At 37.6% G+C, this 72,089-nt stretch overlaps 1 protein-coding gene and 2 pseudogenes across 1 annotated transcript; 2 read left to right on the forward strand and 1 right to left on the reverse strand.

The window, feature by feature from the left end:
- The first annotated feature begins 20,697 nt into the window (after window positions 1–20,697).
- LOC149252664 (putative N(6)-adenosine-methyltransferase MT-A70-like pseudogene) lies at window positions 20,698–23,591 on the forward strand (annotated as a pseudogene).
- A 1-nt stretch (window position 23,592) lies between these two features.
- LOC149252665 (uncharacterized) lies at window positions 23,593–25,395 on the reverse strand (annotated as a pseudogene).
- Window positions 25,396–32,777: 7,382 nt separating this feature from the next.
- Window positions 32,778–49,777, forward strand: LOC149252666 (uncharacterized). Its single transcript, XM_089454229.1, has 3 exons — window positions 32,778–32,784; window positions 48,372–49,264; window positions 49,394–49,777. The coding sequence occupies exons 1-3, from the start codon at window positions 32,778–32,780 to the stop codon at window positions 49,775–49,777; spliced, it is 1,284 nt and encodes a 427-aa protein (XP_089310355.1).
- The last annotated feature ends 22,312 nt before the right edge of the window (window positions 49,778–72,089 follow it).

A 72,089-nucleotide genomic window follows, 5' to 3' on the forward strand; every position in this document is an offset into this window, starting at 1 on the left:
TGTGTCACAAGACATGACACCTAGCGGACTTTCATCAACCTGATAACATGAAACCCAAGAGTAAAGGCATCTTTAACATTATTTTTTGATACACGTACCTTGCCATCACTGAAGGTTACCTTGTAGCCTTTGTCTTCCATTGCCGAGATGGACACCAGGTTCTTTCAGAGGTCAGGTGCATTTAATACATCCTGGAATTTCTAGCCTTCTTTAATGCTTGTCCTCTTCCTTCATTCCCAGCTCTCCTCTTACCTTTTCTATTGAATTTGTCATTCCTTTGATTGCCATTAGAGGGATTTTTTATCATCGTCCCAGTGTGAGTCCTTTCTATTAGGGCACTCCCTTGCATAGTGACCTGCTTTATTGCAAATGAAACATCGTCCTTTTCTTCCACCCTTAGATCCAACCTTTCTTTTTCTTGCATAAGAAGAAAAAGCAGCAGGAGGACCTTTAGGTATGGGCATTTCATGCTCTTCTTCCCTTGTTTCTTCTTGAATGCATCTATCCATTAATTCCTTGATACCAGGAATTACATTATAGTTCGGAAGATTAGTCCTGAACACGTACCATTCGGATGGTAATCCTCCAAGAGTTGTGAGTGCCATTTCCCAGTCTATCATAGATTTCCTTGGAGGTGTCCAGTTCAGAGATGTAGGCCACCAAGTGCTTGTCGATAGAGTCCCGGATGATCTTCTATTTTGACTTCTTTGGTTTTCCATTTGTTCCATGCAGTAGCAGATGCATTTGATGGAGGCTCAACAATATTTCCTCTTACATGGTCCAACACTCCTAGATCTTCTAGGGTTAGATCGATAGACATCTTCCATTCGTGATAGTCATCTTTCTCACGGAGATTTTCTTCGGCAGGAAAGAGTGTTGGGACCCCATAGTTCTTTTTGGATAGCCTTGCCAATCTTCTCTTCGGTGATTGCTCTTGCTCTTGCACGGGCTTTGTATTCACCTCAGCTCTGATACCATGTTAATTTATTGTATGTTCTATGCTTATAACAGTTTACTTCTTTTTCTTATTATATTCCATAGATTAGCAATCATATGTACATAAAGTAAAGTGCAGATAGAACATTAAACGATCGACATTAACAAGCCAAGACAAGAGACACAAGATGTGGCGGCTAGCCAGGGACAAACCCCACAATGTGTGGGGAAACCCTTTGATCAAATCTTCTTTTATCTTCAATAATTCAGCAAAGAGAAATAGTACAATAAATTTGATTCATATCAGTAGTAGCAAACCCTAGATCAGTAGCATCAACATTAGCGGCTTCATTATTAAAATAGGGCATACGATATTTCACAAACCGATTGTCAGATTGACTTCATTCCACCACCAAAAGTTGTGGCTTCTAGAGGAGGTTCAGATGAACCAACAACATAGTTCAGATGAGGATATTTTCTAGGCCACGTAGGTCAATCTTTACTTCTGCAGTTGCAGGTTCCGTTTCAACAGTTTCCGGCTTCAAACTAGGGCAGTCGATATCTTGCAAATCGTTCGTCGAATTGAATTCATTCCACCACCAAAAGTTGTGGCTTTCAGATGAATTTCAGATATACCTATAGCGCAGTTCCAAAGAGGAGATCTTCTAGGCTCCGCAGGTCAATCTTTGGATCTACAGTTGCAGCTTCAGGTTCAATAGCTTCCGGCTTCACATGTGTGAGAGAGAGACCTATTTCTGCGCAGTAGAGAAGAGACTCATTTCTGCGCAGTAGAGAGAGAGAGATGTGATGAGATGAGTGAATGAAAATGAGGAAAATTCCTCTTATATTTATACACAACGTTGGTGTTTGAATAGATGCAACTTTTGGGCTTCTAAGCCTACATGAGTTGTAGGTCAGCTTGATAATAATTCCATAATCAAAATAAATTCATATCTCCATGAATACTTATCGGAATCAAATGATATTTATATCAATCCTACAGCTCTAGACAAGAGGAATCTAATAAAAATATTATCAGCCATGAATAAGATGACCCACATGAATTTTTTCCCTGGTTGCCAATTTTAACAAAATTCTCTTGGAAGGTTTCAAATCCAAATTTTCCAAACTGGGTCTCATCGATAAAAATGACCCTGTGAGCTAATTCCTCTACTTTTTCCACTCTAAAAGCATTTATATGGATGAAAAATAATATAATGATCCAATTTAGATCACACCTCCCCATTTTTGGTGGCTTTTGGTCCCTAAAAGCTTTTACTGAATGAGGTGAGGAAATTTTCCTCTACCTTCTCTTGGGTGTACCATTTAGCTTTGCCTAGACGTTGTCCTTTCAACCTAATCTTCCAAAGGACATGTTGCCCATGTCTCATAGTTTTGGACCTCTTTTACAAAAATGTATCTTTCATCAACTCTGCTTGAGGATCTGGTGCCAAATCCTCTACAGAAGGTAGGCCCTGTTCCCCTAATTAATTTGACATGGAAGGCTCATAGGGTTTCAGATTCTCTATATTTGTAACTTAGTAAATACACATGTAGATGGGTAGACTAAGTTTGTAGGAATTATTTCCCACCTTTTCCATTATCTCAAAGGGACCATACCATAGAGCCTTAATTTTCTTATTAGGACCTTGTAGCCTCTCTGTGTTCAACTATAACCATACTCTATCTCCCACCTCGAACTTCTTCTTTTTTCTGTGTTGATCATGCCTGACCTTGTATTTTTCTTATGAGTTCTACAATCTCTCTTATACTTATATATGGATCTTCCTATTCTTCTCATCAAGTTTTTCATCCCTCAAGGAATCCCTTATAAGATCCTCCCTTACTCCCAATTTTTCCCATATGGAATATCCAAAGGTGCAGGTGGAAAATATCCAAAACATGTTTCAAATGGGGACTTACCAGTAGAAGTGGGGATTACTCTAAATTTTGTATATATACCAGCTTTTCATCCTAGGTCATCAGATGCTTCTAATTGTAGACCGTCAAAATATGCACCAAAGTCCTACTGACTACTTTCATTTTCCCATTTGACTGAGGATGGCATGTTGTAGACCTCTTTAACTTCATTCCCATCTTCTCCCATAATGTAGTCCAAAAATCACTGAGAAATTTTGTGTCCTTGTCTAAAACAATGCTCCTTAGTATCCTAAAATGCACGGGACTTGTGCAAAGAAGTTCACTACTTCTCACCCACTGATGGTATTTTTACATGGAAATAGAACATACGTCTTGCTAAACCTATCAATTACCATGAATAGGTAGTCATGTCCCTCCCTAGTTGTCGGTAAACCTCCCAAAAAGTCCACGGAAATGATCTCACAAAGATGAGTGGGTACATGTAAGGGATTATATAGATCATGTTTCCTATTATTAGGAATTCTTGTACAACAAAGCGCGCATCTTCTTATGAACCTAGCTACCTATTCTTCCATCTTGGGCCAATACACATACCTCTATAAGCTGGCTATTATCTTCCCTTCGCCAAAGTTCCTTGCAACCTTAGAGGCGTGAGCCTTTCTAATCAAATGCAATCACTCACCTTTAGGAACACATAGCTTATCCATCCTGTAGAGTAACTGATCCTAGAGATTGTAGTCAATGGTGCTATCACCATCGTGCACATGTCTTTGACTCTACAGTTGCTAATACACCTCCTTGAAGTCCTCATCCTTTGAATCTGCATCTTTGTATGCAACATGGATGAATGGCTACATGTGCATCGAATTTCCAAAAGTTGTGATATTGATGTGGTTGGCCTTGAAACCATGTTCGTCAACATTTTTGTGCTACCCTTCTTGTACTTGATCACTAAATGAAACTGATGTAGAAACCCCATCCACTTGTAACGCTTGGTCTATTCTATATTAATCTAGGTGTATGGTTATTGTAGTGGTTGGTGATCTGTCTAGATTATTGTTTACTTTCTCATTAGATAGTGCTTCCACATCTTCACATCTTTCACCAGGGCATAAAGCTTCTTGTCACAAGTAGGGTAGTTAATAACTTCCCCATGAAATAATTTAGAATGGTAGCATATAAGACTTCCTCCTTGCATCAAGACTACTCCCATAGCATACCCACTCACATATGTCTCCACTTCAAAGTGCTACTGCAAGTTTGGTAATGCTAGAACTAGTGCTTGATTGATACTCTTCTTTAAATCCTCACAGGCCCTCCCCTGGCCCTTTTCCCACTAGAAACTCTTGCTGCTTGTTGTTATGGCGTGGAGTAATGATGATATTGTTGAAAACAAAGCTATGAATTTCCTCAAATACTGTGCTTCCCCAACGAAGCTCCTAACATTAGAAACATTATTAGGCATTGGTTGTTTCATGATGGTCTCCATATTGGGAGGATATATTTTCAACTCTCCTCCACCCATCACAAACCCCAGATACACCAATATTGTTGTGCAAACTCTAATTTCATGATATTTTCTAGTAGTTGGTGCTTCTTTAATGTCTCCAGCACCTACATCAAATATTAGATGTGCTCCTCCGAGGTAGCATTGTATACCAGTGTATCATACAAATAAACAATAATAAATCAATTGATAAAAGGGCCCAGTATATCATTCATTAAACTCACATTGTAGTTGGTGCATTACATAAGTCGAATGGAATGACTAACCACTCATACAAACCTTGCCTAGTTTTGAGGGTGATATCCTATGTATCTTCTTTTCTGACTTGAACTTGGTGATATCTAGAATTTAATTTTAGCTTGGTGAAGTATTTCTCTTGATGCAACTGATCCAACATATCATCTATCTTGGGTAGAGGGGATCTAATCTTGAGCATAATTTTATTCAAAACCCTATAATAAATACACATCTACCAAGTCCCATCCTTCTTTGGTACAATAGTTGGAACTCATGCTCCACTTCCCTTTTGGATGGTAGCCCTTTAGGCTCCTAGAATACATCCTGGTATATCTGTAGCAACTCTTCCAGTTTTTGTTTCCATTTCTTAGTACACCCCTCTAGGGATGCCTTGCCTCATATTGACTCTTCTTTAGATTTATTTTGTCTTAAAAGAAATGAACCACATGTATTACTAGAACTGATCAGTTTCTTGGCTTGGATGGCACTTACTAGAGAAATTTTCCACTTACGTTTGTGCACATTAATTGTGAACAATTTTTCATCCTTGATGAGCTACTATTGGTTGGCTCTCTGCATGAATATTACATCCCACATATGCATGTGAGGACTTCCAAAAAGCACTCCACATGCAATAAGGGTAAATACATCTAGTTCTACTTCATCAGTAAAACCAACACTAATAACAAATCTAATTTTACATTGTTTTGTTTCCTTTAACTATGGATCCTTGTTTACCCATCCCAATGGATATGGACTTCGATGATCATGAACTTCCAATCCCAATTTTTTGACAAAATTTACTACAATGGGATTTTCCTATGATACTGAGTTAAAAATAGCATTAATATTTGTCTTCTTAACCTGTATCTTTATGTTGAAGAGTTTGGTCATTTCTTTCCCTTATTATTATTCAAGGATACCTTCTGCATTGATGTACAAATGATCTTCTCTTCCATGTCCAATTTTCTTTCAATTTGGTCACTCGAATCAATGGCCATGAGATTCTTATTGTTATATTTCTTATTGATCTTTGAGTTAAGCACTAGATGTAACTTCCAACACTTCTCCTTTGTATGACCATCAATATTACAATGGTTGCAATGATTGTTGCGATCCTTTAATCCAAACTTGAACAGGAACACAAAAAATTATAGATATAATCATAAATATAGAGATGCAATAGAAATAACACTTCCTTTCATTAATATCATAATACTAGAATATGCTTACAAATAGAATGGAAATAAACTAGCTCAGGCGATGGTAGCTTATCTCTGATAAGAGATCTGGCGACTACATGCCTCTGAACTGTGTTACAATGAGGCTCAAGGGAATATTTATTATTTAACAAATAGGGAACACCCTAAACCACCAAAACCATAACCCCGGGAGATGGAACACTAAGAGTTTGTGGGCCCCATTAGGGTTAGTTGGGCAAGCAACTTCCTCGAGTTGTAAATTGGTCATATTATCTCTGTTTGGCACGTATGATACATTATTGGAAAGGTCTCTTTGAGTACTACAAGATTTGCACCAAGCCCCTACTTATAGTCGTGGCCCTATTTTGGACCTCAAACAAACGTCATTTAGGGGATCAAAACTGCTCTAGAAATTTAGGACCTGAAAAACTGCTAAAAATAGTAAATGTTGAAATAAACAAGGAAACAGATGAAACTAACTAGAGGTCTAGGTGGAATAGGCAGGTGGCCACCAATATCCACCTAGATCATTCTTCCCTCCTTAGGAATCAATGGTCCCCATTGCGTGAAGAGCCTCCATGAGGTGAGGAAATTCCTGTTGAACTTGGTCCCTGGTGAACCACTTGACCTAGTGAAGGAGTTGGCCTTCTTTGACAACTCAATATAGATGGATCCTCTATTGGTGAGTGTTATTGATATGTTTATCCATGATCTGAATAGTTGTGGTCTATTTCATGCAGTCTGGGTTTAGTTCGATTGGTGTGAGTTGTTCTACAATGTCGGAAAGTGTGGTCGAAGGCGCTCTACACTGAACATTGGGTGTAGACCAAGGATGGTGGAATGTTGAGCTTGAAGGCATTTTCGTCCATAGCCTTGGTGATGGTTTATGGCCCATATTAGAGTGGGAAAAGCTTGCGGTGTGATCCAGCGAGGTGCCCCTTCTGCAAATGTAGGCAAACTCTATCACCCACCTAGAACTTGTGCAGAACCTGATGTTGATTGTGGCACTACTTGTACTTAGCAATGGATTTGTCCAATATGTCATGGACCTGCTGGTGGATGTGTTAAATGCTCTCAATGAAGCTTTTAGCCCTACTGGCTTCAGACTAGACATGAGATAAATCTACCTGAGTAGCTACAAATGGTATGGCCACATCAATGGGACATAATGGCTAAAATCCCAGCCCTACCTGAAATGGGTTGTGGCCCATTGAGATGTGGAGAGATCTTTTATAGGTGTGTTGGACATAGGGGAGGCTTTCATCCCATGTGTGTGGATACTTCGAGTTGTCTAAGCACATAATGTGTACGATCATCCTATTGATAACCTCTATTTGGCCATCAGTTTGGGGATGGAAAGTCGTGGACTTAGTAAGTTTGGTATCCAGCATCAACCAGAGACTTGACAAAAATGCACTCAAGAATATGTTGTCCTGATCTGAGACAATGGACTATGGGATCCTGAAGTGTACCCACATTCACTCAAAGAAGAGTTTAGTCGTGGCCTCTGCTATGATACTCTTCTTACAAGGTGCCATAATGGCCATCTTAGAGAATCTGTCGACGACCACAAAAATGCAGTCATTGTTGTTCTTAAAAGAAGGAAGGCCTGAAATGTAATCCATGGAGATGGATTCCCAAAGTCAACTAGGAGTAGGAAGTGGAGTATATAGGCCTTGCTTCTTGATGGTTGTTTTGGAAATGGAGTAGGTAGTGTAGGATTTAATGTACCTCCCAACATCCTAACGAAGGTTCAACCAATAAAAATACTTCTACAGTACTGCCACTATTTTCTTTACCCCGAAATATTCAACAACCCAACTGTAGTGCACCTCCCAACTCATCTTGGCACACTCAATTTAAGGAACACATATGTGTCCTATATGGAATAACAATGCATCCTTAAGGTGAAAATTCAGAACTTTCTTACCTTCCAGGAGTGGTTGGTATGTGCTACCAAACTCTACATCACTCTTGTAAAGACGCGGCCACCCCAAAGTCTCGGGCGCACAAGAGTTGAGCACAATGAACAACACCATGACTAGTGGTCGGCTGAGGCAGTCTACAATATTATTGGTGTTTCCCTTCTTGTACTTAATGTTTAAATGGAATTGTTGTAGGTATGTGGACCATTTCTGATGGTGATCGTTCTACAATGTCCCTTGTGTCTATATGAACTGTAGGGGTCGATGGTCTATGTGGATGATCATTTCCTTCCCTAGAATGTAATGCTTCCATTGATGACATGCCTGCATAATGGAACACATTTCTTTTTTGTAAGTTGGATACTTTCGGACTTGCACCTGAAAGTGTCTCATTGTGGTAAGTCATTGGATGCCCCTGCTAAGTAATAACTTCACCAATAGCATAGTTGGAGGCATCTATCTCAATATTGAATGGTTGCTACAAGTCTGGTAATGTGAGCATTGGTGCAGAGCAGAGGCGATGATTCAACTCAGAAAATGCCTTTTGTTGGGTTTTAGACCAAAAAAAAGTTTCTTTCGCTTTTCCCTTGTTTACTTGACTTAAAGGCCAAGTAATATGAGAGAACCGCAACACGAACATGTGTAGAAATTGACAAGGCCCAAAAAGCTACGAAGCTCTGTTAGAGTGGTTGGGGCTGGCCAACCCCAAATGACTTGTATCTTGGCTAGGTCCACATGCAAACCCTGCTCATCAATGATGTGCCCCAGATATTAAACCTGGGTCATGCCAAAATTGCATTTCTCCAAAGTGGCACACAAATTGTGTTCTTGCAAGGTTTGAAGGACCTATCGAATATGGTGGACGTGCTCTTCCAAAATCTGGATGAAGATCAAGATGTCATCTAAATATACCAGCATGAATGCATTGGTGAAGGGTCAAAAGATGTCATCCATCAATCTGATGAAGGTTGCAGGTGCATTCGTCAACCCAAAAGGCACGACCAGCCATTCAAAAAGTCCCTCTTTAGATTTGAAGCAATCTTCCACACATCCAAGGGTTCGATAAGCACATGCTGATAACCAGACTGCAAGTCAATCTTGATGAAATATTTGGCACCCTTGAGTTGGTCTAAAGGGTCATCAATCTGTGGGATTGGGTACCTATTCCAAATAATGATCTTGTTCAGTGCCCGATAGTCAATACAGAGTCTCCATCTCTCATCCATCTTCTGTACCAATACAATCGAGCTCCCACAGGGTGATGAGCTTGGCTTGATGTGCCCTTTCTGCAACAACTCCTAAATCTACCCCTTGATCTCATCGTTCTTTAGAATAGAGCATCAATAGATCAGTCCATTAAGTAGCGTCGCGCCTGGGATCAGATCGATGGAGTGCTTGACTTGAACATCAAAAGGTACCCCTGTAGGTGAGGAAAAAATGTCCCTTGTATGCCTCCATCTACTACTACTATGGGAATGAGCCCTATCTGGAAGTCATGGCCACAACCTTCTTCTTGCCCTAAGGGTGAATCATAAGGAAAATAAATTTCCTGGTCTGGGAAATGATCTTACTGCATTTATTTGCATCGATCAAAGAGATGGCAATAGGTAGGGCTACCTCTAGTATCTTGTACAACTTATTACTCAAAGTAATAATAACAGAGCAAGGTCTATACTCATATACAACATGTTGCTTCCTCAAGTCTAGTTTTCCTAATAATACATCACAAACTTCAAGAGGAGAAACATCACACAATACCTCATCAATGAATGGCTTGATGTTGTAGGGAAGGCGACACTTCTGGATGATGCATATATGTCGTCCTTGATGAAGCCACCTGATGTTGTACAACTGCGGATGTGTTGTTTTCAGTAGGCCCAGCCTCTTTACGACCTCTACTGAAATGAGGTTCTTTTGGCTCCTGCTATCGACAATGAACATCAAAAGAGAACCCTTCATGCACAAATGTGAGTGGAAGAGGCATCCCCCCTCCTTTTTATATCCAAGCTCATTCTTCTAGATCTTGGTGGTGGCCACGGTGGCACTGGGCTCGGCATTAATGATCTTCTTCCCTTTTTCATTTCCCTTGTCGAGTTTTGACTCAAATTCGGAACATGCGCCTGATTCGGAAGCCTTCAGCTCGACCGCCAATGACTACTTGGCCCGACACTCACTTGTGTTGCGAGTGGAGCTCTTATGGAACTCACACCATTTTCCTGTCTCCTTCTTTTTCTTTTCTTGCAGCTTCGACAAGCTATCCTAGGTCACCTTGCCTTTGCTTTGGCCTTTTCTCTGTGGTTTTGGGGCACCTTTTCCTTGCTTTGGATTCACAGATCAAAAGTCTCGCTTCTTCTGTTTAAACTTCTTTTCAATCTTGACAGTGTATTGGTATGTCGTGTCGAGCAAGGAGATGTCCAAGAACTCCAGTTCATTCTGGATGTACTTGTGTAGGCAGTTGTACTACTTTAGTAAAAAATGCCGCTCAAAATCCTTGATACCCAATTTTGTACGGAGGGTATGGAAAGCATTTGTGATCTTTGACACATCTTGGTCCCTATCCTGCCATAGCGTGGTCCACTTTATGTATTTATCTACATAGCCCCCAACAGGGTAATATTGTTCCTTGATGAAGTCTCAGAAAGAATCCCGAGTGGGTGCAGCTTAGTGAGGATTCCCTATCATCCTTTTATTCACAATAGGTTTACCACTAGTCCTTGACATGTGGGGTAGCTTTGAGAAGTGCAAAAGTAATCTTTTCCCGATTGGAAAAGTCATGAACTAAAAAATATCCTTCCAACAGATTCAAACATTTATCTATGACATCTACATCTATTTGGCCCTCAAATATGGGAATGTCAAAGCTAACTTTTACCTTGAAAGGAGTGGCACCTCTAAAGTGGCTGTTGGATGACGATGTGTTGCCTGTGGGTGGTTGTCGAAGGATCTGGGCAAAGTTTTCCATCATCGTGTTCCTTTGTCACTTGAGGGCTTCCTCAAGAAATATTTTGATAGGATCTCCTTCTCCCTCATCTTTCTTTTCTTCCACCATAGGAGGTCGTCGGGGTTTGCAAGGCTTGTCTTGCAAAGGTTCAACCAGATTGAGCCCTAACTCCTTATACCCTGACCTCATTGAGGACATTGAAAGAAAAACAAAGAAAGAGCAGATTGATCTTATACCATTAATCCAAACATAAATAGGAACTCAAAAAATTATAGATATAACCATAAATACAAAGGTGCAACAAAAATAAAACTTCATTTCATTAATATTATAATACAAAAATATGCTTACAAACATAATGGAAATAAACTAGCTCGGGTGATGGTAGCTTATCTCTGTGAAAATATGTGGCGGCTACATGCCTCTGAAATGTATTACAATGAGGCTCAAGGGCCTATTTATTATTGAACAACAAGGGAAAACCATAAACCACCAAAACCCTAACCCCAGGAGATGGAACGCCAAGAGTTTGTGGGCCCCATTGGGGTTAGTTGGGAAACGAACTTCCCGGGGTCGTAACCTGGTCATATTATCTCTGTTTGGCGTGTATGATACCTCATTGGAGAGGTATCCCCAAGTACTACAAGATTTGTGGAAGGTCCTTTCCTATGGCTATGAGCTTGTTGCAGACCTCAAAAAAGCCCGTTTAGGGGGTCAAAACTGCTCCAAAAGTTCAGGACCCAAAAAACTGCTTAAAGTAGTAAATGCTGAAATAAAAAAGGAAACAAATGAAACTAACTGGAGGTTTAACTAAAATAGACAAGTGTCCACCAATATCCACTTAGATCATCCTTGCACTAGTGTGTTGTGTCTGCCATCTTTTTATCGTTTTCTCCTTTCCTCTTCTTCTCACCCTCCTCAAAAGAATTTGGTTTCTCCTTCTACTTCAATCCACTTGATTTCCATTTCTTTTAGCTTATGTTCTCTGAGTATTGTGCCTATACACAGGAATCATTCACCGATCTTGGCTTAAATAACATCACTGGCTTCCATATATGGTAATGTAGATCCCCCAGATACTTGAGGAGTACATCTAGGTTCTTTGGGGAGATACCCGACATTATGGCCATCTTTTTTAACTCTGTGGTGTACTCCTATACACTCTTCCCTTTCCTTTTCTTGAAGTATTTCCACCGAATCGATTGGTCCTATACATACCCAATAGGCTAAAATTGTGACTTTATAAGGGTTCTAAAGTCCTCCTACTTAGTCACTGGATAATTTTCCTCCAACGTCAAGTCTTTATGTCGCTTTCCCACCAAATCAGGGCATGGCACTCTAATTTTATTCATGCATATGAAATCTTATTTTCCTCCTCTATATGATGAACACTAAAATAAACTTCTAATTTTTGTAACAAACAATTTAGCTTCATAGCGCCAATCTCACCTTAGAGCATCTTGATATTGACCTTCACTTCCATCTTGAACAAGGATTGTGAATGATTCATGACACTCGAACTGGGTTAATCTCTTCTAGGTCCTTTCTTCAATCAGTTCTTCGTATATTCTCAATATACCAATCTCCCCTATGATATCTCCTCTACTTTAGAACCCCCATCTTCTCTGAATATCCAATCTTATTTCTCAGGTTCGACATGAGGAGATTCAATTTATGACTTATGTCCTGCAACTTGTGTATCTTGCCACGAAAACATCTCCTGTACAGGATCACGAGGGTTATTCATAGATCAATCTCCCATGGCTAATGTATGATCTATAAATTACTATGAATATTCCACTGGACAATTTGTCACAACATATCTCATAAAACTATATTTGAAAATATGAAATCTACATTATTAAGGTTTATTTCTCTTTAGATTTATGGTAATGTAGATTACTATTTATTGCATGTGCACACAAATTAACATTTATGTAGAAATAGAGAACACCAAAATAAAAATTCACAAACACATTTGACATGAGATATATCCCGAGAAACCCTATCAGGAGAAAACCCAACTAGAATGTGGGGTTATTATGCTCTCTTTCTTTGAATAGAAAATGACTGTGAGTACAATGAAGTAAGGCCCAAGGACTGCGGCCTACTATGGTTCACTAATCCTCTTTTTGTATTATCTCCCTACCCCACTTTGCTACTTCTCTCATCTATGGAACAAGTGCACTTGAATGGAATGGAACCCCTTTTCCTCCTAGTGGCTTGATTATAACACAAGTCGATATCCTACTAGTGGTTAGGTTTGACTCCCTCAACTCTGAACTAGAGTTATAATATGGACTCTTATAGAGTCTTATTCATCGTAATCATGTGGATATCCCATTTCCCATGAGTTATGGGGGACGATGTGGCATCCTCTCAAATTATGGTGGCCAAAACAGGAAGTTTAACTTCTAAGTGGCGTAACTTTTGTATACAAACTTTGATTGAGGCAATTCTTGTATCGTTGGAAAGGTCTCTATGCATAGAACAGGGGGAAAATGTGTGGCACTAAAGAAACAAATTTTTACCCTAAAAAATATATATTTTAATGCCTCAAAATTCTCTTGAAAGGTTTCAAACCCCAATTTTCCAAACTGGGTCTTGCCAATAAAAATGGTCCTTTAAGATGATTCCTCCAAATTTTCCATTCTAAAAGAATCTAGAAGGATGAAAAAAATCCAATGATCCAATCGCGATTATCAGGGGGGGTGGAGGAGGAATATCATTAGGTGTAAAATGTTGTTTTTTCTTCTTATAATAACTATTTAGATTCTCCATTAGGTTTGGATACATATATGTTTTCTCTGGACCTTGGGAAAGAGACCACCTTCTTGAATATTTACAATACCTATATTGATTATGACAACCATTTTTGTCAACCCTCTTATAATTATTATTATAAATTGTAAAAATAATGTAAATTAATGTGAATAATAAAACATGATGACTAACTGATATGGGACATGGATTTAAAGGTTTAGAGGTGGATGATTTTCTTGTAAGCCATGTCTTGCATTTAAATTACTACCAAAATCCATGTTGGAGGAGATTTCCTTGCTATAGGTAGTTAATGGAAGAAATGTGCTCCTAATTGGAGGATGAGTCCACAGGATATCCTCATGGGTCATGGTGATAGAGTTAACATGCAAGAGGAGTCGATCGGTAAAAAGACGAGGCATGAGAATAGAGGAGGGAATTATGCACAAGGGGATATGGAGTATTCACTAAGCAACAAGAGAATGAGGGATTGGATTTTGTCTCTTTTTTGTGTATCTCCTATGTTTGAGCACGTTTGTGTGATCGTTTGTGTGATTTGTGTGATAAGGGAGGCATGTAGAGGTGCATGAGTATTCACTATGATAAAAAGGTCCAGTAGTTGTGCTCGTGTATTACTTGTTAAGGCCTAAGCATGAATATGTGTTTAAATTCCACAAGAGTGTTCAATGGAGTAGGGATGATTTGGTGATATCCATACTAAGAAATCCGTGTGGGATTGTTGGTTGAGAATCACTAGGGTCATGGTTATGTTCCCTTGGTTGATGAAACCATTCGAGACCATGTTATTTAAGAACTTAATAAGAGTTTGAGGCATCTTAGAGCTAGAGGGATGATAACACCTAATGTAGTATTTGGGACTCACATCACAAGTGTGAGAATTGCTAAGAAGTTATTAGCAAGTGTTCTCTTATTCCTATAGAAATAATGTAGTCGATAAGAATCCTTTTTGTTTATACATATACCTCTACAAGACTAAAATGAAACTCTTTGTGCCTTGTTTGAACCCTTGTTTTGTTTGGTTTCTGGAATCTAAAGCTACTATGGTGTAATATCTAGGAGATGTTGAGAACACTTGAGAAATGGGCTTTGTCCATCGTATGTGAGTGAATGGTTGAGAACTCTTGTGTAAGCTACATCCTTAAACTCTAAATCTAGCTCAGGGTGTTTGGTTGCAAGAGAGGATAGTTGTGCAGTCACATGGGCTTCATTCAACGAACCTCTGACATATCATGTGCGCTTGTGGCATATTAAACAATACCCTTAATTTGACTACATATTGGAAAACACTTCTAAAAATCACATTATTTAACCCCTTGCCAATACTGACCCATTACACTTTCCCAATTTAGAAAACCCCTACTTTCACTAGATATTGTAGGTATCCATTTTTTCATTAAAAGTTTTATACTGCTTTATATTTTTTCATTAACTTTGATCTCCATTTTTTATACCTGCCTCTCACAATATATTATGTCACTTTTTCCTCAATATATATCCCCCAATATGAATTTTGTGGTATGGTATTTCTCCCCCAATGAAGCCCCCATGTGTGTTTTCAACCAATGGTTGGGTGGAGAGTTGAAGTCCCACTCTTAGTCGCCAGTCATCTACCTCATAAGATAAGTTTTTTTTACTTGTGTTACTGTGTATCTTAATGCAATGTAAATGTCTATTGATATTGTTATATAACTTGTTTTGTTGATGAGAAATTCCTATCATTATGAATTTTTATGTGGAATGCCTATTCTTGTGCATTTTTAATAAGGAATTCCTATTCTTGGGTGATGTGATGGGGAGTGCATGTTTATGTGTTTATGAATAAGATGGATGCCTGATCATTGCTATTGTGTGAGAGAGATGTGTAATCTCTGTTGTCACTGGTTAAAACTGTAAAGAATGGTTTGTGTTCTATGAGTAGCTTGCGTTGTGAATAGCCCTATGCCATTGAGCTAAATGATGAGAATTCATGCATATACATGTGTGCGTGTGTGTGTGTAAATTTCAGGAGGGACAGTTGCCTCGAGGAACAAAGCCGAGAGATAGAACAAAGCCCGTTAATAGATGGGAGAATGTTCACCTTACTGCAACTAAGTGGGGTAGCTCACATATGAAGAGTGTGTTAGTATTCAGGGTGGGGTGAGAGACATCAGTAAGACATCATCTTTGTAATATTTGTTGTCACTGGTTAAATCCGTAATTAATGGTTTGTGTTCTATGAGTAGCTTGTGTTGTGAATGACCCTATGTTGTTGAGCTAAATGAGGAGAATTCATGCATAGGTGTGTGTGTGTGTGTGTCTATATATATATACACACTAGGAGGGATATCTACCTCGAGGAAAAAAACCAAAATATAGAGCAAATCCATATATATATATATATATATATATATATATATATATATATATATATATATATATATATATATATATATATATATATATATATATATATATATATATATATATATATATATATATATATATATATATATATTGTAGAATTTCTCACTGTAGATCAACAGATTATGCAATATACTAAAGAAAAATACAAGATCTATTTCTACAACAAACTTGTGGAAGCTTAATCGATTTTGAGCAAGATCAAATAGAACACATATGACTGAGAATGAGAAATCAATCACACATGAACACAGAAGAATACTCTGGGGAAAGTCTCAGCTAAAAACCTTGATCTCTGTATTATCATACAAGTGGAAATATGTATGGATTACACAAAGCTTTAGCTCACAAGCTATCCTACTCTTAGTACAATCCAACAATGCTACTCATAGACAGAATAGACAATACATATTCCTTCCTTCAGTCCTCCAAGCCTCCTATTTCCTTGCATAGTTTCTCCTGGGTCCTCCAGCTACAACCTGTGTGTTTCTCACCTCACACACAACACTGACCTCTGAAATAACTGTGCAATCCTAAAGGAGATAATTCCTTCTACATGGATGAGTTTCCTATATAGGAAAAATCCTCCAACTGATATTACATTTTCCCTTCCTCTAATCTCAACTGGGTCTCTGACTGAATTGACATGCATGAGTTATTTATGAGAGAATATTTAGTTATCTAAAGTGCAGCAGTTACATGCATGCATGCATTAACTAACTGAACTCACAATTAGTTCAACAAACTATTTGAACTAATCTAACTAGACTTAACTCAGTGGACTAAGCTAACTAATTACAACTCATCCTGATCTCCTTTAATCAAGGGATAACTTCCTCAATTAATGGAGAAACTGTTGCATGTCTTCACATAGACTTCATGTTTGATTTTCTACAACTAATTAACTCAAGATGAATTAATTAATTATTTTACAAACAACTGCTAAGATAAAATTCGAATTTTACTCCTCAATTTTAGTTCAGAGACTAACTAAAATTAGAATCTATCCCGAAATACTATTTATAGCAATGCTATTTTTGGGATTTCCATTTTTTTCATTCATTGTTGCTATGTCCAACACTGGTACCTGAAATGTTATTTATAGCATTTCTATTTTTAGAATTTCTTGTTGCATTTTCAACACTCCCTCTCAAAAAGAAAGGCATTCAACTCGAACTTGATCCTGAACCTTTGGAATGTTCTACATGCCACACTTCTCCCAATTGTTGTTGCTCCAACAACTCTAGAAACAAAAAAAATCTCCCAACTGACCTCCCTATTGGGCTAGAAATATCCTCTGATGTTGAAGCTTCCTCTATCGCTGATAAGTGCTCCCTCTCTGACCTCTGTGTTTCTGCAACACTCCATGCATCTCACACCATTTCACACCTCTATGTGCCATCCTGCACTGGTGCAACACTACTGTGCCTCTCGCATTGTTGAAGCCTACTAACTCTGTGTTGTCTTGGGATTCCTGCATTGTAGCTCTCTCTATTTCTCCATCCGCATCTGTCTCTACCCACTCAACCAATCCTGCTACTCCTCATCGGGGTTCCCGTAGCAAGGTATAATCAAAGAGATTGGGTACCTCAATGATCCTGCCCCTATTCCAGCCTTCTTGGGATTATCACTCCACATTGCCCCGCCTCTGACCTGGAGGTATGGATGCATGTGATTCCTCTTCCCACTTGGCTCAAAATTTCCCCCTACTGGAGGTCTCTGCATGAGTGGAAGCCTCCACTCGGTCTCCCCTTGGCTTCTCCAGTTGTGGCTACTCCACAATCTCCTGAAGCTGCTTCACCAATTGTGGCTCCTCCACAATTGTCTGAGACTTCTTCTGGTGCTGCATGTTGAGAGGTAATGTACTCTCCCTCTCAACCACCAAGTCTCCATCAGTTGCCTTGCTCCTCAAGGCTTTGCAGGCATCTTGAAACTCAAGAGCATATAGGTTCTTGACTCATGAACCAATCTGCTTCACCTGTTCTGTGGTGACGTGTCAAAGGAAAACCTTTCCCTTACTGAAGACTACATCATAGCCTTTGTCTTCCAACATTGCGATCGATACCAAGTTTTTCTTCAATCCTAGCACATACTTCACATCTGTCAAGGTAATGCGAGCTCCATGCTCCCTCTGAAAAAAATTATGCCTACTCCTAATACACTGTACTTTTCATCATTACCCATCGCTATGAGTATCTAGAGATATTTCTCCTCCAAGGTACTGAACAAACTCTTATCGTCGATCATGTGGAATGAAGCTCCACTGTCCAGAAACCAACCACATCCCACCATGGATGAAACCATGCATGCAAAGAGGGTGAAATCCAACTCGAACTGTGAGGCCAATGCCTCACCTTCAGATCCTTCCTTAGATCCCATCTTGGATTTCTTCAGTGGACAATTTGTAGCAAAATGGCCCGCCTCATGACAATGAAAGCATCGCACTTTCGATTTTTCAAGCTTCTTCCCACCATAGGAAGAACTCAATTTGGGATGAGAGTCCTTCTCCTTCCCTTTCTTTGTCTTACTCGCTAAGGCGCAGTTTTCTTCATCCTCCTTGGATGAAGAACCATCTCTGGTGCTTCTTCTTATCTCCTCCTACATCAGATCCGGCCAAATTCATTCCCAATCTGGCAGTTTCTCTCTTCCATTAATCGAGTCTTGGTAGCTATGCCAACTCTTAGGAAGATAGAGGAGAGAAAGACTCACCATGTCGTCATTGGTTGTCATGATCCCTATACTTCCAAGCTCATCCCTGTAGATGGTGAGCTCGTTCAAATATGTAGAGATCGTGTCACCCTTTTCACACTTGATCTTCTGAAGCTTGTCTTTCAGCGCCAGCGTCCTCTAATCTTTGTTGTTCTAATATAGATCTTTCAATGTTTTCCACATTGAAAATGGTGTCTCCTTCCCATGGAGGCTTGAGACAATGTGGTCTTGAACTCCCTCCAGAAGGATTCTCCTCACTCTAGCCACACATTTCTTCAATTCCGCCAATTCTGTAGCATTAGATGTTGCTGGCTTGGGGACTTATTAATCAATGAAGTCCTTTAGACCATTGTCCTCTAATATTGCTTCCATGCAATCCTTCCAGGATATATAATTCAAGCTGCCATCAAGGGCATACTTGAGTCTTAAACCGCTGAACACCATTGCTGAAATTGAGATGTGATAAGAATTCAAATTCTATAATCAGGAACTTGAAACTTTGAACTTCTCCCTTCTTTGTATATTGTTCTTCGCTTTGATCACCTTTTCTCTGATACCATGTAGAATTTCTCACCATAGATCAACAGATTATACAATATAATAAAGAAAAATACAAGATCTACTTCTACAACGAACTTGCAGAAGCTTAATCGATTTTGAGCAAGATCAAATAAAACACATATAACTGAGAATGAGAAATCAATCATACATGAACATAGAAGAATACTCTGGGGAAAGCCTCAGCTAAAAACCCCGATCTTCGTATTATCATACAAGTGGAAATATGTCTGGATTACACAAAGCTTTAGCTCACAAGTTATCCTGCCCTCAGTACAATCCAACAATGTTGCTCATAAATAGAATAGACAACACATATGCCTTCCTTCAGTACTCCAATCCTCTTATTTTCTTGCACAGTTTCTCCTAGGCCCTCTAGCTGAAACTTGTGTGATTCTCACCTCACACACAACACTGACCTCTGAAATAACTACGCAATCCTAAAGGAGATAATTCCTTCTGCATGGATGAGTTTCCAATATAGGAAAAATCCTCCCACTGATAGTACATTATCCCTTCCTCTGATCTCAACTGGGTCTCTGACTGAACTGGCATGCATGAGTTATTTATGAGAGAATATTCAGTTATCTGAAGTGCAGCAGCTACATGCATGCATGCATTAACTAACTGAACTCACAATTAGTTCAACAAACTATTTGAACTAATCTAACTAGACTTAACTCAGTTAACTGAGCTAACTAATTACAAATTAAAGTACAACTCATCCTAATCTCCTTTAATCAAGGGATAACTTCCTCAATCAATGGAGAAATTGTTGCATGTCTTCACATAGACTTATGTTTGATTTTCTACAACTAATTAACTCAAGATGAATTAATTAATTGTTTTACAAACCACTGCTAAGATCAAATTCGAATTTTACTTCTCATTTTTAGTTCAAGGACTAACTAAAATTGGAATCTATCCCGAAATACTATTTATAGAAATTCTATTTTTAGCATTTCTTGTTGCCATTTTCAACACACACACACATATATACATATATACACACACACACTAGGAGAGATATCTGCCTCGAGGAACAAAACCAAGAGATAGAGCAAATCATGTTAATAGATGGGAGAATGTTCGTCTTACTACAGCTAAGTGGGGTAGGCTAACATATGAAGAGTGTGTTAGTATTCAGGGTGGGGTGAGAGACATCAGTAAGACATCATCTTTGTACCTCAGGGTCATGGACCTTGGGGTGGCATGTATGGTACACAAAGGGAAAAGGGACCATATTAACATCTGAGGGAGATGGGATTATCCCCAACATATAACAAAAAAAGGAAGTTCATCTAAGACCATGTGAAACCCATGTACCATTGAGGAGAGGGAAAGGTTGATGGGAACGAGAAATAAGAATCCAACCTGTTGATTGACATGGAAAAGTTTGTCTTTCCTCAACCTATTGTAATGTGCAACACATGGTAGACTAGGGAAAATATGTTCAAGAGTTGATTAGTCTTCACCTGAAGCAGCGTGATGACGGAAGAATTCAACTCTTCTATGGTGAGTGTTTCAGAGAATGGAAGGTAGCCGAAGTAGGAGGCAACTCCACTCAATGTTTGGGCTTCGTCTAAATCCATAGAAAAGAACACTCACGTGCTGGAGAGAATGGCGAGCGTAACGAGCTTGGTGTCCGGAGTTGGGGGAGAGTTTGACACATTTGAGGATATGAGAAGGTATTCAATGTTGATGGAGCAAGCTGCGAAGCTGCCTTTGTCGCAGTACGAGGGCATGGTTTCGCAACCCAACGGTCGATGGGGTGCACAGATTTATGAGAAACACCAGTGCGTCTAGTTGGGAAATTTCAACAAGGAAGAGGACACTACCGTTGTTTACAATGCCCAATGGATGCCCATATTCTGCCCAGTTAAGCAATTTGATTCCAATTCCAACTCCCTCCTCAACAAAGTTGGTCAAGTGGATACCCTTTGGTCTCATGGCCCTAGAGTGCTTCCTTTCTGCTTCTCTTCTCCAACCACCAAAAAAATGGAGAGAGACAACTTTCACGATGTTAATCTCGATGGATCACCAACCATGGACCTGTATCACAAGGTCCATAAATCCCTTTCATCAGGCAACAGAAGTACTACTATCAAACCACTTCATCAATTCATCAACCCTACCTTGCCCTCCGCAGAAGAGCACACACTAGGTCGTCGAGTGAACTGGCAGATTATCAATCCAATCGGTGGTGAAACGCGGTGGTCAACAGTTGTGACCAAGACAGGTCAGCGTCGAACCATCACGACGTTATCATTTGCGTAAAAATCAATTTAAACGGTGTTAATTTAGTTCAATTAAAACTATATAATATATAGTTTATAGTTATATATTATTAATATATATATATAGATATATAACAACCATATTATATAATGGTAATTTAATTAATTAATATATGCTAATTAATTAAATTTACAAAACATATATATATATATATATATATATATATAAGGAAATATTATTGATGACCTATAAGACGAGAAGATGGTCAGATTATAGACATCGAGACGACATACACTAAGTGAAGAAAACCCCCAGTGTTAAAGCTTTGAGGACAAAGCTTCTAAAGGAAGGGGTTGTGTTATGAATATAATTCATAATTTTAAATAAATAAATATAAATATAAATATTAAATAATTAAATATTAATTGGGTTAAATAGTCATTAAGTTAGGTGAAAAGGCATGTCTAAAAGACATGCCCATTCATGAAAGGTCACCTATTGAGGTATAAAAGCAAGGCCTCATTGTAACATTAAAATCGTCTTATATCATCTTATACAATTTTATACATATTAATAAATTATTATTTAAAATACCTATGTGTATTTTAACAATTAAATCTACAAGCTATCAATTTTCTTGCTTCAGCCATAGTTTTTATGCTTTTGCAGATGAAAATGCAGGTGTAGACTTGGAAGAATATGCAATGAGTGGTAAAAATAGGATAATGGTACTGAATATTGACCGAACCCAATTGGCAAAGGTGCTTCCTGAAACAGCACAGCAACTAAATACTAAAAATACAAATAGTTTAAATGGAACGGGTGCTGTTCCAATAATGGGAACTGCTGGTGGAATGGATTTAAGTAGAGCCCCAGCTGGTATGAACTCCAGCATTCCGAGGCCAGATATGTGGGCTGGATCCAGTGGACCTCATCCGCAAGGTGTTCATCGCATGCCATTGGCAGGACCTCCAATGTTTCCAGGAAGCAAACCTCCACAAATGATGGGCCCGAGAGCTGTCCATAGACCCATGGGTTTTATGGGAATGCCTGGACCTGGTGGTGTTCCTGGACAGGGGATGGGATTTAATGGTCATCCTGCTATGCAAAGGCCACCAATAGGACCATCTCCTGGTCTAGTTCCACCTCCTCTATCTTCCAAACCAAGGACAGAGGAAGATGACATCAAAGATATTGAAGCATTGCTTAAGAAAAAATCATTTAGCGAGTTGCAGAAATCCAAGACAAGTGAAGAACTTTATGATCTAATTCATCGTCCTACTGCAAGAGAAACTGCTCTTGCTGCAAAGTTTAAAACAAAAGGAGGTACCCAGTTGAAAGAGTATTGTAAAGCTTTAACAAAAGAAGATTGCCGACGTCAAAGATGCTCCTATATTGCATGTGAGAAGGTTCACTTCAGGCGAATAATTGCTTTACATACTGATATTAGCCTGGGTGATTGTACTTTTCTGGACACTTGCCGGCATTTGAAGACATGCAAATATGTGCACTATGAGCTGGATCCAACTCCTGATCTACCTATGCCAGGGATGGTTGGCCTTCCACCACCAAAACCTTTACGTGCAGAATATTGCTCAGAAATTGAGCTTGGGGAGCCACAATGGATCAATTGTGATATACGCAATTTCAAAATGGATATTTTGGGTCAGTTTGGTGTTATTATGGCAGACCCACACTAGGATATTCACATGGAATTGCCATATGGAACAATGGTTGATGATGAGATGAGGAATTTGAATGTGCCAACTCTTCGGACTGATGGTCTCATTTTCCATTAGGTTACTGGACGAGAATGTCTGGAACTATGGGGTTATCATCGCATTGAAGAGCTTATATGGGTGAAGACTAATAAGCTTCAGTGAATTATTAGAACAGGGAGAATAGGCCACTGGTTGAATCACAGTAAAGAACATTGTCTTGTTAGTATTAAGGGTGATCTAGAAGTGAACCGTAACATTGACACAAATGTCATTTTTTTTTAACTTCGAGCGACAAGCCGAAAACCAGATGAAATTTATGTGATGCTAGAAAGGATAAGTCCTCGTACACGAAAACTTGAACTGTTTGCACGGGCGCATAACACTCATGCAAGGTGGATATCACTTGGTAACTAATTAAATGGTGTGATATTTGTTGATGAAGAATTGAGAGCAAGGTTCAAAGCTGCCTATCCAGATGTGGAGGTGCATCCTCCTTCTCCTACAAGACCTGCTCCTGTGTCTGATGGAGAGGCAATTGTAGAAGCAAACAACTGTTTTAGTAGAAAGGAAGAACTCTAGGGCCATGAGACCAAAGGGTATCCACTTGACCAACTTTGTTGAGGGAGTTGGAATTGGAATCAAATTGCTTAACTGGGCAGAATATGGGCATCCATTGGGCATTGTAAACAATGGCGGCATGGGTTCCAGAATTGAAAGGATTTAGGGAAGAAGATCCCTTCACAGGATACATCCGTGCTCCCTTGCATTGGTATGGGAGGGAATCTACTCCGAGCCAGGGCTAAACAACCGACCTGCATCTCCAATTGATGTAGAGTTGGTGAGGCTGAGTTGATCCTATGTAAAATGACACAATGTTGTCGGCTTCTAGTTTCTTGTCCTTCACAAATCGACTCCACCCTTTGGTCAGCACGTAGCTCTGGCTGCTGCTCCAATATAAGTAGCGGAATCGCTAGACTCTACCCATTTTGTCTTCGAAATTCAAGACCAATCCTTTCTCACTGGAATTGACGTCGAGGGGGAAATATTTCTCAGCGTGCTGCTTGGGAATCACCAGGCGATTTAGTTTTCCCACATCGTTGGGCATGACGGCCTTGTCGAAAAGGTGTTCACGAGCAAGACCCCGCATGGAGGAGACGGAATTGGTGTTTTCGTCCATGGCTGCCTGGTTTTCTTGATAGGCATGATTTCTCAGACCGTCAAACTCACCCTGCACTGCCATCTTAGCATTGTTCCAAGTTGTCGTCATCATGATCCTCTTGCTATGATGATTAAATTCTTCGTCGTAAGTATGCTTTTGGAGCATGACGCCAATTTCTGCTTTCTTGTGCTCCCTCATGAATCAGGCCTCCGGTTCACTGTCTCACACCGGACTGAAGTTAGTAATGGCGTCTCAACCCCAGAATCTGAGATTCACACGATCATAGGCCCTGGCGGCGTCCTCTTCCTTGTTGAAAGTTCCCAACCAGACGCGCTAGTGTTTCTCGTAAATCTGCACACCCCATTGACCGTTGGGCTGCGGAACCACGCCCTTGTACTGTGACAAAGGCAGCTTCGCAGCTTGCTCCATCAACATTAAATAACTTCTCAGATCCTCAAATGCATCAAACTCTCCCCCAGCTACGAACACCAAGCTCATTACTCTCGCCATTCTCTCCGGCACACACGTGTTCTTTTCCATGGATTTAGTCGAAGCCCAAACATTGAGTGGAGCTTCCTCCTACCTCGGCTGCCTTCCATTCTTTGAAACACTCACCACAGAAGAGTTGAATTCTTCTGTCATCGTGCTGGACACTTCATCATCTTGGTTTTCTTTAGTGAACTGCTCACCCTCCATTTCCAGGTTCATCGTAACTTTAGAATATTCATTATCACTCTCTCTAACTTCGTTATCTGCATCGACCTTCGAAGCTTCATATTGATCTTCATAAACAGAATTAGTATCCCCGTCATTTCTTTCATCTTTCTTATTATTGATTTCTTTTCGGAAATTCTTTAACTTCTACAAATGATTTTTCTAAACGCTGTAATGCTTCTTGAATACTAAACTGTTCAACGTAATCAAGATGTGAACGTAATGGCACATTGTGCAGCGAACTAAGTTTAAAGGCCTGCATGATTATATCGCGTGCCACGTCTCTGATAACACTGAAGCATAAAAACTATGGCTGAAGCAAGAAAACCGATAGCTTCTAGATTTATTTGTTAAAATACACACAGGTATTTTAAATAATAATGTATTAATATGTATAAAATTGTATAAGATGATATAAGATGATTTTAATGTTACAATGAGGCCCTGCTTTTATACCTTAGCAGGTGATCTTTCGTGAATGGGCATGTATTTTAGACATGCCTTTTCACCTAACTTAATGACTATCTAACCTAATTAATATTTGATTATTTAATATTTATATTTATATTTATTTATTTAATTTTTATGAATTATATTCACAACAAGGACGTGCCCAAAATTTATGTTATTGTGGAAAGTCAACAAGATGACCACAAGGAATTTATCATTGAAATGGAATGTATAATTTTTAATCAGAATATATTTATTTTAATTGACCTTGGTTCAAATTTTAGTTATATCTATCCATAAGTTGTTGAAAAATGCACATTGAAAAATGAAGTGCACATTGACTCTCGGTTAGTCCAACTAGCTAAAGGGATGAAAAGGAGAGTGGAGAACATGGTAGAATCGTGCCCATTTATGCTGAGAGGCATGTATATAACCACCAATTTTAATTTTATTATTGCTGGATGCATATGATGCATTGCCCAGGATCGATTGCTTGGCTTATCATAGGAAGAATGTTGAATTCTTAGAAAATTTGATCAATTTCCTTAATGAGGGTCGTAAAAGAACAATACTACAAGGGAAGTTGAATCGCATATCATTAAGGATAGCCACAACAATGCAGGCTGAGTTTCTAGAGGGGGTGAAATTTGTTTGCTATGAAAATAACCAATAATTCTAAAAGAAACAATAGCAAGGATTTATTGGCACATCCTGTTCGAGGATGATTTTCCTGAGGAAATCCCAAGACTACCTCCAAACATGGAAGTTGATGTATCCATAGAATTAATTCCTAGAACAATGCCAACATCCAAAGCTCCTTATCTAATGAGAACTCCAAAATTGATAGATATGAAGTTACAACTTAAGGGAATGCTAGACAAAGGCTATGTTAGGTTGAGTGTGTCACATTGGGGAGCACCAGTCTTATTTGTGAAGAAAAAGGATTGCACACTTAGACAGTGTATCTAATACAAGTAACTTAATAAAGCCACCATAAATAATTGATATCCCTTGTCACAGATTCATGATTTGTTTAATCAATTATAGGGAGAAAAAAGATTGATCCAAGGTTTGGTTATCACTAGGTGTGCATTAAGGACAAGGAAAATTACAAGACAACATTTAGGGTGAGGTATGGGCATTATGAATTTGTGGTTGTGCCCTTTGGGCTTACTAATGCACTTACTACCTTTATGTTGTTGATGGACAATGTATTGAGTCTATACCTAGAAAGGTTTGTATTGGTGTTTTTTGATGACATATTGGTATATTCAAATACCAAAGAGGAGAATACAGAGCATCTAGTTGTAGTATTATAATTGTTAGGAAGCACAAACTTTATGAAAAGTTCAACAAGTGTGGGTTATTTTAGTCCCAAATTCAATACTTAGGATATATACTCTCAAAGGAGGGTGTAGTAGTTGACCTAGAGATGGTAACATATATTATGGAATTGACAACACCAAGAAATGTATCTAAACTCCAATCTTGTTATGAACTATCTTCACAAAAAGATAGAAAAGATATATCAACGACTTCAAAATCAGCCTCTTCGAGGGGGTAACCTCCTTTACATTACACAAATGAAAAATTCTTGGATGATACAAATGACTAATCCTAATTTCCATATATAGGAGTATAAGGGGTCACAATATAATCAAAGCCGACATAACAATAATAATATAAGGGCACAACAATAACAATAGTGGGCTTTTATGGGCACACTAATAACAATATGGGGACAATAGGGGCACAATAATAACAATAAGGGCTACAATGACAATAGTAATGGGGGAATCACTAGTATTATAGGGATCTAACATGCCACTCTCCTTCAAAAAAGTGTTGTCCTCAATGCTTGAGTAGTTCTGGATGCTTCTATATAAAATTCCTATCTTCCCATGTGGAATCTTCAGAGGGTAAGTCCTTCCACTTTATGAGATACTCTGAAATTGATCAATTTCGTAGCTGTCAAGTTCTTGTTTCTGTGACTGCTTCAGGTTCCAATATGATTTTTCCTTCTTCCTCAAGTTTTGGCAATATTGTTTGAACTGGGAGCTTGTCACCTATAACCTTCTTTAAACATGAAACATGGAAAATTGGGTGCACTCGGGAAGCTGCAGGAAACTCCAATTTGTATGCCATAGTACCAATCTTTTGCAACACCTTGTATGGACCATAATACTTTGGTGATAATTTATTATCCTTCTTAGCTTTATTGAGGGCCATTTGTTTATATGGTTGTGGCTATAGGAATACCCAGTCACCTACATCAAAACTTCTTTCGCTATGATGTTGATCTACCTGTTATTTCATTCTATTCTGCGCCGATGTGAGGTTATCCTTTAAGAGTTGGAGAAATTGTTGTTGATGCTCGATGTGATCTTCCACTGCTTGAACCTTAGAATTTTCTCTTAAATATGATGTGATGGATGGTGGATGATATCCATAAAGTGCCATAAATGCGGTCATTTTTGCTGACGTATGGAAGGAAGTGTTATACCACCATTCAACTAGAGGCAACCATTCAACCCATTGTGTCTGTTTATCAAAGACAAAGCAATGAAGATATCCTTCCAAACATTTGTTAACTATCTCTGTTTGCCCATCAGATTGAGGATGATAAGATGAGCTATGAGCTAACTGAGTACCGAGACAAGAAAATAATTATGTCCAAAAATTTCCAGTGAAAATGGGATCTTTGTCGCTTACAATAATCTTTGGGTTTCCATGTAGCTTTTGAATTGTTTCCATAAATGCAATAGAAACTGTAATGGCTTTAAATGGATGAGATAATGCACAAAAGTGTGCATACTTGGTAAGTCTGTAAACTACCACCATGATGACACTCTTTCCTTTCGGACTTGGGTAAAACTGTGATAAAATCCATTGAAACCTCCTCCCAACGTTGGCTTGGAATGGATAAAGGTTGTAATAGACCTGGGGTCTTAATTGTTTCAACTTTATTTTGTGGCAAACAAAAATTTCTGCCACAAACTTTTGAATATATGATTTAAGGCCATCCCAAAAAAAATCCTTCTTAACCCTGTGGTAAGTTTTTAAAAATCCAGAGTGCCCTCCTATGGGAGAAGTGTGGAATTCCATAAGAATCTTTTGTTTGAGTTGGGAATTCTTACATAGGTATAAGCGATCTTTGTACCATAACGAATCATTTTTCTAGCTAAATGTATCAAATGTACTGGGATCTTGTTGTAACTTTTGAATGAGTTCCCACACTTCTTCATCATTATTCCATTCATCCCTTTCTTCATTTATCCAATCTGGTTGGATAATAGAAATAGCGTAAAGCAATTCTTCCACATCCTCATCCTTTCTTGAGAGTGCAACTGCCAAAACATTTTGCTTCCCTTTTTTGTAGATGATTTCAAAGTCATAACCCAACATCTTTGTAACCCATTTTTTCTTCTCTTCAGAAGATAATCTTTGTTCTAAAAGGTATTTAAGGCTATTGTAATATGTTTTTACCTTGAAGTGGCTTTCCATTAGGTAGGGTCACCATTTCTTAAGTGCATGTAGTATTGCCAACATTTCCTTCTCATAAATAGCTTTGTGTAAATACTTTCCTTTGATTGGATGACTTTCGAAAGCAATAGGTCTTTCTTCTTGCATTAAAATAGCACCAATTCCATTTCATGAGGCATCACATTCCATAATAAAGGTTTTTGTGAAGTCCGACATAGCTACGATCGGTGCTTAGCACATTTCCTCTTTAAGATGTTCAAAGTTCTTTGTTGCTTCTGGAGTCCATGAAAATGCATCTTTCTTCAATAATGTTGTTACAGGTGTTTCTATTATCCCATAATTCTTAACAAACTTGTGATAATACCCTGTCAACCCAAGAAATCCTTGCAGATGCTTTATGGATGTGGGGATTTTCCATTCCTTAATGGCTTTAATTTTTCTAGGGTCTACCTTAACACCTTCATGAGATACAATATGACCCAGATATTCCACCTCTTGTACTCCAAATAAAAATTTGGAGATTTTTTCATATAATTGTTTTTCCTCCAATAGCTTGAGCACCCTGTCAACATGTTGAACATGATCCTTCCAAGACTTGTTGTAGATTAGTATATCATCAAAAAATACTAACACAAATTTTCTAAGGAAGGTTTTGAAAATGGAATTCATCAAAACTTAAAATGTAGAAGGTGCATTGGTAAGGCCAAAAGGCACGACCAAAAATTCATAATGACCCTCATGAGTTCTATATGCTGTTTTTGGAATGTCTTCAGTCTTCATTCTAATTTGCGATATCTTGAATGAAGATCCAACTTGGTGTAGTAAATTGATCCATGCAATTCATCAATGACAAGAATGGGAAATTTATCTTTAATAGTGATCTTGTTGAGCTCCCTATAATCCAGACACATGACCCATGATCCATCCTTCTTGTGCACCAATACTATTGGAGTCGAGAAAGAACTTTGACTAGGTTGAATTATACCAGCCTCTAGCATTTCTACAACCATACATTTAATTTCACTCTTTTGGGCATAGGGATATCTGTAAGACCTGATGTTTTGATGAACACTTTCTGGAATCAAATGAATAGCATGATCATGATCATGAATAGGTGGGAGGGCTTTGGGAGTCTCAAATACCTTGGAATGATTGTCCAAGACTTTTTGGAGATATGGAGAAATAGATGATTTCGATGTGGGAACCTCTAGCAAACATAGTTGTGCAATTACGCCTCACTGTTCCTTATTTAGAAGTTTTTTCATTGTGTTAGAGTTGATTATGTTTCCCGGTTTCCCTGTGATACCCCTTAATTCAACTTCCTTTCCTTCCGAACAAAATTTCATGAAAATTTATTGAAAATTAAAAGCTTTTGTACCCAAAGATTGTAGCCATTTGACTCCTAGTACAACATCAGCACCATCCATTGGAATGGAAGCATTGGGCTATTCAATACATTTCTACCATGGATAGCTTGATATTATGGCACTTTCCAAAGAAATTTATGGTTCCTCCACTTGCAACCATCACTTGACACTCTGGTGCTGGATATAGGAAGCAATTCAATTCCTGGGCTATCTTACAATGAATAAAATTATGGGTACTACACGAATCAATTAACACTATTACCTATTTCTTCTTGATATGTCCTTCTATCTTGATAGTTTGAGGAGTGGTAATTCCAGCCAATGCATTACAAGATATGGTTGGATTCATTTCTTCTTTCTCTAGGGTTTGTTACTAGTGTATATCCTCTTCTTTTGACGTTTCTTGTTCCTTTTCTTCCTCCTCTTCACAATCTATGTAAAATAATTTCTTCTCAGCACACTTATGACATTTAGTGTATTTGCTATCACAACTGTAACAAAGCCATTTTTCTTTTTTCTTCCAATTGTTGTGGTGTCAACCTTGTAGGTTGTGGAAGGCTAGGGGCAACAACACTTCCATATTTATAGTTTTCAGTGGTAGGCTTCCTGGTTGCCATAATTTTTCTTTCCATTTTCTTGCCAACCTGAATGCCCTCTCCAATGAATCAGGCTCCCAAAGGCAAACCTCATGTTGGATGTTATCCTTTAAAGTCCCTATTAACACATCAATCCTATGCTCCTCTAGAATATCTTTTACCCTTATATTCAATTTTTGGAATTCCTCAATGTGCTCCATCATTGAACCGTTTTGTTTGAGATTTATCAATTGGCTAAAAAAGGTGTTTCTTTTTGTATCCTCATAAATGTGTTATCGTTTCTTCCGTAAAAATTTCCCAAGTGACAATCTTTTTACGAGAGAAAAGCCATCAATACCATACAAACTGATTTGGTTCCAAATATAAAGTTTCAATGCGTACCTTTTGTGTGTTTTTCACATTATGAAGATCGAAATATTGCTCCATTTGTAGTATCCATGTTACGGGATCCTTGCCATCAAAGTTCCTCATATCGATCTTTGGAATATGGTGGGTCTTCAATCCAATGCTAGAGTCTATGAAATCATGATTAACATTTCTTTTGTTCTCATCATGAGTTTCCTTTACTACCCTTTCACCGTTAGTAAACATTTCTTGTAGCAACTTTGTTAAATTTATCTTCAAATCATCCATTTTACCTTCCATCTTAGGTTCCACGTCATTCATCTTAGCTTCCAAACCATCCATCTTAGCTTCCACGTCATTCATCTTAGCTTCCATTGCTTTCTTTACACCATCCATCTTATCTTCCATGCCATCCATCTTAGCTTCCACGCCTTTCTTTAAACCATGTTCTTAGCTTCTGTTACTTTTTGTGAGAGTGAATTTTGTTGCACTTGGTCTCGTAATTTTGATATATCATGTTGCATTTCTTCCTATTCTTCATGATTCATGCTAGATATTTCAGGTTACTTACTAGGTGTTTCCATTTTCTTTCTTCGAGGCATCAATTAATGATAATTATGCTTCACTATGCCCTTTGAATTCCTTCAAACTAATTTTTCAAATCAAACTTATAAAAAAATTTAAAAAAACTACACACATTTTTTCACTTTGTAGGATCTTGATATTGAATCTTATGTATCTCTAAAATTTCAGATCTCCAAAGTCTAAAATTGCGAATTATGGTAGCCCTCTAAGTCCTCTTTCCAAGACCACCAGTCTGACCAAAATTGGATTCTCCAATAAAGAGTTATACCCAATCTCCCATAATGACCTGATTATACACTTTTTGAGTAGAGCGAACTTGTACAAAGTTCCACGTGTCACAGTTTCAACCTTCAGACCTGAAAATGATGCACAAAAAACTATAGTCCATCCTCTTTCTATAAATTCTTACGAAATTTCAATATGATACTTAGAGAGAAAGTTATGATGATTTTCCAAAGGTCACCTATTTGGGATGTAATTCGAGAGCCTGCAAAAACCCTAACTTCCTTAGATCATATCTCCAAAAATATAGCGAGACAAGATCTGAAATTCAGACTCGAGGATCATCACAATTTAGGCTCAAATGGGTTTGTTTTTTAGTGTCTAAAATGTCGCATAAATTTTTTTATAGAGAAAATGCTATGATGACCTGTTTGGAGCAGCGAAACCCTAGAATCCAAACCTCTGATACCAAATGTTATGAACCAGCTTCACAAAAAGATATAAAAGATAGATCAACGACTTAAAAATCAGCCTCTTCGAGGGGGAAACCTCCTTTACATTGCACAAATGAACAATTCTTGGATGATACAAATGACTAAACCTACTTTCTATATATAGGAGTCTAAGGGGTCATAATATAATCAAAGCCGACATAACAATAATAATATAAGAGCACAACAATAACAATAGTGGGCTTCTATGGGGCACACTCATAACAATATGGGGGCAATAGGGGCACAATAATAACAATAAGGGCTACAATGACAATAGTAATGGGTGAATCATTAGTATTATAGGGACCTAACAAATGTTTATCGGAATGGCAGGTTATTATAGGAGGTTCATTAAGACTTATACAAGATTGGTCACCCAATCACATCATTGTAAAGAGAAGTAATTAAATTCCTTTAGACAACTAAATGTGTTGCAATTTTTGAACAACTAAAACATTTTCTTACTCATGCACCAATATGAAGAGCAGCAGATCCAAAAAATATTTGTATGGTATGAACATATGCCTGCAAGGAAGGACTTGGATGAGCCTTGCTGTTAGGAAGGCCAAGTGGTCTATTATAAACCTAGGAAGTTCAATGAGCATGAAAAAAATTATGTGACTCATGATTTAGAATTGGCTTCCATTGTTCATGCATTGAATATGTGGAGACATTATCTCCTTGGAAGGAAGTTCATTTTAATGACAGATCATGGGGGTCTGAAGTATTTATTTGAACCAAATTTAAAAGCATGAAAAGTTAGGTGGCTAGCCTTAATTAGTGAATTTGATTTTGAAATTAAATATATAAAGGGAAAGGAGAACAAATTTATCAATGCACTTAGCAGGAGGTTACAATTGTCCCATATAGCAACATTGAATTCATATGTAACAAATATGCAAGAAAATATTAAAGTGGATGAATGTCTTTCGGATTAATCACATCATTAGGATTAATCCAAAATACATTCATCTACAATATGGATCACAAAAGTCTCAAATCTAACAAGATTAAACTGGCCGAAAAATAGGACAATAAGTACTAAAAATATACGAGGATTTGCAGCAAGAGCCCAAAGGTGAGAGAAATAATAATTTATCCCTCTTAGAGGACAGGTTGTTACAATTTAAAGGCAAGATATATATTCCTTGTGAGAGTGACTTGAAGAGGCTCATGTTAAATGAGTTACATAAAAAACCTTATTCCATATCAAAAGATGTTAACAACCATCATGGGGCCATATTATTGGCCTGAATTGAAAATAGATGCAATTGAATTTATTTCCAAATGCATAGAATGTTAGCAAATAAAGGTTGAATGCAAGCACCTAGTAGGAATGCTATAGAAAATCCCCATTCCATAATGGACATGCGAAGTGATTTCCATGGATTTTATCACAAGTTTTCCAAGGACAGCCAAGCAACATGATGTAATCATGGTTGTGATAGATACGTTGAGGAAGGTAGCTCACTTTGTGGTTGTTAAATCCACTTATACAATGAGTGATGTTGCTCGAGTATTCATTAAAGAGATTGCGAGGTTGAATGAGGTACCCAAGAAAATTATTTGAGACTGAGATGCAAAATTTACTTCATAATTTTGGAAATAATTGTTTGTTGGCCTAGGGACAAAATTGGCATTTATCACAGCATACCATCCACAAAGAGTTGGATAGACTGAGAGGACTAATAGAGAGTTGGAGGATATACTTAGGATGTAACCAAGGAAGTGGGAAGAGTTTATTCCACTATTGGATTTTTCTTAAAATAATGGATACCAAGAATCCTTGAGGATGAGTCCCTTAGAGGTTGTATATGGTAGAAAATGAAACACTCCCATTAGCTAGAGTAATCCAGTGGATAGGGTCCATATTGGGCATGATATTCTAAAAGAGATGGAGAAATATATGGTAACCATAAGGCAGAACTTGAATATGGCTCAAGACATGAATAAAAGTTATGTGAAGTAGCATAGAGTGCACAATGAGTTTAAAGCAAGAGAGCATGTTTACTTGTGAATTAAACCCAAGAGAATCTCTTTGAAAATGGGGCCTTGTGCCAAGCTGGCACCACAGTTTTGTGGGCCATTTCAAGTCTTAGATAGAATAGGACCAATGGCTATACACTGGCCTTTCCACCTATAGTGAAGTTTCATGATTTTTCAATGTTTTCTTACTTATCAGATGCTAATCATGTGATTGATTGGTTTGTGTTATAGGTAGAACCAGATGGAGAGTTCTAGCAAGAACTTATATGTATTCTATATCGAAGGTAGAGTGTGCTCTGGAAGTGAGTAATCGAGCAGGTCAAGGTGCAATGGAGACACTTTGGACCAGAGAAAGTTGTATGGGAGATGGATGAAAAAATGTGGGTATCATACCCATTTTTATTTTTTGGTTAAGAAAATGTGAATACGATTGTAAATATGAATATATATGTAAATGAATTAGAAGAGATGTGTATATACATCTCTTGTAAAAAATGTGTGTTTGGCTATAGAAAATCGATGGCAATATTCTTCGAAGGGGGTGTTGTCCTTGACAACCCTTTTCTTCAACCCTCTTGTAATTATTATTATGAATTACAAAACTGATGTAAATTAATGTGAAAAAAAATGATCATTGGATGAGACGAGACACAAATTCATAGGTTTGCAGGAGCAGGATTTTATTGTAAGCCATGTCTCACATTTAAATTACCACCTAAATCAATGTTGGAGGACATGGCCCTGCTATAGGTAGTTAATGTAAGAAATGGGCTCCTGATTAGAGGACGAATTTGCAAGATAGCCTCGTGGGTTGTGGTGACAGAGTCAACATACAAGAGGAGTTGGGTGGGAAAAAGAGGAGGAAGGAGAATAGAGGGGGGAATTATGCACAAGGGGAGGGGGAGTATGCACTAAGCGCAAGAGAATGAGGGATTGGTTTTTTTCCCTTGTTGGTGTATCTCTTATGTTTGCACTTCCTTGTGTGATGGCTTGTGTGATCTATGTGATAAGGGAGGCCTATAGAGGTGTGCGATTATTCCCTATGGTCAAAAGGGCTAGTAATTGTGCCCGTGTATTACTTGTTAAGGCCTAAACATGTTTTTGTGTTTAAATGTCAAAAGAGAGTTCAGTGGAGTAGGGATGCTCTAGTGACAAACTGATTGAGAACTCTATGGGGGCTTGTCGCCTAAGAACCAGTAGGTCCATGGCTATATTCCCAGGGCTGAAAACACCACTAGAGACTATGCTAGTTGAGAACTTACTAAGAGGTTGAGGCACCCCTTAGCTAGTGGGATGATAACACCTAGTGTAGTATTGGGGGTTGAGAACATAGGTGTGAGCATTGCTGGCAAGTGCGCTCTCATTCCTACAAACATAATACATTTGATAAAAGTCCTTTTTATTTATACACATCTCTTTCTAAGAAAGAACTAAGACTCTTTGTGTCCTTCTTGAACTCCTATCTTATTTGGTTATTGGATTCTAAAGGAACTATGGTGTAATAGCTAGGAGTTGTTGAGAACACCTAAGAAATGGGTTTTGTTCATCACATGTGAGTGAATGGTTGAGAAATCTTGTTTAAGATACCTCCTCAGACTTTGAATCTGTATTGGGGGTGGTTGGATGCAAGAGTAAATAACTATGTAGTTAGCCTATGGCCGAGTGGAGAGTTCAAGTCTTGCTCTCAGTTGTGAGGCATCTACTTCATAAGACTTTTTTTTTGTTTACTCATGTTACTGTGTATCTCAATACAATTAAGTTTATATTATTGTTGTTATATAACTTGTGTTGTTGATGAGGAATTCATATTCCCATGCTTTTGGATGAGGAATGCCTGTTCCTGTGCATTTTGATAAGGAATGGCTATTCCTGGGTGATGTTATGAGGAGTGCATGATTCTTTTTTATGAATGAGATGAATGCCTCCTCATTACCATTCTATGGGAGAGATGCGTAATCTCTATTGCGACTAGTTAAATTTGTAATGAAAGGCTTGTGTTCTCTAAGTGGCTTATGTTGTGAATGGCCCAGTAGCGTTGAGCTAAATGAGGATGATTCATGTATTTATATAACTTTGTGTGTGTGTGTGTGGGTGTTTGTGTGGAGAATCATGGACATGACTACGGTTCAATTTGTGTTGAGAGTTGCTATAAAATGCTTGAGCTCTAGGTTGAATACTTTCTTAATAGTGTTGAAGCCCAAGAGGGATAGCCCATATTTGACTAAGTGTTGAGGGAATCCCATATATATATATATATATATATGAAAGTGTAATGCTAAGGAGAGATAGGTTGATATGGACGAGCATCAAGGACATTCTTGTTATGAATTCAAATACATATGTTTCATGAAGCTCAGGAGGGATTTCTCTTATTCTACTAGATGTCGAGGGCATCCCTGTTAGTATATATAACATATATGTATGTAAATTTAAGGAGGGATAGCCGCCTCAAGGAGCAAAGCCGAGAGATGGAACAAAGCCCATTAATAGATGGTAGAATGTATGCCTCACCGTGACGTGGAAAAGTTTGTTTCACATCAACCTATTGTAATGTGCAACATGCAGTGGGACGGGGAAAATACGTTGAGGGGAAATATCAGTTATGATATAAAAAAGGGGGGTGCAAAACAACTAAGGTTCCAATCTATTGGGCCCAAGCGTGGATGGTGTGATACATGGCTTGGTGGCATAATAGTTGGCTGAGCATGATTGTAACATCCCTCGTCAAAATTACATGTAAATAAAGTTAATAAAGGAAAAATAATAACCAAGGTCATGGGACACGTATTCCAAGCTAAATTTTGGGCAAACATCCTAGTGTGGGTGTTCATTTGGTTTATTATGGCTAAAGGAAATTGACAAAGGCAAAGGAAAAGGATTTGGAAAGGTGTGAGGCATTAATTGGCATTTTATTTATGAAAATAATGGAAACTAGGAGAAAAGGAAGGTGAAAGGCCATACGTTGCATGTGAGGAGGAAAATGAAGGAAAATAATGGAAAATTGAAGAAAATATAGGCCTCATTAATAAAAAGGATTTTGAGGATCAGTTGGTATCTTCTCTCAACTCAATTTTGGATCTCTCTCTCTATTCTCTCTCTCTCTCTCTCACTCTTCGACACTTAGAGAATTCTTGGAGCACTCTAGCATTGGATCAAGTAAAGAAAAGGAAGGACAAAGAAGGCAAAGGGAAGCAAAGATCAACCAAGGAAGAGAAACATCTAGCAACTACAACAAAATTGTTTGTAGGTATCGATTTGCATGTGTGATTTCCTTGCTAGTTTGTGCATGCATGGTACATGCAAGCGTATATTTGGTTCTCTTTTTGTCATTGGCATGGGTTTTTCTAGGTGTGACAATGTTCTTCATCCTTTCCTTTCCATTTTCCGGATAGCCATGGTGTGATGGGTTCTCTTATATTTGGTTGAGTTGGATTTCCATATGGTTTCAAAACTGAGTGAGGTGGTCACTAAAAGAAATAACACAAGGCCTAAGAATCCTTGAACTGGATTGGGGTTGTGGTAAAGCTAGAATTTGTGTGCCTTGGTGGACCTAGGAATCCTCAACCAGTGAATGGTGGGATATACAGTAAATCCTAGAGGTGTTTTCCCTCGATCAAGCCTAGGAATCCTTGATAGGTGAATGGAGAGATATACTGTAAATCCTGGAGGGTGGAGTCTTGATTAGACCTAGGAATCCTTGACGATGTATGGTGAGATATAACATGAACCTTAGAGACTAGGAAATAGGAAAATTCCTCATGGTGTAGGTGGATAATTTTGGTGGCATCCATTCTTGTTTAGGGCCTAGTGATCCGGTGGGGATTGTGGTAAAGCCTGAGGAAACCTGGTTTGTTCAGTTTTGAGTCCCACATTCATTCTTGGAATATAGAATAGGGATGATTGGCTGAAAGAAATCTTTATTTCAGCTAATCTATGGCTGGGTGGTTCATGGAAGTCCTAAAACTGGTTGGATTTTTCATTCATTAATAATATTTTCATCTCCTTCGTATTTCATGTGTAAATGTACTAGCTTATATGTGGATTATATGGATATTATATCCCTGTTATTTCTATTGGTTGTATGTTGTTTATGAGTATGTTTTCTGGCAGACTTGATGTATGGATTTCATCATGTTTTGATTAGTAATCGAAAGTACAGTGAATATATGACCTAATAGATGATAATGCAACTACTGTGATATGGAAACAATTCTTCTTTGCGAATCTCATATAAGTATGAGACCCCTCTGCTCATATATATTGTTATGACATGTAGAATTCATATTTGTGACATGTTTGATGAAATGCATGTCATAGCTAGTAGGGGTTTAGTCAAGTCATTGATTAAGTGTTTGCATTAGTACCTTTGTTCCAATGTTATTTATCATTTCTTAAAGTTTCATGAAGTTCTTAGCAGTGGTCTGCGTCCTGGCCCTGAAAAAGTGGCACATAATATGGGGTCATTGGCTCAAAACTAGCTAAAAAAGTCCATGGTCGCTAGCATGTCCTTGTTGTGGGAGTGACTGGAAGGCCTAAGTTGCATGCATGGATTTTAATGGGAGCAACCGGGGGTCTAAAATAGTGAAATGTCAAGTTTCCTCAGGGGTTAATTACCTGGAAGGGTTGGTTGTCTCCTGAAGCCTTTATAGCATGTGTGGAAGGTCAAATTGAGTTGGTTTTGTTGCTTCCACTTCCTTAACTGTACATGGGGAGTTGAATCACATCATAGTAGCCTCTCTTCACATGTTCACCCCAGTGGACTGATTAACTTGGGTAAATGTAGGAGGAGGGTGTTACATAGTGGTATCAAAGCATGGTTCACCCCTTGGACTGGATGGGCAGTGTGTTGGTCATGCATTCATGTCAGTTGCATATATGTGCTCTCTATGCTTATGGTTTATGCAATTACTGTGTATACATGATGGTGGTCATGGTTGCAGTGGTGTTGCCATGTGGAAGTGAATGGTGTGTCATTGGATGTGGTCGTTATGAGTATATGTCAGTTACGCATTGGTTATGCATGTCAATGCTTATATATTGTTATGCATACATTGATATCGTTGTAGTAGTCATGCATGAAGTCATGGTATGTGGTTGGTATGATCATGAATTGATAATTGGACAGTGGTTAAAATAATGTTATATGTTGATGTGATTATGATTATACATGTATCATTCTAATCTGGTTGATCTTGCAGATAAGATATCCTCCCCTGAACTATACTGAGGTATGTTGATTATGTTATGTTTTGATTTTATCTAACATGGTGTACTAGAAGGAAAGAGAACAAAGATGACTACCAAGATGGTAGACTATAATTCATGAGACTCTCCATATGGATCAGATGCACAGTGTGGTGTTGGGCATTCTTCTGACTTAGTAGAAACATTGAGAAGCTTGAAGGCAGAAATAAGAAGTTGCAAGGCAGATAATGACAGGATCCTTTAGGCACAGGAGAAACAAGCAGAAGTCAATGAACTAATCCTTCAGAGTTTGTCATAATTACAAAGACAGGTACCTCTTAAGATCAACCATGGGCAGGAGGACAAAACTAATGGGGCATATGGAAGTAGATCTCATGGTGGGCACAGTCGGATAGAGGTGACACAATCAAAGATTGTAGGCTCTTGGATAATCCAGATAAGAGAGGTGATGGAAACAAGTTCTATTCTAGTTCTGGTTATGAAAGACACTATGATCATTATCGTTATCATCCTTACAAGCGGAGTGACAGGAGATATTTTCCATATGAGTTCAAGAAATAAAAACCACCTACCTTTGATGGATATTTGAAGAAGTCGGAGGATGTAGAGGCATGACTACTCGAGATGAAGAAATTATTTGATCTACATGATTACACTGAGAACATGAAAGCCATAATAGCTATCTTCAACCTCAAAGGGAAAGCAGACATCTAGTGGGAAGATGTGAAGTGGGTTAGAGACATCAGGACGAAGGAGTTGAGTTGGTATGAACTCAAGATCATTTTTGGGAAGAAGTACATGTTAGAGCGGTACTATGACAACAAATCCAAGGAATTCTATGAGCTAAATATGGTGATAGATGAGGAGTATACGATCAAGTTCTTGGAGTTATTGAGGTATGTACCATATCTTAAAGATGAGAAGGCGAAAGTTCAGAGATATTTCAATGGAGTTCCATTAACATTTATAGATAGGATTGAGTATGATGAGCCTCATTCGCTTGATGATGTTATTAAGAAATTGAAGCATTGTTATGAGCAGTCAAAGTGCAAGACAAAATCTCAGCAAGGTTGGAAAGGGAAAGACGAAGCTAAAGGTAAATGGCAATCGAAAATAACAAGGCCTCGCGATGCAGGTGAGAAAGAAAATGTTGCACCTTACAAGAATTTTAATGGGTCACAACATGGAGGGTAACAGAATAAAGGTGATGGTATAGGATGGTTGCAGTCTTGGACATGTGGTAGGGAGCATATTAAGAGGTATTGTCCACAAAATTAGAGTAGTAGGCCTTAGATTTATAGTGCACATGAAGCACAGGCAATTGGGGATGTTGGGCAGAGCATTCCATAGAAATATGCAACATTGTATAACAAGCAGGAAGAGCACTCATAAATTGTTATCAAGATGGATGGTAAGCTTTGAGATCAAGGTGTTTCCATTTTGATTGAAACTAGATGTAATTATATTTATGTTAGTCCTGGCCTGGTGGATAAGTGTGGTTTGAATAAATAAGTGCATGCAGAATCCCGGTTAGTGTAGTTGGCTATAGTTACAAAGAAGAGAGTGTATCACTGGGTGAAATCTTTTGCATTTGAGTTGAATGGTATGCATACCTCAACACATTTGAATGTATTTCCATTGGGATCATATAATATGCTTTTGGGTATGAACTATTTGTATCTTCATATGACCAAAGTGGATTATTATGACAAGGCCATTGAATGCTTGGATGAAAATGGAGAACAAAGGATCTTGCAGGGTAAGAAGAAGGCAACATTAGTTATAATGGTGACAGCTATACAGGAAAACCGTAGTCACAGAAAAGGGTGTGTGTTATTTGTAGTGCATATTTCTAGTGATAAAGTTAAGGATGTTGAGGATGTGGAGGTATTGATTAGGTACCCGATCTTGTAGCAGTTTCAGGATGTGTTTCCAACAGATATTTCTGAGTTTCCACCTCATGGGGAAGTGGACTTTTCCGTTGAGTTGGTACCAGGGGCAACACCAACATCGAAGGTGCCATACAGGATGAGCACTCCAAAGTTAGTAGAGCTGAAGTTACAGTTGAAGGAAATGCTTGACAAGGGATACATTAGGCCAAGTGTATCACCTTGGGGTGCACTGCTGTTGTTTGTGAATAAAAAGGTTGGTACTCTGAGGTTATGCATTGATTACAAGAAGTTGAGAAAAGTGACCATCAAGAATAGGTATCCGTTGCTGAGGATCGATGATTTTTTTGATTAGTTGAAGGGAGAAACAATGTTCTCGAAGATTGACTTGAGATCAGGATATCATCATGTACGCATTAAAGAAGAGGAAATTTACAAGACAAATTTCAGGACTAGGTATGGGAATTATGAGTTTGTTGTAGTTCCATTTGGTTTGACTAATGCTCCAGTTACATTTATGTGCTTGATGAATAGTTTGTTGCATCCTTATTTGGAAAAGTTTGTTATTGTGTTCATTGATGACATCATGATATATTATAAAAATGAGGAAGAGAATTTCGAGCACTTAGCAGGAGTATTGAAATTGCTAAGGGAGCATCAATTATGTTAAGCTCAGTAAATACAATTTCTTTCAGATAGAGGTACATTACTTGGGACATGTTGTCTCCAAGGAAGGCATAACAATGGATCCAGAGAAGATAAGAGCTATCACGGAGTGGGAAGCTCCTAGAAATGTGGATGAGGTAATGTCTTTCATGGGGTTAGCAGGTTATTATAGGAGGTCCATCATGAACTTCTCCCACATTGCATATCTGACTACGTCACTACAGAGGCAAGGTAATAAATTTGAATGGATAGAGGATTGTGCAGCAAGTTTTGAGCAATTGAAGAAGTTGTTGACAAACACTCTGGTGTTAAATATTGTAGATCCAGACAAAATAATTTATGGTGTGCACAAATGCTTGTAATAGAGGACGTGGTGGATTCCTTATGCAAGAAGGATAGGTAGTGTGATATGAGTCATGGAAAGTGAATGGGTATGAGTAGAATTATATGACACATGACCTTGAGTTGGCAGTGATCATCCATGCTTTGAATATGTGGAGACACTATCTTCTTGTCAGACAGTTCATGTTGATGAGTGATCACAGTGGATTAAGGTATCTATTTAACCAACCGAATCTGAATGCCAGATAAGCTAGATGGTTGGCCACAATCAGTGAGTTCGATTTTGAGATCAGGTACATCAAGGGTAAGGAGAACAAGGTTGCAGATGATCTTAGCAGGAAAGTACAAATGAATCACATAACATCTATGAGTTCTTATGGGATAGACTTACAGGATTAGATCTTACAGATAGGACAACAGGATGGCAGGTACATGGAGCTTATGCAAAGGTTACAACAAGGTACAGGTGGTCAAGATGTGGACTATCATCTTACCACAGATGGTTTAGTTAGATTTAGGGACAAGATATATGTTCCAAATGACAGCGAGCTCAATAGTACTATCTTGCGAGAGTTTCATGCAAAACCATATTTAGGTCACCCAGGATACCAGAAGACATTGAAAATAGTGAAGAAGTTTTATCATTGGCCGAATCTGAAGAAGGACGTGGCAGAGTTTGTGGCTAGATGTTTGGAATGTTAGCAGGTGAAGGCAAAGTGTAAGCATCCAGGTGGACTAATACAACCAATTATGATTCCAGAGTGGAAGTGGGAGGTCATTTCCATGGATTTCATCATAGGTTTTCCGAGGACATCTAGACAACATGATTCCATCATGGTTGTTGTGGACTAGTTGACAAAGGTAGTGCAATTCATTCTAGTGAAGTCTACGTATTCAGCTAGAGATGTGGCATAGGTATTCATCAGAGATGTAGTGAGTTTGCATGGAGTTCCAAGGAAGATTGTGTCAAACAGGGATGTTAAGTTCACTTCCATGTTTTGGAAGGAGTTGTTTGCAAGTTTGGGTACAAAGTTGGCCTTCAACACAACTTATCATCCATAGACTAATGGACAGATAGAGAGGGTCAACGGGATATTTTAATACATGTTGAGGATGTATGTGATGCATTCTCAGTGAAAGTGGGAAGAGTATATTCCATTGGTTGAGTTTTCTTACAACAATGGGTACCAAGACTATTTGAGGATGAGTTTGTTTCAAGCATTATATGGGCATATTTGTAATACTCCCATCAATTAGAGTGATCCAGTGAACAAGGTGTTGATTGGAACGAATATGTTGGTAGACATGGAACAAGAAATGCAGTTAACCAAGAAGAATCTGAAAGCAGCATAGGACATGCAAAAAATTTATGCAGATCGGAACATGTTGTTTAAGGAATTTCAAGTTGGGGAACAAGTGTATTTGTGCATCAAGCCCAAGAAGAGCTCCTTGAGGATTGGATCATGTGCTAAGCTGGCACCTCGGTTTTGTGGACCTTTCAAGATTATTGAAAGGATTGGACTAGTAGCATATCGAATTGCACTGCCTCTGACAGTGAAATTCCATGATGTTTTCCATGTGTCATTGCTTAAGAAGTATGTTAAAGATCATGATGATGTGATTGAATGGTCTGTATTGTAGGTGGAGCTAGATGGAGAATTCAAGATGGAACCTCAATGTATATTGCAGAGAAAGATTCTCATGCTCCGGAACCAAGCAATCGATCAGGTTAAAGTGCAGTGGAAGCACTTTGGGCCCAATGAAGCTACATGGGAGATGGCAGATCATATGTGGGCTATGTAGCCTTCTCTATTAGTTGGTTGAGCGAATGTTTTTGGCATTTGTTTGGGTGTGATGTTTTGGTATATGTACATATGTATATGGATGTAAATACTGCCATGAGTTATGTTATAAGGCTCCAATAAGCGGTATGAGTGTCATGTCATTATGGTTTTCATGTGGTTATGTTATCATATTGGTTTTCTTCTCAGCAGTCTTGTTTGTTGTAGGTGTCATTGAACACCGAGGATGGTGTTCCCCCAAGGGAGAGGGTTCTATAACACCCCTGATCAAAATTCCATGTAAATAAATTTAATAAAGGAAAAATAATAACCAAGGTCATGGGACACATATTCCAAGCTGAATGTTGGGAAAAGCATCGTAGTGTGGGTGTTCATTTGGTTTATTATGGCTAAAGGAAATTGGCAAACACAAAGACAAAGGCTTTGCAAAGGTATGAGACATTAATCAACATTTTATTTATGTAAATAATGGAAATTAGGAGAAGGAAGGTGAAAGGTCACAAGTTTCATGTGAGGAGGAAAATGAAGGAAAATAATGGAAAACTGAAGAAAATAGAGGCCTCATTAATAAAAATGCTTCTGAGGATTAGTTGGTACCTTTTGTCAGTTCAGTTTTGGAGCTCTCTCTCTATTTTCTCTCTCTCTCACACTCTTGGACACTTAGAGAATTCTTAGATCACTCTAGCATTGGATTAAGGAAAACAAAGGAAGGACAAAGAAGGCAAAGGGAAGCAAAGATCAAGAGAGGAAGAGCAACATTTAGCAACTACATCAAAATTATTTGTAGGTATCGATTTTCATATGTGATTTCCTTGCTAGTTTTGGCATGTGTGGTACATGCATGTGTGTATTTGGTTCTCTTTCTATTATTGGCATGGGTTTGGCTAGGTGTGACAGTGTTTTTCAGCCTTTCCTTTTCCATTTCTAGATAGCCATGGTGAGATGGGTTCTCTTGTATTTGGTTGAGCTAGATTGTTGGATGGTTTCAAAATTGAGTGAGGTGGTCTCTGAAAGGAAGAAAAAAAGGCATGGAAATCCTTGAACCAGATTGGGATTGTGGTAAAGCTGGATTTTGTGTGCATCAGTGGGCTATGAATCCTCGATCGATTAATGGCGGGATATATGATAAAGCCTAGATGTGTCTGCCCTCAATCAAGCCTAAGAATCCTTGACCGGTGAATGGCAGGAAATATGGTAAATCCTAGAGGGTGGAGTCTTGATTAGGCCTAGGAATCCTCGACCATTGTATGAAAGGATATATGGTAAATCCTAGAGAATAGGAGACAAAAAATTCCTCACGGTGTAGGTGGAGAAATCTGATGGCATCAATGCTAGTTTAGGGCCTAGTGATCCGGTGAGGATTGCAATAAAGCCTGAGGAAACCTGGTTTGGTTGGTTTTGAGTCCCACATTCATGCTTGGAATATGACACGGGGGTGGTTGGCTGAAAGAAATATTTGGTTCAACCAATATATGGTCAGGTGGTTCATGGAAGTCCCAAGCCTAGTTGGTTTTTTCATTCATTAATAATAGTTTCATCTCCTTTGAATTTCATGTGTAAATGTACTGGGTTATATATGGATTATATGGCTATTATATCCTTGTTATTTATGTTGGTTATATGTTGGTTATCATGTATGTTTTATGACATACTTGATATATGGGTCTCATCATGTTTTGATTAATAACTGAAAGTATAGTGAATATATGACCTCATAGATGATAATGCAACTATTGTGATATGGCAACAATGCTTCTTTACAAATCTCAGATAAGTATGAGACCCCTATGCTCATATTTGTTTTTATTGCCTATAGAATGAATATTTGTGACATGTTTGACAAAATTCCTGTCATGGCTAGTAGGGGTCCATTCAATTCATTGATCAAGTGTTTACATTAGTACCTTTGTTCAAATGTTATTTATCATTTCTGAAAGTTTCATGAAGTTCTGGGCAGTGGCTTAAGCCTTAGCCTTGAAAAGTGGCACAAAATTTGGGGTCGTTGGCTCAAAACTAGCAGAAAAAAGTCCACAGTCGTTGGCATTCCCTTGTTGTGGGAGTGACTGAAATGCCTCAGTTGCATGCATGGCAAGTCATGGGAGCGGCTAAGGGTCCAGATCAATGAAACGTCAGTTTGGCTCAGGGGTTGATCTCATGGAAGGGTTGGCTGGCTCCTAAATGTTCTGTAGCATGTGTGGAAGGTCAAATTGAGTTGGTTTTGTCGGTTCCAATTCCTTAACTATACATGGGGAGTTGAATCACATCATAGTAGCCTCTCGTTACATGATTACCCAAGCGGACTGGTTAACTTGGGTAAATGTGGGAGGAGGGTGTTACAATGATGGTGTGGCCTACCACAATTCCTATGCTGATAGGACAAGCTACATGGAACACATGGTGAGCGCCATGTGGCAGCCATGCTAACATGGTGATGTTTAAATAAGGCCGAGTTCAAATGGTCATAACTTTTGATCCGTAGCTCATATCATGATCAAATTTATATCGTCGGAAATCTCTTGACAAGCTGGTCACAATGCCTATATTAGTTTTTAGTTTTGAGAAAGCCGAGGATATAAAAATTTTGCAACCTAATTTCCTTAATGAAACCTTGGAAGTCGGGTTAAATGAAAGTAGCCGCTCCCACAGAGCTGGTTTAACCTAAGGGGTGGAAGGGACTATTACATTGATAGAGTGAAATATTGAAAAAATTTATACAATAGGGGTTGGATTTAGAATGATCTTTTATTGATTAGAGGGGATCTAAATTTCACTTTAGGAGCTTATGAGGTGTAGGGGTCAATTGCTCAATTTGATATTCAATCAAGGTTTTTCATTAAAAAATAGATGTGGGTCTACAAAACATTATATTGAAAAACTTGTATCCAATGTGGAGAAGCATGAAAGTTAATTGCAAAAAGATTAGGTCACTTTATGATATTAGAACTTTTCCTCAAGGAAGAGATCATAAAGAATTCAGAAGAGATAGATCTTTCCTAATCAAATAAAAGTTATGGTTATTTTTAAGAAAATAAAAATAAATAACTATTGAAGTAAAAAAAAAAACACTTACACTTTTGGAGAAGGAAAAATTCAATGATTAAAATAAAATATTATGAAAATTCAAAAAAAATCTAAAATTTTATAAATTTTACAATTGAAAAATAAATAATAAATAAATATCAAATTTCAATAAATTTATTAAAAAAAAAATTAAATCCATTTACAACATCAAAAGACCAACTATTATAAAATACATTTTAAAATTGTTTGATTCATTCCAAAAATCTATCGATTCTAAAAATAATCAATTCTCAATAAAAATAAAAATAAGCTTATTTTTTTTATTTAAAAAAATCCAGAAAACAAAATTAAAACATACCTAATATCATTTTAGATTCACTTCACTTTCTACATCTCACGTAAACTAAAATCATAGTTAAAAAGTTTCTTATGATATAAATACTGAAATAAAATTGAAAAAATACATTATATAAAACCTTAAAAAAATTGAAATGCATTATTTAAACACTTAAAAAAATTGAAATACATAATATAATATCATAATTATTCTAAATTATTTCTCTACAAAATTCAACGACTAAACATTTATTACCCTAGTAAATTATGAATGTCTAAAATCCGATCTAATTAAGAAAGCCATATAATGACCTTTTATTGTAAGGGTAACATGAACATTTTAGATGTGAAAAGACATTTTCTTTTTCCTTGCATGTAAATGAAATGAGTAAGGGTAGTACGACCATTTTGATACGAAAAGATAGTTACACAATATGAACATTTTGATGTGAAAATATTGATTGTAACCGATGTTATCGATTTTTCCACGACTTTGTAGCCATTTTACAGAGATAATAAATTTAATCCATGCATTATTTTTATTATGTAATTACTGTATTAAAATAAAAATTCAATAATATATTATTTTCATTTTTTAACTTTTTACTCAAAACAAGAGGAAGTAACCTGTTTAATCAATAAATTAGTGATGAACACCTCATTGGCTGGATAGCCCAACTTTTCGACATTCAATATAAGCCACTTTCAGATGGAATCAAGTATCTTGGGTTCAGATTAAAAGGTCGTTCCTACAAGTCGTCGGACTGGCACTGGCTCGTAGATCGCTTTCTCAATAAGCTCGCTCTCTGGAGTTTCCGCACCCTCTCTTTAGGAGGCAGGGTTGTTCTCGTCAAATCGGTCCTATCCCAGCTTTCAGTCTTCTGGGGTCACCTCTTCCTCCTCCCGACTTGCATTATCCAAGCTATCAACAGGATTATTTCAAGCTTTATATGGGGAGCCAAGGCCGAGCGTAGCAAAATTCATCTCGCAAAGCTGGACCTTCTCTCATTACCAAAAAATTCTGATGGATGGGGCATTCTGAACATTAAAACCTTTGCGGCTGCTCTTATCTGTAAATCCCTTTGGAGGGGTATTTTTGGTACCAATCCGTGGAGCGACATCATTCGTCAGAAATATCAAAGAGGCAGGGGCATTGAATTCTGGTTCAGATTTCATTCTATTGGCATCAAACAGGGCTCCGCCATATGGCTCAGTTTTAGAAGGGTCCAGCGATATTTTCTCAGCAATCTAAAATGGAAAATCTTCACAGGCAGAAAGATTTTCATAGGCCTGGACTCCTTCGCTGGATTCAGGGGAACGTTACAGTTTCCTCCCCCACTTCTATTTTTCCTCCGCAGATCTGGCTACTTCACATGGGACCGTATCATAAAGGATTGGTGTGGCCCTTCGCCCATGCTTCGGGATGCTGATGATATTGGTCTTCCAATAGACCTGCTCCCTCTTTGGACCGATCTATCTTCCTCTCTCCAGCAGGGAGGCATTCAGCGATCCTCAAATGATGACCACCTGATCTGGTCCCTTCCATTCTCTGTCTCACATGCAAATGTAAAGGATATTTACTCTGATCTCATTTCTACAAACATTTCCTCCAAACAGCGCTTTCCAGTCTTCTGGTGGAAGCTTGGATGCCCCCTCAAGGTTATCTTATTCTCCTGGTTGGTGCTTTTCAACAAGAATTTAACTTGGGACTCCTTGAGGAGGCGATCATGGCACGGCCCCAGTAGATGTGCTCTCTGCAATATGGAGGAGGAGACAAACTACCACCTCTTCTTCAAATGCTCTGTCTCTCAACAAATCTGGTATGACCTTGCTCAGTTTTTTTCTTTTCAACATCTTAACTTCATCTCTGTGGATGCAGCGTTTGCCTGGTGGGGGCGCCAAAAGACTCTCCGGCCCATTCTTCCCATCACCATATGGTCACTTTGGAGGTGGCGGAATCAAAAATTTTTGAGGACTCTTCTTTATCTGCCAAATCTGTTCTATCTTCCATCATTGCTCTTTATCTTCCAATCAGCTGAATGGTGCAATGGATTTTGTTTCTTTCTGAAAATGTTGTGAACATGTTCATATTACATGATGGTAATCTGCTCAACTAGGTTTGAGATGCTGTTTATCGGTAGTATACAGGAGTTCATCAAACTCTTTCAAAACTATCTGAACATTTTGTTTATATATTCTCAATATAATATCATGATTTTCTATTCTCAATATAATATCATGATTTTCTTTCTAGAAAAAAATTATTGCGATTAAATATGTTAATTGAATTTACACTAAATTACATATTAGATCTACACATTTCAAGATATGCTTCATTCGATTAAAATAACTTCACCCTCTTTTTCAATTTCCTATAGCTTATGTTAACGGACTAGAATATAATTATTACGCAAATTAAACCTCGGTTGTAATGAGGCTAAAGGCACCCTAAATAAAATGAAAATATTATAGACTTTGGGTTTCGCTCGGATTCTTTTTCAGGGGAAACAATTATAATAAATCAATTAGGATTATATTGGATGGGTATTTATTTGTAAGTTAAATATTGATTATTTTAAAATATGTATATTAATGATACTTAATTTTTTAAGTCGCTAATTTAATGGGTAATTTAAAAATTTACTTATATATGAAATTTAAATAAAATTATAGGAAAAAAATAAAATTAGTGATTTTGTTGGAGACCCCAAGATTAAATTCATCTATAGTGGATTTTTGGACTTTTTAGAAAAGGCTCATCATCACCTACACTATACACACTTAATCATAAACATTGAAACTTGAAACTTAAAGGTTGAGACTCACATGGTATGTCCACATCCATGGGCCATTAATATTCTAATTAAAACACACTTGTATTGTTTATGCAAGTGAAATAGTTGTTTTTTGTTTGATTTTGAGAGTTTCATGTAGTTACTTTTGTGTTGGCACATTGGCTCAATTTTCATAAAATGTGTATATTTATTAGTTTGATTAGAAAACCAATCTATTTTGTGGTTGGATATGAAAATCTCAAATGTGTGGTTACCAAGGTTATGATATTTTCGATACATTCACAATTGAATCTAAACAAAGTTGGGTTTGCGCCTTTTAGGTGTTAGTGTATTTTGTTCTTCTTCCTTGTCAGAAGATTATGATTTTTTTCAAAATGCATGCCTACATATTATTATTACTTGAAATGTTAGAATCCTCCTAAATTCTTATTTAAAAGTGACCTCAAACTTGTATTGTTATTTATAAGGTCCCCCTTAAGTCCAACTCATCAAATTGAAAGCTAAGATGAGTTGTTCTTCTTCAAAATACATTATAGTTAATGGGTTTGACCAAGCCACTTGAAAAATTTTCAAGAATGGTTTAGCATAATTTGTAAAACCTTTGAAATTACTTAAATAGTGACCATACATAATTGCACAAAATCATTGGTTAGTTTGGCATTAGCAATGAACATGGTTGAATATAATTGATCTTTTTAAAGTAATTGCATTGTGATGTCCAATCTAGTATGATAGAGATGTTGTAATGTAATGTCCCGTTTAACATTTTGACTCAGTCATATTACATAAAAATTAAAGACAATTAAAATAAAATAAAATAAAATAATTAATAATTATAATTATCAATAAAACATTATGACTTAGTCAAATTACATAAAAATAAAATAAAATAAAAAAACATAAAATTAATAATCATATTTATAAATATAATTAATAATTAAACCAACCTAAATCCATCTTAACTCCGAAATCTATTATGCACCGAGAGAGATGCAAACCTTTTTTAGAGTGAAAAGAGATTTGATCCCTCTTAATGCTTGGTAGATCCACAATTAAGATGGATTTAGGTTGGTTTAAAACATATACATCTATGATATTACTCCATTGAACTTTATTTTGTCATCAAACTAGAATTAAAAAATTTACTAACACAAAACACAAAGCTTATATTAAAAAAAAATGTTTTTACATTCACACAAGAAAAATAGCAAAAATACAATACATAATATTTAAATGATGGGTAAAACTAAAAATAAAACATCATGCAAAGGGTAATTTTAAAACAAAACTCTCATATATGTTACTAGGTTAGTAAATTTTTATGTTATGTATTTAAATTGGTTTTAGTTTCTTAAATTAAAATTAACAAATTTATTATTAATTATTTTTTGGTCAATCTAAAAGCTTAGATTATATTAGCGCAAAAATATCAATTACAAAATGTTTCTCTACGGCTCCACCAACTTCACTTCAACCAGATTTGTTAGTTGGGGGAGTCGAAGTACCAAAAGATATGTCAATTGAACCATTATTTCTAATAGGCTTAGTAGCATTACATACCAAAAGGGAAACAAAAATTATAAGCAAACTATGACCATCAAGTCGAGGAGGTGGTTGAGGAGAGTGAAAAGGAGGCACAAGAATCAAACTAGATCACTCATGCATGTGAAAGTCTATGTGTTCGACCCTGGCCTCCAACTCATGCAGATGCTCGTTTGTTCGATGTAGGCTCCGACAGAGATTGCCTAGTTTCTCCAAGATCTCATTCTAATTGAACTGGATATCATTCATGTAGGCCACAAACTCATTCTGATCTTCATATCTTGTTCTTAGAGGATGTCCACGTTGGCTAAGATTCCTCTCAACTGCTTTGTGATGGAGTCCAAAGTGACAGGTATAACCACGCGACTCGGGGACCAAACCAAATCATGAGCGACCTCCCCCACCCTTTTCGAACTCTCTAAATCCGTCATCGATGATTTGATGTTATCATCGCGATGACATGCCTGCCTTTGTTGACCACCACCTCTACAAGGTCGGCCCCGCAGATGAGGCATGACAGAGGTCACACCGCAATCTTAAACCTGAAACACAAATAAGACCTCAAACACCCTAGAGACACCTCATCCATGACCACAAATAGGGTACACCCAGACCAAGCCACAAGACGAATGTAAAGCCACAATGGCACTGCAAAACTCATAGAACACACGGGTGCCCACAAACTTGGAAACCCTCTGAATATTCACCCACTCACTCCAGTAGAAATTAGAAGGAAAATTACATACCCACCCAGTCTATTTAGGGACATATAGCACAAAATTTCCAAACAAAGAGCACAAAGAGGTGAGTTTCATGCTCAAGCTAGACGCACCAATGGTCAGGACCAACGGAAAGAAAAACAGGGGACACCCCAACCTCCCAAGCAACAAAGAGAGACAAAACCCCCGAGACGCTAAGGAACAGAGGCCACAAAATATCTCTGAAAGATGCCGAACCCTATAGATTGAGTACCCACAATACAACCAGAAACTCGAGCCAAAAATAACATGCAATTGCCACTAGCAGCACATCAACTTTAATAAGAGAATTTCAAGACAAAACCAAACGCAAGAGATTGTAGATACCTAAGAGCTATAAAAAACGTGCTGACAAAGGTTTTTCTCCGCTCGTCGAACCCAGAAATCCTATCGTCCAGCTCAAGTCCAAGTGGGAAGATAGTCACACTAGACAAATGCGCTTCAGGGTCCCAATTGAACGCCTGAGAGTCCACCAAGGCACAAACTATTGCATCAGGGCCAATCGTTGCTCAACGTTGGCTATTTAACTTCCCTAGTGAGCTCGCACCACCACCCTCATTCAAGCTCACCACCTTATAACCTCGACTCATCTCTCGCTTCGCAACAACCTTCACAATGAGCCTACGGGACATAATAACTATAACCGCCATGTCTAGAAGGGTCTAAGGATGACCGTCCCATCCCATGATGCTAATATTTAATCAAGACATGTTTGCTGCATGCCAAGGGAGAAAATCCCCGAGGCCAGTTGGCCTACCGTTTGAGCACCCCCATCAAGGGATTTAATTTAAAATATTATTATTATAATATTTATTAATTTTTTAAATTTAGTTCATTATTAATATTATGTTTTAATACAATATAAGAGATGATTTAAATAGTTTGAAAATTTACATTATAATAATATAAATTTTTTATTAAATTATTTCTAATTTAACTTTACATTTTGTTTAATTTAGTGTTAGTTAAATTGTATTTGATAAATTTGGTTTAATTTAGTGTGTTAGTTAAATTGTATTTGATAGATAGTTTATAATAAATTACTTATATTAAGTGTCGAATATGTTTTTTTTTAATTTAATTTAATGATAATTTTATATTTAATTTATAAATTAATTTTATTATAATTTTTAAATATTAATTTTTAGTTATTTTAAAAATAGTTAAAATGTTTATTATTGTTTTTTAATGAAATGATTATGATTTTTTATATTAATGTCAAGTTAGATTCAAGGCTAGAACATTTTTCATCTGCAACTGGTTCTTCATCAACTGAGATAAAAATATCTAAAAATGACTTTTTCTTACTACGTTGCCTACATATTGTGATTCAATCGCAATCAAGTTCAGAGTTAACTTCAACATTGTCTTCAATAGATTGTCTTGGTTACACTGGAGCAAGAACCTAGATTGCTTTCGCCACCTTGACAACCTTTTTCAATTGTTATAAGGCCACAAGCTAATTCAAAACCATCACCACACTCCTATCCTCTTCCACGTTGACTTTAGATATGCCATTCTTACTAAAGGATTCAATTCTTGCGAGATAGAGGTCTAAAAGATCAAAATTCATCTACAGTTTGTCTAGCTTAGTTTGAAGCAAACCAATCTTCTGATTCAAGATGCTTAATCTAGCTTGAGTCTCCACAACCCCCATTTCCATCTGTTTGTTTAACAAAGACAACATATACTCCATTGATGATGTGAGGTAGTCCAAATGACTGAATTATTCCTTCTTTGAGACATATGACCTTTCCATATTTACACCCACACCACAATCCTCCTTTCTTGTTATGACCTTAGAGAGCCAAACTGAAACTTTAGCTAAGAAGGTGGTCAGTGATCAAACCTTATATCCAAACACACCTACCCCCACCAAGCCAAAATTTTTCTCTCCATCTCCAATGAACCAACCTGCAATGTGCATTCTCCTTACGAAACACTTGTTTTCTTGGTTAATACCACTGCCAATTCGCTTCATTCACCATTAAAGCTCTATACCTTGAGTGTGATTGTTTCTCCTCATTAACAGATACAACAACATCCCTCAGGTTCCTCCCACATTTAGTAAGATTTCAATCAGAATTCCATATATCCCAAACCGTGCTTGCGATCACATGGGCAAGCCAAGTGTAAGCACGGGCCCGAATCCCGACGGTTATAAGGAGTTGCCATATTGTTGGAGAGATATTATGAAGGTTCAAAAACATGATGGGGCTAACAGAAGGACATCAAACCACCATCCAATTTATTCCCCCTTTATTACTTTAATAAAAAAATCAATATACCTATTCTCTAATATGTGCTTTGAATTTTCATGGTAAAGACTTATACACACCACTTCTTTCATCCTGAGCCAATATCCCTTGCTCTAAGGAGACTCCCATATTTTCTAATGCATTCACTTTTGAGTTTAGGTGCCTCTTAACATGATAGAACTCAATTAATTAAATTTTTTCTATGTGTAATATTATTCTATGCAAAATTGGGGATTGTACCTGACTAGGATTCTCTTTGAGCTTTAACCCCTGTTGGATGACTATCATAGAATCGTCATACACCATTAACTGTCGTATGCTTCTTAAGGTAATCAGTTCTAATACCTACCATAAAACTAAAAAATTAGCTTGATTATTGGTTGCACTTCCCAATCCCATACATATTGTATCTCTATTTTTTTATCGAAACGATATATAACTCCTACTCTCACCTCCCCTAAAATATTTACTCAAATTATTAACATTTCAAAATTTTATATATGTTAATAAAAAATATTAATATTTCAAAACTTTAATTTTTCCCCACCATTCAAATTCAAAAAACACAACCAACCTAATTTAAACTCCTTTAGGTAATTTATAGCTCCCTTATCATTTATTTAAGAAAGCATTTAATAAAAGCAATTTGTTAAAATATATCTCCTTAATATTTGTAAACATTTAACCTAATGAGAAAGAGACTCTCGATATTAACAAGAAGCATTAACTCAAAAAAAAAAGCATTTAATTTGAGTTCGTTAAATTGTATATCATTAATGTTATTAAACATTTAACGAAAGGTAATGAGAAACAATACTATCAACATTAAAAAGTAGGGACCAAACATTGAAAGCATTTCTTCACAACTAGGGACCAGATATGTTAATAAAAAATATTAATATTTCAAAACTTTAATTTTTCCCCACAATTCAAATTCAAAAAACACAACCAACCTAATTTAAACTTCTTTAGGTAATTTATAGCTCCCTTATAATTTATTTAAGAAAGCATTTAATAAAAGCAATTTGTTAAAATATATCTCCTTAATATTTGTAAACATTTAACCTAATGAGAAAGAGACTCTCGATATTAACGAGAAGCATTAACTCAAAAAAAAAAACATTTAATTTGAGTTCGTTAAATTGTATATCATTAATGTTATTAAACATTTAACGAAAGGTAATGAGAAACAATACTATCAACATTAAAATTAGGGACCAAACATTGAAAGCATTTCTTCACAATTAGGGACCAAACACTGAAAGCATTTCTTCACAATAAGGGACCAAACACTGAAAGCATTTCTTCACAATTAGGGACCAGCTTTATGCACCTTAGGGTTGATTGTATATGCGCTACATTGAAAGCCACTCCAGATTTAATGCATACATCTATGATTTAATGCCACAGGTCTTATTACTCTGCCATAAAGTGCATGTATCTCACTCAAAGGCTGGAATTGATATGTGCTCTGCAACTACTTGTCTTTTTCATGATAAACTGCGGGGCAGATATTGCTATCCTAGCACGGTTCCAGGTGATGCACAAATTAATATTGAAAACCTTAGCCATTTTAAATAAATTTCTAGTTCTTTTAAAGTTAGTCATTTTAATTTTAATAGGGAAATATAATGCTATTGTAACCATATTTAAATTTACTCAATAAGTACATAAAAATAAGTAATGGTAATAAACTTATAATATAATAAGATTTTTAATTATTAATATAAAAGTTTAATATTTATAATAAATTTATAATATAATAAAAATTTTAATTATTAATATTTAGTTTTATTTCACTTTATTTTAATTTATAAAAGAAATTTTAACAAACAAAAATTAATAAAATAGATAAATATAAAATACAAAATTATCGGCTCTAAACAAAACTATGGGTAAAAACTAATAGATTAAATAAATATAAAGTGAATAATATATATGAAAGTATTTCTTTTTTTTTAGGGTACATAATCCATTTATGCATTCAAAAGTGTATTTTAAACTAGAAGAAATCACAATATTGCTAGAAATCGCTAGATTTTGGCCAAAAAGGCTTTTTTTTATTAATTAGACTACACCCAATTAAATTTAAGATAATAATTAATTTATATTAATTTACAAGTTTAAATTCCAACGATTAAAAATTAATAATTTAAAAAATAATAAATAAATATTTATTATTATTTTTTCAAAATTTTCAACATAAATTATTATTAATATATTATAATTTATATTAATTTATAAAAATAATATTTAGTAAAGAAAACACTAATACTTAAGTATATTTGAGACATGAATTAAAAACTAAAATTATATTATTTTTAAAACCAATCTAGATCCATCTTAACACCGTATCTATCAAGCTAGGAGAGGGATCAAACCTCTTGAGATACAAACCTCTTTTAAAGTGAAAAGAGATTTGATCCCTCTTGGCGCTTGGTATATCTAGATTTAAGATGGATCTAGGCTAGTTTATCAGATGACAGAAAACAATATCTGTCCTCTTTTATTATAATTATCATTATACCAAAATTGTTTTCGCTTGCAAGCTAAACAAACCAACAGACCATTTTTCTTTCCGCGCAGTTATCTAGTTGTATCACCAATTTTGTACTCGTACAAAGGTCACAATATTTTAGAGACAGCAATAATTTTCTCAACCAACATCATGCCAAAATTAATGAGTCAACAACAATAATCGCTACCAATTTGACACACTACACAATCATAAATGCGTGATTGTCGCCATCGATTTTGTAGTAAAATAACTAAGTGGTTATGTGATTTTATATAGTTTATATAAAATTTTGGTGATTTTTAAGGCAAAATAATTTTATCTTATAAAATTTGAGCGAATCATTTAAAAATAAATAAAACTTTTTGAATATTTTTTTTGGAAAAAGCATGGAAAATCAACCCATCTATGAATATTAGCCACTAAAATGTTCCTTGGTGGTATAATATGGAGTTCTATTGAGTGGATATGTGAAGACTAATTTTGTCTTGTAGATGATCAAATTCAAAGCGAGCTGAGAAAATAATGGATTTTGTAGTATATATGATGCACTCCATGGAAAAGTGAGTACACAATATTTTATAGGGTGCCTACTTCATATTTATTGAAACAGTATTCCCATCTTAAGAGTACATTAGATTGATCTTATAGAATATTATTTCAAAGGCACGCACACATACATATAGAGAGAGATATCTTTTTGGACACTTAGACAAGTCAATCACTCTAGGGATTATATTTATTATTTATGGATTATACTTATTATTTATGGAGATTTTTCACAATAAAAGGATATACTCAACTTTATTGGAAGAATAGTTGAAGGGGATGCACGCTTTTGAGAAAAAAATTACAATTTGTGGAGGTATTTCACACTTCATTTTAGAATCCATAATTATCACCTTGAATAAAGACTTGGTGTCTTACTTATGTATTAAATTGGTACAATATGTTATCCCTTGAGAGGCCTTTGGAGGCTGGGTGTTGCACATTGGGAATTTTTTGGGAGGGTTTGTTCACTATTTCGACGTTTTCTACTCATCTTTGTGGCAGTATCCTGCTTTGAAAAACCAGAATGTCCACCTTGGAAGATGACTTGGAGGATGGGCGTTGCATCTTTGAGACCTTACTCACCATCATTAGTGGAGACCCTGTTTTTTTGGGGTGGGGGGAGGAGCGGTTGGTTTCATTGTACATGTGGCGTGACCAACCTATATTTTATGTATTTAGATTAATTATATTTTACCGCTCAATAGACAAGGTTAGTGGGTTTCACTTGAAATATTTTAATATTTATGGTAAAAAAAGGTGATCATCTCCCTATAAATAGATATTCATGTCATAATTATTTTCTCATGTTTGGGCTAGGCAACAAATCCCTTAGTAAGCTATAAAAGTTTTGAAATTGGATAGCTAGCTGACGGGCCTCTAAATTAGACATAAATTAAGGTCCATCTGACCATCCTTCAACACATTAAACCTCTCTTTTTGCATTAGATAATGCATTTTTTAACTTTAATATGTTCATTAGGAAGGTTTATGGATAATTGCATATTTGTGCCTAATATTATTTATTTTTGTGGAATATTGTGAGAATATTGGGCAGATTATGGAGATTTGCAGGAAGAGATAATCTAGGGACGTGATCCCTACTACACGAGGATCAATATTAAATAATAAATCAACAAAATATTCTAGAATTATGGCACAAATTTTGGAGCTCTAATGATTGAGAAAAAGTAGGAATGTGTCCCCTGCGATTTAATGCAGATTCCTAGTATTGGAGCCAGATCCACTAATCAAGGGATTTTAGTGGGGAAAGCTTCCTCCTTTCATGGGGATTGATTCCTAATCATTTTTTATAAGTACCAAGTCATATTTTCCTCTAGGGGTAGATTTTTCTTAGTCTTCTTGTGGAAAGAACTTGTATTTTTGTAGCTCCATTGTCATTTCTTGCAGGGATGTAATTGTATTGATGGAAATAATGAAGATTGGTGCCATGTTTAGCTTCTAAATTTTGGTCTCCTCCATAGGACTCTGGGTTTCCTTGGGCTTGGCCATCCTAGGAGCCTCATAGCCCTTTTGTATCATTTCATTTTCTTCTTTTCACTTCTTATTCACATGCATCTCTTATTCTTGTCTTTTTTCTATTTCTGCATTTAGTATTAATGATTTCTTGTTGTAGGATTGGGTTAAATGGTTGAAGTAATTTTGTAGAATCACAAGCATCATTTCATCATTGGAACAAATTTGGAAGGTCATAGTAATTATTGAGCTACTTGGATTAGTTTGTTTATTCCCAAATCTAGATGTCTTGAAGTCTCTTGTGGCAAATAACAATAAATTTCTGTTATTTTTTAGAGCATGCTAACAAGCTTCAATCGAGTTGATTCCACTTGCATTAGATTTAAAAAAAAAATCTATTTAATAACAAAAACAACCCCGTTTCATTTTCACTTGATTAGGTTAATAGAGGTCTTTTTTGAGTGATTCCACTTGGAATGGAGACATAATACATCCTAGTCAATAAAAAAATTGTCCCATCCAATTTGGATTTGATTTGGTTGCTCATTTGGTGAATTATAACTCCCTATGGCAAATATGTTGTTTCCTGTAGTAAACGACATGAAACCATATAGAAGCTTGGTTATTGTCCCTTAGCGTTGAATCAAGACCCCTAGGCTCTAAATCAACTATTAGGTAAGACTAAAGGCCACTTAGGAATTACCTCTTTACCCATGCAAAACATTTCATGGATTTGGGTTAATGGGAAAATTTATGAATTGGATAATACAATGATGATTTTCTTGATTGCCACATCCAATGAACACTGTTAATGGATCTAAACTCTTTGAAATGTAATGGTTGATATTTATTTCATGATCTTTACTTTATGTAATTAGAAGAGGTTTCTTTCCTTGTATTTTATTTCTTGCAATAGGTCAAGGTTTCCATTTCAAGCATTTCGTTTTCTACAATTAGTTTAGGATTTGATTTCATTACATGGACTCCATTACATCATGACAATGAAGGAATGATACATTATATGCTGCACATATAGTGTCGATACCTCTTAAGTTTTTATGAACCCCGGGTTGATAATTAAAGTTGGTAGCGCTAGGAATTGCATCATTCTTGTTGCAATACCGAGGCCCATCACTAATCTGAATTGGAGCAGATTAGTAATGTTGTGCTAATTCCCGATTCAGAAATAAACCCAAGATGCTTATGATTTTCTTTTTCAAGTTCTTAAGGATTCAAAACTTTTCCATAATTAATAGATTCCAATGAGAGTTTCTTATGTAAATCTTATAAACAGTTTAACATAAAAACATATGTTGAATAGTAGCAATATAACTTCAAAGAACATCAAAATATAAAACACAATAAACACATGATAAAGGAGTTCACTCCTCCTGGGCTATGTCACCTTGGTCTAGCTTCCAATGGCTCGTGCCTCTCTATTATGCTCAAATTACATCAAAAGTGTGTTTGCAATGCTTAGATGCTTCTAAAATCTATCTCAATGAGTTTAGAATATCCAAAACTGCTAGCATTGACTCTTTTTACAACTAATTTGGATAAGAATTGAAGAAGTTACGACTTCTCCCAGTTCTCCCACTATTTGTTCCACAAAATGCTCCAAAACTGGCAGAAAACTACAAATTAGCCCCAAAATCCACTAATCGGGAAAGAATTTCACTGCACTGCAGGCCATATCCTATCGGCCTTATTGCAAATCGCAATTGGCGATGTCTAGTGGTGATAAACTATGGGACTCTGTTGTCTTGTGCGATTGTGGTTTACCGCATCGCAATCGGGGCTGCTATTGCATCGAAACCTAACCCTTGTCCTTGTTGATTCTTGTCTTCTCTAAAATTGCAATATGTGATCACATCGCATCGCAACTCCCAACCTTGCCGGTGCTGGGGTCGATATTTGTTCACCGATCCTTTCCTGCGATTACGATATACGATATCGCAAATTGCAATCGGCTCTGCCTAGGGGCCGATTCTTAACCCAAACTAGTTACCGCTATGATATGCAATTTGTGAGGGCCAATGGTGGGATTCCACTTGGCGCCTCCTTATTCGCTGAAGACCTTGACACATCATCCTAATCCTACCATGTAGGCAAGTCAAATTTGAACTTTGACTTACCCTAACTTCTGCATACGAAATTGGATTTGAATGTCGTTTGCAATGTTGGATTCAGAATGATGAGCTCTTCAATCTGAAGCTAAGTTTGACAAGATTATGAAACTTTGATTTTGAGCATAATTCTGAGCACCTGATCACTCCTCCCCACTAGAAGCCTTTTGGACCCCAAAAGGATTACGTTCAGTTATTGAATAGATGAGGGTATTGTTCCCTCACCTTCCCCACTTCAATCCATTTGGCCTTTGATGGATGTGTACCTTTGAGACCCACCTAAAGATAATCAATACTTCCCCTTTTAGCTGTCCTTGTCCTTCTATCAAGTATAGTGTCTTGCTGAAGCACAACAAGGAATTCTCGAGAAAGGTATTCAATAGATGGAATTTGAACATTCTTTCCTTGATTTTCAATAAAAGGAGGTTCATACAATCTCAAATTTTCAACATTAACAATGGAATAAATTTTCATATATGAAGGCAAATCAAGCTTAAAAACATAATTACCAATCTTTTCCAAAATTTTAAATGGACCATAACGAATTGGTTTCAACTTTTTACCTTCACCTTGAAGCCTTTCCTTACTAATGTAAAGCCAAAATTCATCACCTACTTGAAACTGATGATCCACATGATGCTTATCATGCATTGCCTTATACTTTCCTTGACTCTTTTCTAGTTGTTCTTGAACTGTTTGGTGAATCAACTGAATTTTCTCAATGACTTTCTTTGATATGTTTATGTCACTATGTCCATCTACAGCTACATCATTCTCAAAGATGAAATCCAAGGGAAATTTCGGTAAATAACCAAGACATGCCTCAAAAGGCGAAGTTAGAGTAGAAGTGTATTTTTCTATGTTGTAAGCATGCTGAATATAATGCAACTGTTCATCCCACAACTTAGGATGTTTGCAGCAATATCCTCTTAGCAAATGAATGATTGTCCTGTTAACCACTTTAGTTTTACCATATGCTTTCGGATGAAAGGTTGTACATTTCTTCAATTTGGTGTCCATCAAGTTCCATAAACTTGACCAAAAATTCCCAACAAATCTAGAATCATGATCACTTACAATAGAAATAGGCAATCCAAAATGAACCCATACATTTTGAAAGAAAAGTTGAGTTGTAATTTGCTTTTTACAAGGCATTAACATGCACATCTTGCTGAACCTATCCACAACTACATACAAATAATCATGACCTTTCCTTGACAAAGGAAGACCTCCTACAAAATACATAGAAAAAATTTCCCATGGCCTTGAAGGCACTGGAAGTGGTGTGTACAATCTTAGTTTCCTATTACTAGGCTTACTGACTGCACATAATGAACAACCTCTTATAAAACGTGACACACTTTCAAGCATACGAGGCCAATAAAAATACCTCTAAATATTTTCCACTATTTTACTTACACTGAAATGTCCAGCAATAAGAGAAGTGTGTGCTTCCCTTATGACATTTACTCTCTCTCCCTGTGGAAAACAAAGTTTTCCCAAATGATACAACAAATTATCATGTACATGGTAGTCTAATTCCTCAACTTGGAGGCTTTGACTCAAGTTTAAATATACCTCTTGAAAGTCAATGTCCTATGCGTATTGTTCAACATAACGTTAAGGCAAAACATAATTATTCTTGAGTAAAATGGATACATTTACAACCGGTCTAGAAAGCATATCAGCAGCTCTGTTATAAATGCCTTTCTTGTACCTTATTACCAAGTGGAATTTATGTAAAACTCGCATCCAATTAAAGTTCCTTGAATGCTGCAATTTGGTTTGAGATTGCAGATATTGCAGAGGCTGATGATTAGTGTGAATAATGGTTTCTTTTCCCATTGAAATGTGGCAACAAGAATATTCCAATTTTAATTTGTCCTTGAATTAAAATTTGAATTTAGTCTCACCAGCTGCTTGGAAAATAATTGATTAATTCATCTTGAGTTAATTATTTGGAGAAATTAAAGCTAGAAGTCTTTTTGAATTCATGCAATAGTTATCCCTTAAATTAAGGATATTATCCCTTAGTTAAGGAGATAAGGATGAGTTGTATTTGAGTTGTAATTAGTTAGCTCAATTAACTGAGTTAAGTCCAGTTAAATTAGTTCCAAACAGTTTGAGGAACTAATTGTGAGTTCAGTTAGTTAATGCATGCATGCATCAAACTAGTGTACTCCAAATAACTAAATATTCTCTCATCGATAACTCATGCATGTCAGTTCAGACAAAGACCCAGTTGAGATTAAAGGTAGGGACAATGTACTATCAGTTGCAAGAATTTTCCTATAGGAAAATCTCTTGCATGCAGAAGGAATTCATTCCTTGAGATTTGCACAATTTTACAGTGTGTTGGATCAGTGTGTGAGATTAGTGTCACACACGGTTACAACTAGAACACCCAAGCAAAACAACGCAAGGAAATAGGAGGCTTGGAGGGAAGAGGAGAAGGCATATGAGCAGTCTATTCTATCTATGAGCAGTGTGAAGGATTGTACTGAGAGCTGGATAGTTGTGAGAGCTAAAGCTGTGTGTAATCCTGAGATATTTCCACTCGTATGATAATACAGATAGAGGGGATTTTAGTTGAGGCTTTCCCCAGAGTATTCTTCTGTGTTTCATGTGTATTAATTCTTCTTCTCTGTTATATGTGTTCTGCTTGATCTTGCTCAAAGTCGATTAAGCTTCCGCAAGTTTGATTGTAGAAGTAGGTTAAGTATTTTTCTTTAGTTATATTGCATAATGAAGTTAATCTACAGTCAGAATTTCTACATGGTATCAGAGCAAAGGTGATTGAAGTTGTGAACAGTATACTGAGAAGGGAAATTCCAAGTTTGAAGTTCTTGGTTGCAGGTACAAAATCGAATTCGTATCATACTTCAAAGTTCACCAATGGCATTCAATGGCTTGAGACTTGAGTATGCTCTGGATGGCAGCTCGAATTACATAGCATGGAAGGATCACATGGAAGCGGTATTAGAAGACAATGGTTTGAAGGATTTCATTGATTAAGAAATCCCCAAGCCAGCTGCAGCTAATGCACAAGAATTGGCTGAATGGAAGAAGTGTGTGGCGAAGGCGAGATGGATTCTTCTGGAGGGAGTTCGAGACCATATTGTCTTGAGTCTCCATGGGAAGGAGAATCCATTTTTAATGTGGAAGACATTGAAGGACCTATATCAGAACAGTAGCGACTAGAGGAGATTGGCGCTCAAGGATAAGCTTCGGAAAATCAAGATGGAGAAGGGCGACACTATTTCCACATATCTAAACAAGCTCACCACCTATAGATATGAGCTTGGTAGTGTGGGAATAACTACAGCTGATGATGATATGGTGAGTCTTGCTCTCCTTAGTCTTCCAAAGAGCTGGAATAGCTACCAGGACTCTGTGAATGGAAGAGAGAAACTGCCGGATTGGGAAAGAATATGGTCGGATCTGATGCAGGACAAGAATAGGAGGAGCACAAGAGATGGTTCTTCATCTAAGAATGATGATGAAGAAAATCTGGCCTTAGCAAGTAAGACAAGGAAATGGAAAGGGAAGGCTTCCCATTCCAAATCGAGTTCTTCTCATGGAGGGAAGAAGATTGAAAAATCTAAAGAGAGATGCTTTAATTGTCATGAGATGGGCCATTATGCAACTAATTTCCCATTAAAGAAATCCAAGAAGGGATCCTCAAAAGGATAAGGAGGTGAGGCATTAGCCTCTCAGTTTGAATTGGGTTTTAGCCTCATCGCATGCATGGTTTCATCGATGGTGGGTTGTGTTTGGTATCTTGATAGTGGAGCCTCATTCCACATGATTAGCGACAAAAGTTTATTCAGTACCTTGGAGGAGAAAGACCTCAATATGCACATAGATATGGGTGACAACAGAAAGTACTGTGTTTCAGGAGAATGCACGGTTGCTTTTAAGAGGGAGCATGGAGCTCCTCTCACCTTGACTGATGTAAAGTATGTGCCTAGAATGAAGAAGAACTTGGTATTGGTTGCGATGTTGGAAGAAAAAGGCTATGATGTTGTATTCAGTAAAGGAAAGGAATCCTGAGACACATAGCCACGGGTCAGATCAAGAGGATTGCAATTCAAGTGAAGAATCTCTATAAACTAGAGGTAGATGACTATGCTGCATTGAGTTTGAAAACAGAATTGGTGCAAAGCCAAGACATTGGTGAGTTATGGCATAGGCGGTTGGGCCACTTGCATCATGGGGCCTTGAAGATAATGCAGCAGATCTCTACCGGACTTCCCAAAGGTAAACTTGACCAAGTGGACACATGCAAAGGTTGTACCTTGGGAAAGTGTGCCAAGTCTTCCTTTCATGATCAAGACAGTTGAGCTGAAGCGATCTTAGAGCGAGTTCATACTGATTTGTGTGGACCATTCTTGATAGCATCCACCGTGAAGCAAATGTATTCTGTGATTTTCATTGATGATTTTTCTCATAAATGTTAGATTTATTTCATGCAAAAGAGGGACCAAACCTTCTCAAAGTTTTGTGAGTTCAAAGATTTGGTTGAGAAAGAGTCAGGGAAGAAGATCAAGGCCTTGAGAAGCGACAATGGTGGAGAGTATGTATCTCAAGAGTTTAAGGACTTCTATGAAACGGAAGTAATTAAACGGGAGTTGATGGCACCTCATAACCCATAATAGAATGGGGTGGCTGAGAGGAAGAACAGAACGATTGTGGGGGTAGCTCGGGCGATGTTGCATGACCAAGGCCTACCACTTCATTTGTAGGCTGAGGCATGCAACACAATGGTCTATTTGCAGAATAGAAGCCCGCATCGCATACTTGGGATGAAAAAACTAGAGGAAGCTTTCTCTGGGAAGAGACTAGATGTGGGTCACTTCAAGATCTTTGGCTCATCGGTATATTGCCGTGTGACCAAGGATGCCCAGAAGAAGCTTGAGATGACAGCAGAGTTGGGGATACTTGTGGGTTACATTGATACACCCCATAACTATCAGGTGTACTTGCCTACCAGTCGAAGGACATTGTTTCATAGAGATCTCAAGTTTGATGAGCCAAAGGCCATGCGAGTTTCCCTTGAGAGGGAGCTCCAACTATAGGTTGTGGAGGAACTTTTAGTTGCTAAGGAGGAGGAGCCTCAAACTAATGCGAAGTAGCCGCATGTAGAGGTTCCAGGAATGGAGACATCCACTCAAGCAGAGTATTCTAGAGAGGGATGGAAGCGCACAAGAGAAGCTGACAGATTGTTGTCGGATGCGAGAGAGAATGTGGGAGAACCATATTCTCAGCGTAAGTAGAGGAGGTCACCTGAGAGGTACATTGGTTACATGGCCCTTGTTGGGGAATGTGTTGAGACCGATCCATATTCCTTTGAGGAAGGAGTGTAGCAGCCGATTTGGGTTGATGCTATGGTGGAGGAGTATGACTCCATAGTTCGGAACAGTGTTTGGGATGTGGTTCCAAGGCTGGATAACAAGTGAGTTGTGAGTTCCCGTTGGCTTTACAAGGTAAAGCAAGCTGTTGATGGTAGTGTGGAGAAACATAAGGCAAGATTTGTTACCTGTGGTTTCTCACAGGTCGACGGGATCGACTATGATGAGACTTTTGCTCCTGTAGCAAGGTACTCATCTACTAGATCGATGTTGGAACTATCAGCACAGATGAGTTGGAAGATCCATCAAAGGGATGTGAAGACTACATTCCTCAATGGAAAGATTGAGGAAGAGCTATACATAGAGCAATCGAAAGGTTTTGAGACCTTCGATCGTCGGCCGCATGTGTGCCGACTCAAGAGAGCTTTGTACGGATTGAAGCAAGCACCTCGTGCTTGGTACACCAAGATCGACAACTATTGCACCGGGTTCAGCCTACCAAGATGTTTTGGAAGGCAGCTAAGCATGTTTTTAGATACCTCAGAGGTACATCTCAGTATGGATTATGGTATAGACGGACAGAGGGAGTGAAGCTACAGGGCTTCACTGATGTAGATTGGGCAGGGAGTCCATCAGATCGGAAGAGCACATCAGGAGGAATTTTCAACCTTGGGTCAGTTGCAGTTTCTTGGTACAGCTAGAAATAGAGGTCGGTTGCACTGAGCTCAATAGAAGCTGAATACATGGTTACAAGTCACGCAGCATGTGAGGCCATTTGGATGTAGAAAATTCTAGTTGGTTTGTTTGATCAGAGGATGGATCCAACTATGATCTATTGTGATAATCAAAGTTGTATCAAACTCTCTGAGAATCCAGTGTTTCATGACAGGTCCAAGCATATCGACATTCTGTATCATCATCTCAAAGACTGTTCGGCAAAGAGGATCATGTTGTTGCAATATATTTCAACCGAGGAGCAAGATGTTGACATTTTGACTAAGGCATTGTCAAAGTGTAATTTCTAGTTCCATAGAGACAGGATCGGGGTGGAAAATAATCCCTTTCTTGTTGAGAGGGAGTGTTGAAATGTGGCAACAAGAATATTCCAATTTTAATTTGTCCTTGAATTAAAATTCGAATTTAGTCTCACCAGCTGCTTGGAAAATAATTAATTAATTAATCTTGAGTTAATTAGTTGGAGAAATTCAAGCTAGAAGTCTTTGTGAAGTCATGCAATAGTTATCCCTTAAATTAAGGAGATTATCCTTTAGTTAAGGAGATAAGGTTGAGTTGTATTTGAGTTGTAATTAGTTAGCTCAGTTAATTGAGTTAAGTCCAGTTAAATTAGTTCCAAACAGTTTCAGGAACTAATTGTGAGTTCAGTTAGTTAATGCATGCATGCATCAAACTAGTGTACTCCAGATAAATGAATATTATCGCATCAATAACTCATGCATGTCAGTTCAGAAAAAGAAATAGTTGAGATTAAAGGCATGGATAGTGTACTATCATTTGCAAGAATTTTCCTATAAGAAAATCTCTTGCATGCATAAGCAATTCATTCCTTGAGATTTACACAGTTTTACAATGTGTTGGAGTAGTGTGTGAGATCAGTGTCACACAAGGTTACAGCTGAACACCCAGGGAAAACAACGCAAGGAAATAGGAGGCTTGGAGGGCAGAGGAGAAGGCATATGAGCAGTCTATTCTATCTATGAACAGTGTGAGGGATTGTACTGAGAGCTGGATAGTTGTGAGAGCTAAAGTTGTGTGTAATCCTGAGATATTTCCACTTGTATGATAATACAGATAATGGGGTTTTTAGCTGAGGCTTTCCCCAGATTATTCTTCTGTGTTTCATGTTTATTGACTCTTCTTCTTTGTTATATGTGTTTTGCTTGATCTTACTCAAAATCGATTAAGATTCTGCAAGTTTGATTGTAGAAGTAAGTTAGGTATTTTGCTTTAGTTTTATTGCATAATTAGATTAATCTACAGTCAGAATTTCCACATGGTATCAGAGCAAAGGTGATCGAAGTTTTGAACAATATACTGAGAAGTGAAATTCAAAGTTTAAAGTTCTTGGTTGCAGGTACAAAATCAAATTATTATCATACTTCAAATTTCACCAATGGCGTTCAACGGCTTGAGACTCGAGTATGCTCTGGATGGAAGCTCGAATTACATAGCATGGACGGATCGTATGGAAGTGGTATTAGAAGACAATGGTTTGAAGGATTTCATTGATCAAGAAATCCCCACACCAGCTGCAGCTAATGCACAAGAATTGGTTGAATGGAAGAAGTGTGTGGCGAAGGCGAGACAGATTCTTTTGGAGGGAGTTTGAGACCATATTGTCTCAAGTCTCCATGGGAAGGAGACTCCGTTTTCAATGTGGAAGACATTGAAGGACCTATATCAGAATAGTAGCGACCAGAGGAAATTGGCGCTCAAGGATAAGCTTCGGAAAATCAAGATGGAGAAGGGCAACATTATTTCCACATATCTGAACAAGCTCACCACCTACATAGATGAGCTTGGTAGTGTGGAAATAACTACAGCCGATGATGATATGGTGAGTCTTGCTCTCCTCGGTCTTCCAAAGAGCTAGAATAGCTACCAGGACTCTATGAATGGAAGAGAGAAACTGTTGGATTGGGAACGACTGTGGTCGGATCTGATGCAGGAGGAGATCAAGAGGAGCACAAGAGATGGTTCTTCATCTAAGCATGATCATGAAGAAAATATGGCCTTAGAAAGTAAGGCACGGAAAGGGAAAGGGAAGGCTTCCCATTCCAAGTCGAGTTCTTCTCATGGAGGGAAGAAGATTGACAAATCTAAAGTGAGATGCTTTAATTGTCATGAGATGGGCCAATATGCAACTAGTTTCCTATTGAAGAAATCCAAGAATTGATCCTCGAAAGGATCAGAAGGTGAGCCATTAGCCTCTCAGTTCGAATTGGATTTTACCCTCATCACATGCATGGTTTCATCGATGGTGGGTTGTGTTTGGTATCTTGACAGTGGAGCCTCATTCCACATGACCGACGACAAAATTTTATTCAGTACCTTGGAGGAGAAAGACCTCAAGATGTGCATAGAGATGGGTGACGACGGGAAGTACTGTGTTTTAGGAGAAGGCACGATTGCTTTTCAGAGGGAGCATGGAGCTCCTCTCACCTTGACTGATGTAAAGTATGTGCCTGGACTGAAGAAGAACTTGGTATCAGTTGCGATGTTGGAAGACAAAGGCTACGATGTTGTCTTCAATAAAGGAAAGGCATTCCCGAGACACATAGCCACAGGTCAGACCAAGAGGATTGGGATACGAGTGAAGAATCTCTATAAACAAGAGGTAGATGACTATGCTGCATAGAGTTTGAAAGCAGAATTGGTGCAAAGCCAAGACATTGGCGAGTTATGGCATAGGCAGTTGGGCCACTTGCATCATGGGGCCTTGAAGATAATGCAACAGATCTCTACCGAACTTCCCAAAGGTAAACTTGAGCAAGTGGACACATGCAAAGGTTGTACCTTGGGAAAGTACACCAAGTCTTCCTTTCATGATCGAGACAGTCGAGCTGAAGTGATCTTAGAGCGAGTTCATACTGATTTGTGTGGACCATTCTCGACAGCATCCACCACGAAGCAAAGGCATTATGTGATTTTCATTAATGATTTTTCTCGTAAATGCTAGATTTATTTCATGTAGAAGAAGGACCAAATCTTCTCAAAGTTTTGTGAGTTCAAACTTTGGTTGAGAAAGAGTCAGGGAAGAAGATCAAGGCCTTGAAAAGCAACAATGGTGGAAAGTATGTCTCTCAAGAGTTTAAGGACTTCTGTGCAGCGGAAGGAATTAAACGAGAGTTGATGGCACCTCATAACCCACAACAAAATGGGGTGGCCGAGAGGAAGAATAGAACAATTGTGGGGGAAGCTTGGGCAATGCTTCATGACTAAGGCCTAACACTTCATTTGTGGGCCGAGGCATGTAACACAATGGTCTATTTGCAGAATAGAAGCCCATATCGCATACTTGGGATGAAAACACCAGAGGAACCTTTCTCCAAGGAGAGACCAGATGTGGGTCACTTCAGGATCTTTGGCTCATTGGTATATTTCCATGTGACCAAGGATGCCCGGAAGAAGCTTGAGCTGACAACAGAGTTGGGGATACTTGTTGGGTACACTGATACACCCCACAACTATCGGGTGTACTTTCCTACCAGTCGGAGGACAATGGTTCGCAAAGATCTCAAGTTTGATGTGCAGAAGGCCATGTGAGTTTCCCTTGAGAGGGAGCTCCAACTACAAGTTGTGGAGGAACTTTTGGTTCCTAAGGAGGAGGAGCCTCAGACTGATGCGGAGAAGCCGCATGCAGAGGTTCCAGGAGTGGAGACATCCACTTAAGCAGAGTTTTCCAGAGAGGAATGGAAATGCACAAGAGAAGATGACAGATTGTTGTCAGATGTGAGAGAGAATGTGGGAGAACCATCTTCTCAGTGCAGACAGAGGAGGTCACCTGAGCGATACACTGGTTACATAGCCCTTGTTGGGGAATGTGTTGAGACCAAGCCATCTTCCTTTGAGGAAGTAGTGCAGCAGCCGTTTTGGATTGATGCTATGGTGGAGGAATATGACTCCATAGTTCGGAACAGTGTTTGGGATGTGGTTCCAAGACCAGAGAACAAGTCAGTTGTGAGTTCCCGTTGGCTTTACAAGGTAAAGCACGCTGCTGATGGTAGTGTGGAGAAACATAAGGCAAGATTTGTTTCCCATGGTTTCTCAGAGGTCGAGGGGATCGACTATGAAGAGACTTTTGCTCCTGTAGCAAGGTATTCATCTATTAGATCGATGTTGGCATTATCAGCACAGATGGGTTGGAAGATCCATCAAATGGATGTGAAGATTGCATTCCTCAATGGCAAGATTGAGGAAGAGGTGTACATAGAGCAGCCGGAAGGTTTTAAGACCTTCGATCATGAGTTGCATGTGTGCCAACTCAAGAGAGCTTTGTACAG

The sequence above is a fragment of the Pinus tabuliformis genome, chromosome 7 (assembly GCF_031772625.1).
Source record: "Pinus tabuliformis cultivar Carrire ecotype Pingquan chromosome 7, CPIR1, whole genome shotgun sequence".
Taxonomy (NCBI): domain Eukaryota; kingdom Viridiplantae; phylum Streptophyta; class Pinopsida; order Pinales; family Pinaceae; genus Pinus; species Pinus tabuliformis.

What these genes read in the sequence shown, in the direction of transcription:
- LOC149252666 (XM_089454229.1), top strand. An exon ending in TCTCTGTCTCACATGCAAAT is followed by an intron (nt 49,265 to 49,393) that starts GTAAAGGATATT and finishes CTTTTCAACAAG; the next exon opens with AATTTAACTTGGGACTCCTT.